The 51,776-nt window shown below is 31.8% G+C and overlaps 2 protein-coding genes across 3 annotated transcripts; both read right to left on the reverse strand.

Moving 5' to 3' along the window:
• Positions 1-307: 307 nt before the first annotated feature.
• On the reverse strand, positions 308-16,794 carry LOC118194209 (BTB/POZ domain-containing protein 6-like). The gene is made up of 3 exons (XM_035365424.2): positions 16,641-16,794; positions 7,651-7,903; positions 308-1,500 (listed from the first exon to the last, which is right to left on the reverse strand). The coding sequence occupies exons 1-3, from the start codon at positions 16,645-16,647 to the stop codon at positions 405-407; spliced, it is 1,356 nt and encodes a 451-aa protein (XP_035221315.1). The 5' UTR covers positions 16,648-16,794; the 3' UTR covers positions 308-404.
• A 2,246-nt stretch (positions 16,795-19,040) lies between these two features.
• On the reverse strand, positions 19,041-34,347 carry LOC118194210 (BTB/POZ domain-containing protein 6-like). Of its 2 annotated transcripts, none has more exons than XM_035365425.2 (3): positions 34,227-34,347; positions 27,703-27,955; positions 19,041-20,191 (listed from the first exon to the last, which is right to left on the reverse strand). In XM_035365425.2, the coding sequence occupies exons 1-3, from the start codon at positions 34,231-34,233 to the stop codon at positions 19,327-19,329; spliced, it is 1,125 nt and encodes a 374-aa protein (XP_035221316.1). In that variant the 5' UTR covers positions 34,234-34,347; the 3' UTR covers positions 19,041-19,326. The 2 variants fall into 2 exon arrangements, with proteins under 2 accessions (XP_035221316.1, XP_085663980.1); XM_085807854.1 differs by lacking the exon at positions 34,227-34,347 and adding an exon at positions 28,538-28,753.
• Between the last annotated feature and the right edge of the window lie 17,429 nt (positions 34,348-51,776).

The raw sequence follows: 51,776 nt of genomic DNA on the forward strand, positions 1-51,776 counted from the left end.
CTAAGGTTTATATATATTTTAACTGTTATCATAAGTTTCATAAAATAAATGTTGTTATCTTTCTTATCAAATTTTTTAATCAATTATAATTATTTGCCCTTGATTTTTTATGTATGGCAATTTTTATAAATAACAACAACACTTTTATTTTTCATTACACTAATTTACTTCTCTTAATATTAACATTTATTTTCATGATAACAGTTAAATATAAATGTTATTATTAACCTCATCATTTAAATGTTGGTTTTATTCATTGGATAGATGCAAGTTATTTACCAATTTCATAATTTTAAAGGAAAATGCATTCATTGGCAACATTGTATTTCATATCTAGTTTTTGCAACAATAAAAGAAAATTCTGAACTTGGATTTGAAAACCAAATGTATGAGATAAACATAATCTATACAACTGGAGTTGTTGATTTGTATTGTATCCTTCGTATAAATGTCATGTTATTTACACATTGTCCTTTATTAAGTATAATTTTTTTATTTCCAGAAGTCATTGCTCGAGCTCTAAGAAATGCACATTCCATAGAACCTTGTTTTCCTTTGGAATCATGGAGAAAAAACACTCTAACTGGGTGTTTAAAATCGACTCGAATCATAAATTGGTGACGTGATGCTGAACCGAAAACTCTTTTATCGAAATTCAGAATAATTGCTTCCTTTTCGTCAATTTTTTTAACTGAACTTAATTCAAAAGACAGACCTTGGTACCACGTAATTTTGACATTACAAATCAAAGGCAGATCTTCAAGTTTATTGCCCCAGACCACAGTCATAGTCTGTATATCGTGGTACAATGTATTCTTAAGAGCTGCTCGTATTTCATATTCACACTCGAACCACTTCACGACGGACGTGTATGCAGGTCTTCGTGAAGAGGTATCAACAAGATTCACGGAAACTTCCTCTGTTAAGTTGCACCTGGGACTGCTCTTGCAACACCATTCTGGAAGGGCACGAGGATCTGTATTTTCTAAGCTGTGTATTATAGCGAGTCTGTCACTGACATTGAACACATTCTGCTTTTCACCAACAAATATGCGAAACTCTTCAAGACCGACTGACGGAAAATGAATCGAACACAGCAAAGGCCGTAATAGGTCTTTGAATGGAACCGATGTTTCTCTTTTTTGGTTCTCTGCCCATTTTACAACAAAATACAAAAGTTCGAATTCTGTTATCCTCAGAAGTGGTAGCTTTAGAACGAATTGAAGCACGCTCGCAGACGCTTTCAAGAAAATTTCACTGTTTAAGGCATCTTTTGCATTTTCAATAATGAATGATACACAGTGATCTTCTAGGGTCTCAAGTCTGAAATATTTACTTAAGGCTAAAGCAATCCAGATGTTGTCGGGTGAATGTTTCAGCTCAGACAATCGACGCAGACAGATTTGTTTTAATGGCTCTACATCGAATTCTTCTGCACATATCAATGTCAAAAAAACTTCAGAATCATTTTCGAAATATATCGTGTCTTCATACAGGTACCTTTAAAAAGAAATAACAGGTTTATTTCCTAGCTACTGTAATAAAATTAATGGTATGCAACCTCTATAAATATTTGCGTTTAAGATAAAAATTAATTTTAACTTTTCTACAGTATAAAATATGAGATATTCATTCAGAGTTATGTTTGTTTCAATAAAAGCAATTTCTTTTAAACCATTTTAATGTTATATTACCTAATATAAATGAACGGGAAAATGAATATCCAGAAAAATACTTAATCATTCTTTGATATCAGTTCAAGAATTTACATTCTTATATGCACTGTTCTATGCATCAGCGTTTTTATTGCACCATATTCTTTTAAATTGAAACGGTGTCTCTTTAAGGTGAACACATTTATTATGTTAATTACTTATTTACTCTGCCTTTAAGAAATAAAGCCTCGTTTTTGAAACCTTGCTTAAATAATAGTTAGAATTAAAAGACTGTTTCTTCTTTCTATTTAATTATTAATTCTATTTTGGATTTTAAATGTAATAGTAGAAATTTTCTGTCAAATATTTTCGAAAGGGAATGACTGAATTGCTGTCCTGATGCAAAGTTTTTGGTAAAATTATCCTTTTGTCGTTTTAAACTAAAGTAATCAGACATACTGGATTATGCGGGGTCATCGTGAGTTTCACTGCAATGTCTCGCTTCATATTTTAATCCAAAATAGTGTCTCAGATTCTTTAAATGTACTCGAATTTTGCAAATAATTTATATGAATTTTATTAATTTCATTTACTGCAGTTAAAGGAGATATTTTTACCTTATCAAAAATATTTTCGGTGGTCAAATACTCACAGCACATTTTAGTAAGGAGAATTAATCACAATACGTTAGTGAACATTTTACGTACTACTGTATGAAGATTGCATCGGAAATAAAATGTTACATTTATGTTTTTACGTTTCTAACGTCAGCTTGAGACTATTTTCAGAAACTTTATAACTAGAACTACATATCTAGGATTAGTAGTAAAGAAAAGTTTGTTTTGGCTTACGTGATTACGGCAAAGTATCGAGGGCATTTTGTCTAAGAAGAGGGATGCCTCCGTAGAAGACTGGCTCGTGTACACGTTACACATAGGGAAAATCACAAAAACGCCCATTCAGCCAGTCTGTTCGCGGGATTCGAGCCTGTGATCAAACTACCAGTGTTCAGCGACTTTATCGGTCGGGCGCTGGTGTGTCTCAGTAAAGGAAAGAAAAGGTTTTTAAGGTTTGAGAACGTTTGAAAAAGGTTTGAGAGCGAATATTAGAGTTCCTTTCAAATGGCCTATCATATTGGGAAAGATGGACAAAATGATTCAATCTTCGCAGTTTTAACTCGATCTCTTATGGGAAATACTGTAAAAGGATAAAATGTGGAAGGAAATTTAATTTTTTTAGCATGAAAGTATTTAGCAATAAACGTTATTAACTGATTACAAGTTATTACAATAAAATATTGTATTAAGAAAGATATGTATATAACAATTTTAAATTTCAAAATTATCCAGCCCACCAGCGGCCGAGCGGTAAAGTCGCTGAACACTGGTAGTTCAGTCCGAGGTTCGAGTCCCGCGAACGGGCTGGCTGCATGGGCGTTTTCGTGGTTTTCCCCATGTGTAACGTGTATACGAGCCAGTTTCCCTTAGGAAGTCCTCCACGAAGGCATCCCTCCTCTTAGGCAGATAGCCCTCGAGGCTTTGCCATAATCACACACACACACACACAAAATTATCCAAATGTCAAATTGAAATTAAGCGAAATAGACCGATATTTTTTCTAACTCGAAACTATCACTAACACAGCCTGCCACATTAATAACTGTGTTCGACTGTACTGGAAACAAATGCAATAGCAGAGAGTGCATTTCGATAGATGCATTTATTGACCTCTAAAAGTGATTAGCATTGCTGAGAATATAAGAATATATTTGTATTTACCATCACGGATAGTTACTGTTTTCAAAATGACCGTTTCTACGGAAGAACAACACTATTTGGAACCACCATGTCTCTTTGGAAAATTCATTTGATGTACGATGGCAGTTGAAAAAAATTATAACTAAAAGCATAGTACAACTCCAGTTATCCGAATCAATTGGGGCGGGACCCTATTCGGATAATCAAAAATTCGGATAATTGGATGTTTCCCGAATAAAGGGTCTACGAACACTTTAATTAATTACTGTATGTACTGTATGTTGAAAATGGGGGAAAATATTTCTAAAGAAAAAGATTTTAATTAATTAAAATGAAAAGGCAACATTTTTGCGTACATGATATATAGCGTACTGCACATTGCTGAACATCTCGGGCAAAATAAGCTTTAGACGGGCACTACGCTTGCACTTGAAATTTCTTAGCCAGACATTACTTACTTCAAGGGATGAACAAACAAGCTTCTGAGCTAAGATCTTAGCTTTTTCACAAAGAATCGGATTAGCATCCTAATGAATTCTAAATGCTGCTCGTAAAAAGAATATTGAAATTGAGGTATGTCAGAGTTACAACTGATTAACATGTAGACATAATAATACTTCTCTCAACCATACCGCAACTAAACAACAGATACTATGAAAAACAGTTATTTGCATTTACTCTATAACATGTAATACATGACATCTTGTCTTAATAGGGCAAACTAAGAATAATCTTGATATTAGAATTAACTACTTTTTTCAGACAGCAAAAACGGTAATAATTTCACTACCAAAGAACTAGAACATTTTAAAATTCACAACTTTAATAATATTACTATCAAAATTTTAGATATAGTACCTAATCTGAAGGGTGAAGTATTATAATTATAATTTAAATACATTGAAATGGTCCATCGGCTAATTTTGGATACTGAACAGCAAGGATTTTTGTAGAAGGGAGATTTCAATTAGTGTCAAAGTTCCTCCCCCCCCCGATGAAGTGACATTGAGATTGATTGAATTCCTCTTCTGTTTTCGATCGTTTTTCTTTAAATTTCATGATGTTTGAAGAAGGTTTTTAATTTGATTGAAATTTTTTGGTTTTAACATTTTTAAATTCATTGTTGCATTTATATGTTTATTTGAAATTTATTAATTATGACTTTCAATTTCTGGTTTTTGTGAAATGTTAGTTTTAAATTTCTTACTTTTTGTCTTTATATATATACAACGTATTGCAACAAATACAAGAAATAATATATATATATATATATATATATATATATAGATAGATAGATAGATACACGCATTATATCTTGTTTCTAATATAAAATGATGCAGTTTAATGATAAGCAGTTTAATGTTCATACGTAAACTTATAATGCACGTTTAAATTAGGTTATTTTAGTGTTATATATATTTTGAATGTGCATAAATCCATATGTATAAACTCAAGTGCATTATATGTACTTGTGTGGTTCGGCTATTCTTATGTGTAAACCCAAAAATATATCACAAGCATGGTAGTTCTGCCTAAAATTAAAGCCGGGGATGCAGATAACGAGAAAGTACCCATTTTTCCTTATAAATTCTATCTTATTTAAGTTCTTTACCGTCTTCTACATGAAATGTATTATCGTATCTTATCAGCTCGCATAATTCTCTCCCTTCCCCTAGCTTTTTTAGCATATGATTTAGAAACTTCTGATTTATAATAACAATGTAAAATGCATGCATAAATAGGAAATTATTTGGCGTAAGTAAAACAATAGTGTTAAAATTAGTGAGTCCTTTGAAATATACAGTGTAATAATATTAGTATGTATTTTTATTGTTCTATGTTTATGATTTAAATCATTTGTTTAGAAATAGCGCGTAATTTTCTCCGCCTTCTTTCCAAGCATTAAAATTAATAGGAAAAGGGGTGGATAAGGGAATAAATACGGTATATTCTTACTTTTCCTCCCCCCTCCCCCCACACACAACCCGGGATATGTTGCATTTAGCGGCACGCATTTACATCTTTGCCTCCGAGGGAAAATATTTTAGGCGCGGCTTTGCCCACAAACACAACTTTTACAACTCTGGGATGCAGTTCAAATGTCTTTCGTATGTTTGTTTAATTAAATATGCCAAGCGCAGAGTAGCTATTTGCCTGTAGACAAAGATGTGTTCATGGGGAATTTTGCACAGGAAACTGTCTTGTATGGCACTAAACGTTCGCTTTGGATTAGATAGGATTATTTGAGTACGACAAAGAACATAATGCCTATCAAAGAGGGTGACATTCATGTAGGTCTTTCTAAGCGTAAACGGCTCTTATAGTTACTACGTAAGAAAATCATGAAATCTTCCATGCAGCCAGCCTATTTGCCAGAATTTGAACCATAATTGAATTACCAGTATCCAGCGCTTTTAATAAGTCTGCCAATGAACGCCGAGTTTGTCGCTTTGATGTAAAATGCTGACTTATAAGAGTTTAACACATAGAATGTAAAATATTCATATAATAAATTTGTTTCATAAGATGTTTTTTATTTCTTATTGGTTTATATGGATTATGTATAGTTCTTTTATAGTTTCTTTTTATTGATATGCATATTCGTGTAGGGGAAGTTTCTGTAGACAAGGATTTCTAAAATACATTGGTATCTAGATTTTTTTTTGTTATTTTATAAAAAATTAATTTTTAAAAAATTTAATTTTTTAAGAAAAAGTTTAATTCTTGACTTTACTTGCTTGTTTCTCAAAAGACTTAATTAGTATTTTCCTTTTTGAATTTTAATTCTTAAATGTTAATACTTAAATGTTAATTTCTAAGGGTACCACTTTATTGTAATTACTTTTGGTTTTGACTTTTACCCTTGCCTGCATGAATGACAAAACACGAATTGAATGATTGGAGAGTTAGGTTTGGAGGTGTGTGTGTGATTATGGCAAAGCCTCGAGGGCTATCTGCCTAAGGGGAGGGATGCCTTCGTGGAGGACTTTCTAAGGGAAACTGGCTCGTATACACGTTACACGTGGGGAAAACCACGAAAACACCCATGCAGCCAGCCCGTTCGCGGGATTCGAACCTCGGACCGAACTACCAGTGTTCAGCGAGTTTACCGCTCGGCCGCTGGTGGGCTAGGTTTGGAGGCAACTTCCCCTTGATATGTCTGTCTCCTCCCTACTCTACGATCATTAACATATGCATTTTTAAAAAAAAATGTTTTATTTAATTTTAATTTATTAAATTAGTAGATTTAATTTCATGGATAGATTTTGCACTTGATTTGCTTATGCTTCTGAATTTAAATGATATTGTAGATTAGTTCGAGAATTAAATCTTTTACATGTTTGCATATTTTTAAATTATTTTAAATTATTTTGGCTTTTTTCCTTTTTTTAGAATTTAAATTTGCTTTTTTACTTTTTTACTTTTATACGTATTTGTTAAGAATTTAAATTTGTTTAAACATATAATAAATTTCATATTTTCCCTATCAAGTGCTGTACAGCTATGAAACTTTCCACAATACTTATGTACACTGTGATCTGTTTTTGCTTGAAAAAGAATAGCAGAGATTTGCACTGTTCCCTTTAGCCGTTTTGCGACAAAATCTTCTATTTCTGAAAACCTTTTACTGCTGTTTTTCTGTTGCTGGTAAATTCCACAAGTGATATTTTAAAATTGAGTATAAGGCAAAAAATAGCACGATTTATCTATGAAGACCGTTCTAACTTGGAACAGAACAAAAAGAATGGAAACGAAAATGGCGACGCTGCTTGATTGCAGGATTGTTATGAGCGGTTGCCTTAGGATTGGTTATACGAATGGTTGCCAGAATTTGGCACGTTCTGAAAATTAGACGATTTCTATTAAAATGGTTGGTGTATTGGTGGTGTATTGAGAATACGGCAAAGCACACTAGGGCTATCTGCCTAAGGGGAGGGATGCCTTCGTGGAGGACTTTCTAAGGGTAACTGGTTTGTATACACATTAAAATGGTTGTGATAATACGTAAGTACCAAATGTTTTGCTATTTAAAGTACGGAATTATATTTGTCTGCTTTACCATGGTAAATAATAATTTCAGCGAGTTGAAACTCCATCGTTAATTTTAAACAGAATTTATGCATTAATACCTGTTATTCAGTTTCACTAATTTCGATTCCTATTAGATATTGTTTTGTAAATGTGCAGAGAAACTGAGATATCTTATTTGTACTGTGTTCTTGTGCAGTTTTACTTACTTTAGCATCTTCTCGAAGCCCAGCGATTCTATTTCAGGAAACTGAATTATATCTGTCTTTTCAGAAGATTCCGTGTAAAACATTCGCTCGAATACCTGGCTACCAGAAGCAAGAATAAGCTTGTGTGCTTCGAAAGTTGTAGGATATGGGAAATCTACAAGGAATTTGACGTCAGTATGTAAGCCTTCTTTTAGCATGTGCCTTAAACGGGAAATAACGCAGATGTGTTCTTTTTGCCATGCGGTTTTAGAATCTGAAAAAGCAAAGGTATTCTATTAGTCAAATACTGGAAAAGAATAGGAACTTTAAATACATGTTACACTAGAGTTAATTAATTTTGTTTTATTTTCAGTTTCATAAAAAGCAGAGTAGAAGTTTTTGAATAATGTAAAATGTAAATTTTGTATAAATGTTTTGAAAAACCGTTTTAAATTATCGTAGAATAACCCTTTTTTCTAACGATTAAGGACACAGCTAATTCAAACAAAATATTTTTCTTTCGTGTTATTCATAGGAAATATTTTCGTATGCTATAGGTAGAAATGAATTTGTAGAACATTACTAATCAGGAACAGGCTCAAGCAAGACCGTCTATGCATTTCTATAGGTATATTAAATATCATAACTCCACCACAATTTTGAGGAACGACACTCCGAAAAACGGCCATAGTGTCACAGCCCTCTTCCCCTACCACTAGCCGTTCGAGAGGACTTTCGGCTCGCCGCAGAGACTACCCCCTTGCCGCAGAGACATTATACGCTTACAAACATCCATACCTTCTCTCGGATTCGAATCCGAACGCATCGGTACGTCAGTCAGCGTCACAAACCACTGTACCGTCTGGGTGGCCAACATTGCTAAGCAAGAATATGCATTGCAGAATGTATACAGAGTGTTCTAAAAAGGTAGCTACAGACACCGTTACTTTTACCTTACCAGCTCATCCGTGGCCGCATATATGAAGCTTCTCTAACACGGTGGTTTTAAAATCCTAAATGGTCTAAGCCAAGCTTGGTTACTACGTCAGAAAAACTGGATTTTGTCTAAATGTTCTCACTTATCAATTTTTCGCCACTTGATATAAGAGCTGCCAGTCACAGCGAAAAAAACATCGATCGACAATTTCGCTGAGTCAGCTACACATTTATGCAAGCGCAACTTTACCTTCCCTGATGGGGTATGACTTAAACCTTGCTAAACAGGTGTCAGTGGATTTAATGACTTTTATAGCTTAAACCGCAAAGCTTTATGGCGACAAAACTGTCGTCTGAGCAAAACTTAAGTCCCTTGAACACTGGTAATCCTATCTGGGTTCAAATTAGAGCGAACGGTCCGGCTGCACATGGTGGTTTACCCCATGTGTGACGTGACTAAGAGCCAGTTTTCCTCAGAATGTTCTCCAAGATCACATCCCTCTCCTTAGGCAGATAACCTTAGTGTATTCTTTGCCATAACCAATAGCCCATTCTAAATCCTCAGCAATATAGTACTGATCTCTCAGATCATTGCTCTTACATTTGTTAGTCTTCGAAAACAAATGAACTTATACATCTGACATTTCGTGCATATTTATTACAGTAAAAGCAGAAAGTAATCCTAACAACAATCACTTTCTAAAGTGGAAAAAGGAGGCCAAGCAGTTGCCGGAGTGCTTGGTTGGTTAGCTTTCGATTATCGCAGAGCCGACTATAATCTGCTACTTTATCGAGGTCTGGCACTTCAAGGTTTATAGCGACCCTTCCCTCGTTTGTTTTGTAACATGGACCTTATTAGAAATAGACTAACCCAAACGGGTTTTCTCCCTCGTCTGAGGCGTTGCCGGCTGTCACCTTGATCACATCCGGAGGAGTAGAGATGACTTGCAGAAATTTAACATTGGTTGCCCATTGCAGCGTGTATAATTGTCAAGAAAAAGCTGGTTGTAGTGCCTCATTTCACAAATTAGAATTTCTACATATTTTCATTTTTGAAACTGAGATTGATTTCTAAAAATTTAGCATATTTATTAAGCATAATTAACTTTCCAAATAATTATAAAGCTATTGCATGTTTTCAGGTCTGGATATTTTTCTAGCTTTTCCTATGCTGTAAGGAAATTTGTAACTACTTCTTTTAGAAAATAATATTTTAAATTTTAACTAATAGAAAATTTCAAACAAGAACTTTTCTCTTGCAATTTTTATGCTTTTTATTAGTGTAAATAAGTAAAAAATACTAAAATATTTAAAAACGAATTTTTGAAAGTTTTGTTTAAAATTCTAAATTGTGCTGCTTTTTTAAAATTATAGATGAGTATTATAGCACAATTTCTATAAAGGAATTTTATTTCAATTATATTTCATAATAAATCATAGTGATAAACACTTTTGACTCCTTAAAAATTTTTATACATTTAATTCTAATATTAAAATTGTATTTAACCGTAATAATTAATTTTGCTTGTATTTTATAGTGATTATTTTTTTAATTTATTTTTAGTTCTGCATAAGATTTTTTTATTTACTGTTAATTTAATTTATTAGCCCAAAGGGACGGTAACCTAGAAAGGCTGTTAGTTTCGAAGTGGCATTTTGCGCTCTTTTACTATAAATGTCCGTGTCTCCTTGCAAATTGTTGTTACCAAATATTATCGCCCGGTATTATATGTAAAGAAATTAAATGATGAAGAATCTGCATGAATACATGTATGTTCCTCGCCCTGTGACAAAAACGACAGTATCTAGAGCCATCAAATTTTGAATAATGTAATCCTCCACCCGAACATGGACATCTGGACGGTCAAAATTTCGAATTTGTTTTAATCTATTTCATATTTTGTAAAACTTTAACGAATTTTTGATTAACAAACTCAACGAGTTCAAAGTGAGCAATGGCGACACTGTACGGAAAATAACATTTTTATCTCCAGTGCGGAAATTCTAAAGATATGCTGTTTTCGAATGTATGTGGTTTACGGGCGAAGAACATGATATTCAATAAATATAAGTAACACACAAAACTTTAAAAAAATGTTCCTTTTGGGCGTAATATAAAATCTGAGTGCTTCTAGATTTTATTTTACCTTTTTTTTTTTTTTTTTTTTTTTTTCCCTTACGCTCAGAAAATTTTATGCCCCGAATTTTATGAATTATTAAAATAACTAAATCACTTTAATGTTAATAACTTAATGATCATAATCAAATAAATATGATCGTTTTGTAATGTTATTATAGTTTGGAAAATCCCTGCCTGAAAATGTTCATTACATTTTTAAAAAATATATCAGATTTTGTTTAATGTTACCTTATTTATTTCAAAGCATCGCGTACTATCAATCTTATTTAATTTTACTTTATTTTTAAGCAAAATTAAGTTCATAAATTTTGTGCTTAGAGTTTTTACCGTTTTACCAAAGTAAAGATGTTTGTACAAGAATTACGCGTGGAAAAAATGCGCGAAATACAGTAAAAAGTGCTTTAATGAGATGTATTAAATCCTATTTGGAAAAAACTGTGGCTTTCATAATCTCATCACTATATAACGTATCACATTTAATAATTAAAAAGAGTTATGTGATACAAACGCCATAGGTTTCAGTGTTAAAGTAAACCAGATCGTCCCTACTCTTTCTTGGCGACTTGTCGGTGACGCGCGCCCCGCCCACTGGGTTAGTCTATCTCTTATAAGATCCATGCTTTGTAACGTGTGTCGTCATCACTGCATTGAGGGAATTAAGGAATTTTAGCAAATTAAAAATCTGTTTAACCTTTTCCCACAGCAGTCGTTACGCAAAATGTTTATGAGGCTTGATTTGAGGAAAAATGGCCTTAAATGCGCATTCCAAACTAGCAAACTATAGTGCTATTAAATGCATAAATTTAGTTGCACAAAGGCGCTGCATGCGTCTGTTGGGGGACTTTCTAAAGGAAACGGGCACATATTCACATACTACAAGAGGAGATGCATGGCCATTTGCCGGATTAAACCCACTTGGAACCATCAGTGTCCAGGGGTCTTACTACTAAGCCATTGTTAGGCAATCCTTATCATGCATTTGATTTACAGTATTGTATGTATAATCAAACACAGCCATGACGAATTTTCAAGAAAAAACTTTTTTTTATTTGCTTTATTTGATTCGATAAGAAAAATCGATGATCTGGCAAAAAATCGTAAAATATGATTGACTGTTAAAAAGTGCAGCCTGAAAATTTTAGACTGCATTCTAAAGCCTCGAAGATAAATTAACTTTTTAAAAAATTTTTCAGTATGAAATGTATGAAAAACATAATATAAAAAATAAAAATAATAATAAAAAATAAAAAATATGAAAAAATTAAAATGAAATTAAATGAAAATGATATGAAAATTTGAAAATGAAATGAAAAAATATGAAGTAATGAAAATTGAAAAAAATATTTTAAAAACTAATAATATATAAATAGTAATATGTAATTTTTATAATATAATACAAAAAATAATAATAATCCAAAATAAATTTCAATCTAATCTTCTAATGAAGACTTTCGTTTAACATCTGAAACAGTTTTAAAATAAGTAGTTACTAAATAATTAGTTTTCTAGAAGTTAAGCATAAATTATCATATTTGTAACTGCTAAATCCTGTCCTCTGAGTAGACTTATTGCCTCGTCTTAGACCTCATAAAGCCTAATTGAGAAGAAGCTTGAAAATAAACCTTTTTTAACCAACCGTACATCAGGTGAGGAAAGTGATGCTTTCAATCCAAAAACTCGATAGTGAGTTTTCACTCAAAAAACACGAATTAGGGTCCTTATTTTACTACTTTTTTATTACTTATTTTTACTACTTTTACAATGATGTCTCTTTTTGTGTGCGATTATACGTGTGCGACGATTTTTTGTCCACGATAACTCTTGCTTAAAATTTACAAGAATTTCTGTATTCGTTATTTAAGCTTTCTACATTCATATAAAGAAATTGATTAGATTTGGGGTAAAACTGGATAACCGAAAGTAATACTTTACAGGAACCCCATAATGGTTTTTAATAAAAAATTATATTAAAATGTAATCCAAATCTTTCAATTTTATTAGTTAAGATTTTTATGTCAGTGAGAACAATTTTATTTTGGTTAAAATTGACAAATCGAAAGGGATACTTTACTTGAAGCTATCAACAAACTTTTGTTAAAAAATAAATTATGAGATTATCCAAAATTTCTCAAATGTGCTATTTAAAATAGGTATGTTACTGAGAACAACATATTACATTTATAATCATTTAATGCATTCTTTGAATTATGCTAAATGCAATAAGAACAAGCTCATTATGAAGCAATTAAATGTATCAGCGTCAATCCTCAATTTGGTGTTCGTTTCACTTTCATGTTGAATCATTTTTACTTCCTTGTACGAAGTAAAGGAAGAAATGTAATTGCGAAAATTTTCGGGTATCATATTTCAACGAAAATATCCATTTTCCCAGCATCGAATACAATTTAACGTATTTTTGCGTAACATAAAAAGACTCTTTTTCTCAAAACAGGTTACAAAAAGGATTTAAAATGGATTAAGAGAAGATTTCTTCATGACGTCTGTACGTACGTACCTACTTATGTAGGTATCTGTCATAACTCAAAAATGAGTAGCCTCAGAATCTTGAAATTTCGTATATAAGACTGTTACAACATGTAGTTGTGCATCTCCCTTTTTTGGTTGCAATCGACCATACCAAAAGTATATATATGTACGCAATATGTTACTCGGCTCCGTGAGTTCAGTTTTTTTTATTCTTATATGTTGGTAAATTCTGCAATTTTTGCTTTAGAAAGGATTGAATTATGTTGTTCTTTTCTTCCGGTTAAGGTTTTTATGTCTTTAGTTGATCTGCACATAATAGTTGTAGAATTATCAACAGTGTAAAATTCATTTAAGTGTGGCTTAATATTTTTACCATAGCAGCCATATTTTCTTGCATTTGAAATTTAGCAGAATAGTGAATTCAGTTTCTGCATCCTTCAGTATCTTTTTGCCGAGCGGGAAAAAAAGTAAACATTTAGTTTTGTGCACCAAGAAATCTGCCTCCATGCCGGCTGCCGAATTGCTTGTTTTTGCACAGAAACTCAAATTTTAATTGTAACATTTGTTTTTTAATTATTTTAACTGTTTTTTTTTTATTTCTGTATTTTTCCATTTTTTAATACGAGTAAAAGTATTTTGAGATTTTATGTATTTTGCCTTGTCGCGAAGGGAGAACTAAATTAATTAAATGAGAACTATATCTCTAATGAAATTAGAAGAAATAAGTTAAAATGAAATGCAGCAAAAAATGCCTATAATTTAATATTCCCTGCAAGGAAGTCATGTGGTGTACACGTCAGATTTATTCAAATAAGGATGCTGCCATCAAATGGTATCGCTACGTATTATTTTGAAAGATAATATAGCAGAAATAAACAATATAGCGAATATAAGAAAAATGTAAGCATCAATTAACACTCTACTGAGAATTCTAAAAACATGCTGCTTTTTAAGAGTTTGTGACTTAGTCGTTAAATTTTATGTTGCAAAGATGCAAAGAAAGTGATGTTCGATAAATAAAACATGGATGACAAATAAAAAAAGTTGGCCAACTTTTTGACCGGTCATTTTAATAAAATCATAGTCATGAATCATAGTCATTTTTAATAAAATGACCGGTCATTTTATTAAAAAACTGAACATTGATATTATAAACTGAGATACGGCCGAAGGTAATGACAGCACTTCTAAAGATATGCTGCTTTAAAACATTTTTTGATTGTTAAAATCATTGTTTGTGATTTTAACATACAGTACATGACCAGCGAATATACTACGATCGATGCGATATTTTCATATCAAAGCATGAGAACTGATGTGAACTGATGAGCACATACGGTTATCTGTGTCCGTTGTCTGAGAAAACAGAATAATAATAATAATACGAGTAATAATAAATAATAATAATAATACAAATAAAAAAAATTAAGGTTTTCAGATTTAAAATTACGTTTAAAGGGGCTTTTTTTTAAACATTTTGTGTGTTACATTTATTTATTGCATATCATGTTCTTCGCACTTAAACCATAAAATTCAGTTCAAGAGCAATATCGCAAAATAATTTTAAACTGAGCATGTCTTTAGAATTTCCGATACACAGTCTCACGAGCTGGAAATAAAAACGCTTTTTCTGGACAACGTTGCCAGTGCTTGCTTTGAAATCTTTGAGTTTGTTAATTAAAAATTCGTTAACGTTTTACAAAATATGAAATTAATAATGCAACAAATTCCAAATTTCAAATTTGGGCTTCCACATGCCCATATTCCCAGGAGAATTACGTTGTTCAAAATTAAATGGCTCTAGGTACCAATGTTTTAAAACAATGCGAGAAATTTACATACATTTATGCAGATTCTTCATTATCTAATTTCTTTAAATATAATACAGGGCGATAATATTTGGTGGCAACAATTTGAAAAGTGAAACAACACTTGTAGTGAATCGGCATGCCAAAACGAAATTAATAGTCCTTCTGGGTAAATTGCCCCTTTGGACTAAAAAATGAATAATGCTTGTAATTATATAATGTTTATAAACAAATTAGATCTTATTTATAAACGATCAACCGAAAGCGTATAAGGTGTTTCTTCCGCTTTCCTAGCGTGCCTTCGTGGTGTAGTGGTCAGCACACTGAGCCGGTATTTCAGAAGTCCGTGCTTCGATTCCCGGCGAAAGCGGGTGCATATTTTTATCTTTCCTGCTTCCAATTAACCTAATATCTCTACAGTGGCGCCCGAACTAAAATGGTGTTGGATGAGGTTACTCCACGCCCAGGATTTGGCGATTGTATCCCCTAAAAAACACCAGTTGCCCTTTAAAAAGGGGAGTATATAAGGTATTTCTCCCGCTTTCTTAGCGTGCCTTCGTGGTGAAGTGGCTCTGCACGCTGGGCCGGTATTCCAGAGGTCCGTGGTTCGATTCCTGGCGAAGGCTGTTGTTAATTTTTCATCTTGCCTGCTTCCAGTAAACCTAATGTGTCTACAAGCGATGCTTTTCTTAAAGCTCCATGACTGGCGGGAGGTCATGTACTGACTCTATTTGACAAACCTACACAGCATGTTTAGAAACCGTAAAAGCCGCACCTTGCATCTTTTGCGCGATTAACAATACAAAAAGAGTTAAGGTAAACTGAAATAATTTATGCATAAATTCACAATACATGTTATCCTATTAATGTTGGCTGAGGTCCTTAAATCACGCAAGCACCATGGCTTAGCAAATGCTAAAGCCAATTCAAGTCAATCTAGAAACTACATGGAAAAAGTTAGCGGTCGTTGCCGAAATGTCTCTCATAACATCAAGAACTGTGTTCATGTATTTAATAGCTGCATTACATCCTAGCGAGAGCTGACGAAAGTAGAAATGAGAGTAAAGATAACAAATAATATGATGAGTTACTAACATACAACCCTACATATTTAAAATTACTTCCTCAAAATGGCAAACCCAAATGGTAGAAAAACAAAATTGTTATCTTATTTCATCATAAAGTAACATCACACTTATTTAATGAGGAAAAAATTAGTTATGCAAGACGTAGCTGTACACTTATTCGTATTTTCAGGTATTTATAATCTTAAGCATAGTAATTTATCGTAAGTTCCGTATAATTACGAAAATGTTTTTAAGAAAGATTCTCTGAATAGTTAGATATTCATTTTCATGGTCTTTCTCTTGTTAAGGTTCTTGGAAAATAAAAAATTTGCTTAAATAAAAAATAAAAATAGCTATAGTTTGTTAAAATTTCGCTGGTAATGAAAAAAACGCAATTTCTATAATACATTATAATTTAAATTCTATCTGTAAGACTGTTCGAGAATTCTAAAGATAGCGATTCATTATATTAAATATCTGGTATATATTTTCGTTTCAAAATATTAAAATGAATTCAAGATGAATGAATTCGTTCTGAATCAATAAAAAATGGATTTTTACAATAATTCTTACCTTCCATGTTTGAAATTTTGCTGAACTGACAAATGTAATATCATTTGATAAGTCTTTTCGAAAGAAGAAATATAATATACTTTATCGGGTTCACCAAGTATTTTATCACCATTTCGTAGAACAAATGTGAGATAGTACCTCAGACATAATTATCCAAAATTGATAAATGTGGATATCAACGAAACCTGTAGATATTAAAGGTAGTATAAAGAATAGATTACGAAGGTCGTTATTGGAAATAATTTCATCTAAAAAACTGCGTAAAAAGAACACTGACATTCAGAGTATATTCTTTTTTTCATGATATTTCTTCAGCCTTTGCGTCCTGGAAATTCGACAAAAATTTTAGTTACTAGACCATTCAAGATTTATGACTCTCAAAATTCCTCTGCAGAATTTTTAGAGGTTGTTAAACTATGTTCTGAAGATAGCTCCTCCCTGCAAAAACTTCATTATTCACTAGATCTAGCGAAAATCTTAGAAAATGAAAAGTAATTTACTGAGTTTCTGCTTTCGGTTTAACGAATTTCATCTATATAGAACGTTATAAATTGTTCATTGATCAAATAGCTTCACTGCAAAAAGTATTTCAAGAAAACAAATCATGCCATTGCATTTATTGTATGAAATTATTTCCAGTGCGCATTATCTCCTTTTCAGCATGGATATTTAGGATTGGCTCTAACAATGTTAAGTCACAGCGGAGATGATTCACTACACTGTAACTAAAGTTACAGCTCACCTGAACATGCACTTCAATACAACCAAATCTGTGACTTCCTTCCTCTGCTACAGTAATCCTCCAGTGCGATAGTGCTCTCGCCAATGGGAAATCATATTTAGATGTATTGACTTTAATCAAACATGTCGAAATAACTGTTTCATGAAATCATTTTCCTGTTAAAGAATAATATGCGGTTGCGAGTAATATGGCTGCAAGCAATTTATGTTTGAGGTGCTAATGGTAACTACCAGCCGCTAGCAACTCCTGCTTTAATACTCTTCTAATTAGGAAAGGCGTTGGCGCTATGCCGAAGTGGAAGTTTATGTTTTGGACAATGAAAATTGTGTCAGTGAAGGCGCTGGCATGCCCCCCCCCCCTGTCCTTTGAAAAACTTTTTTTTTTTTTTTTTTTTTTTTGTGATTATATATTAATCTCTATCTGGTGGATAATTTATCTCTATACCCCGTTGTAATAGTTTTAATATACTGCATATCACTGAATAGGTTTAATTTATGCAAAAGCGAAAGGTCTCTGGATGTCCTTTTTTGTGATGATATTTAATATTATGTGATTCATGTGAAAATATTCATGATTTTAATTAAAAAATATGAAATTTGATTAGTTTCTAAACTACCCATTTATCTATCTCAGAAATTATAATTCGTACTGTATTGAAACACATGACATGGAACTGCATCGGTTGTAGCTGTTAGAAGAATGCATACACTTGTCTTGCAATTTTTTAGCGAAAACGTTTATTTAACTAAGTTCTAACTGAATTAAATTTTCACTAAGAAAGTATGATGTAAATGTAAGAAATACACATTAATTTAACACCTTTCATACTGTATTGACATACCAACAAGTTATCAAATTTAGAATAGTGAATTGCTTATACATATCGAAGTTTTCCAAAATGGGCCACTACGTAAATGTTGACTACAAATTATTTATTACAAAACTCGAATTGTTTCCAAAAATTGTTTATAATAACTTTGATCATTATTATATTTTTTACTGTAATCTCTTGAAAAAGAATTTTTAAGAAAAGTTATAATAGAAAAGTTATAATAATAATAATAACTTTCTTGCAAGTGAGTGAGTGAGTGCACCGCTATGATGGCTTCCGACCACGGACATGAACCAAACGGAATTATGTACCATCACGGCGGGGAAGACTCCAAAGTAACAAGGTTGAATATTACATACTAATAACAGTTTTTACATATTGATAACTGCAGGCACTAAGCGTTATTCTGGTTATCTGCTTTAAGTTCTGAACATTTGAAACATAATATTATTCACCGTTGTTTCTGCTTAGGCAATAGGATAAATGATTCTTTTTAATATTGTAGAGACGTTAGGTAATTTGGAACAGGCAAGATGAAAACTGAGCAACGCCTTCGTAGGGGATCAAACCGCGGACGTCTGGAATATGCGCCCAACGTGCAGACCACCACACCACGAAGTCATGTTAGGAAGGCGAAGAAATACCTTATAATATATTGCCAGCCTATGATACAGACTAGAAAATTTAAGATCTGTGAGACATCTAAATTGTCTTTAAACAAATAGCGAGATTTTGCAAAATTTTGTTAGCGTAAAATACATTACTAATCTGCTAATGATAAATTTTTATAAGTAAAAAATTTACAAATAAGAAGTAACAACAAAAATAATGTAATAAAATTTTAATTTTCAGCTACGATGTTTAATTAAAAAAGCTGCAATCAAATTCTAATCTCTAACTGGTTTATTTTGTATCCTTCGTGTGAATGTTATATTATTCACGCAGTCACCTTTATTAAACATTATTCTTTTATTTGCTGAAGTCATCGCTTGAGCACTGAGAAATACGCATTTCACAGAATTAGTTCTTTGTGGAGAAGCACGAAGAAAAAATATTGTTACCGGTTTTTTGAAATGCACATGAATTGTGAATGGATGATACGAAGATGGCCGTTAAATCTTTTTATCAAAATTAAAAACAATTTCTTGCATTTCATGAGACTTTTTAACTGAATTTAATTTGAAAGACAGGTTTTGGTTCCATGTAATTTTGATATCGCAGTCTAAAGGCAGATCTTCAGGTTTGTTGCCCCAGGCAATAGTCATTGTTTGTACATCGCTATGCAGCACTTCCTTAGAAGTAACTCGTATTTCATATTTGCATTCAAACCACTTCACTATCGATGTGTATGCCCGCTTCCGTGAGGAGGTATCAACCAAATTGAACAAAATGTTTTCTGTTAAGTCACATCTTGGACTGTTCTTGCAACACCACACAGGAAGCGGGTAAGTATCTGAATTTATTAAGTGGTGTATTATACAGAGTCGATCTTTGGTATCAAAAACATCTTGATTTTCGACGGAAAATTTCCAGAACTCTCCCGGTCCTATTGACGGAAAATGAATTAAGCGCAACAGAGGTTGTAACAGATATTTCAAGGAAACCGTTTCCTCTTTTTTGCGATTTTTTGCCCATTTTACAATAAACTTTAAAAGTTCGAACTCTGTTACTCTCAAAAGTGGTAGAGATAGAACGTAATAAAGCACTTGCATGTTTGCACTGAGAAAATGTTCACTTTGAAAGGCATCCCTTGCATTTTCAATAATGAAAGATGTACAGTGATCTTCCAGGGCTGCAAGTTTGTAATATTTACTGAAGGCCAAAGAAATCCAGACGTTCTCTGAGGACGGTTGTAATTCAGACAGTCGTTGTAGACAGATCTCTTTTAAAGATTCTACAGCGAATGCATCTGCACATAGCAATGTCATAAAAACTTCAGCGTCATTTTCGAAATCTGTGCTATCGTCATACAAGTACCTGTAAAAGAAAGTATACTATTTATTCACCTGTAAAGCTAATACAGTCAGATTCTAATTAACAGGGGTAACAAAGTCCACACTGTAAACAAAGTCCACACTTAATTTAAAATTACTATTTAGATCAAAATCAGCGTCACAAAAATCACACTCCATCGGCAGTTAAGAAAAAGGGGAAGATGAATAACCCATACTGTAATTAACAGAAAAGTACTATGAACAATTTAGCTGAGTTTTCAAGCAATTTAATCTCTAATCAGTATTCAAGCTATTTTTTCTCTCTTTCGAGCACTTGTGCACTTCTCTTTCTGTTTCTGTTTATATTGTCCCTGTGAATATTTCTTTCCTCTTAACGTGGTGCACATATTGTTTGTTTCTGTTTACATTACTGAATAGTTTCGATATGAGTTCAAGTGAATGAGACAAATTAATGGAACAAATGAAACAAATTAATGGCTGTGCGCTTGATTTAAAAAATGAGCCACCGCTGCCGTTACCCTACCCATTTTCTTTTTCTTTTTTTCGAAAGATAGTTTTGTTTTACGCTGATAATTTTTTATGGTGATTTCTCTAGCGCTCTGTAATACACAAACTTAACTTTTTACAGACAAGACCTAGTTAATCTGCAGCCCAATTAATTCGCCTGTTGAGGTGCCAATTATTCAGATATTAAATTCCAATTATTTATAACTGGTGTAAAATCCTCATTTTTGAATTTTGCATCCATTTTATGCTCATAAGAGGGGAATGGTAATGGCTGCTCCCTTTTCCAAGCTTTCCTCTTTCTAATCTTTTACTCTGTGCTGAAAATTGACATTTTTAAAAACATTTTAACATAATTATTAATGAGCATTTTCCTAGCAATATATGATATTTTATAATTAGCAGTAAATAAAAAATGCTTCAAAGAACAGTAAATTTCATTTTTTAGGGCATCATACATCACCTTGTCTAAAAATGTTTGATCCATTCACTGGGAATACTTCATTCCAGTCAGAAAAATTTAGATATTAAATATTTATATTACATATTATCATAATTTATAAATAATATTTAAATAATTTAATACTTTCAATTATTCAGCATTTTAACTTTTCGTTTTATAGTTATGAAGAAATGAGCTTGCAAGCAACATTTAAAAAAAAAATTTAATCTTTTAGTCCACATAAAATTACGAATACAAATAAATAGTAAAACTAAAATTATAAGAAGACAAAATATTTTATTGTAATAAAATCCATCTTTTCTTAAATCATGCAAAGCCTAAGCATTATTATCGTCAGCTGATGAACTTCTCGTATACATGCCAAACATTTTCGAACCTTGTACACATTGATTAGTTTGAGTAATTTTAATTTTAGGCATTCTTGGAAAAAGTGTTATAAATAATATCCATCTTTTATGCCAAGATTATGTAAAAACATAATAGCATTTTTAAGAGCATAAAATTTAAAACATCAAATAAAAAACGTTATGTTTTATGTCCATTAAATGAGATTGGAATAATGTTAATATTTCATTACGGTTTTCTCTTACGTGGAATTTGCTTGTAGGAATACTAGATCGCTAGGATTGTTAAAGGAATAAATATCTCCCAGTGCGTGTTTTAAGTAAAAGTTTCATTATGTATGATCCATAAACAAAACTAATTTATTATAGAAGTTATATCACAGATCCAAAATCTATATGTAAAAATAATACTGTAAGGTTTATCCTAAGTTTTTAACAGTTAATTTTTAGTTAAAGCCAGTTTCTTAACACTTCTAATTTCAGCTTACAAATTTCCTGTCAGAATGTGTTTTCAGAATCGTGTATAAATGCAAATGAAGGAAGAGCAGTATTTAAAGTCGAAGTTCCACTGACTTCGTTAGAGGGCCAGAGATTCTGAACAGCGCGCGTTCGCCTTTTGGCTACACTCTCTCTAAAGATATTACTACGCTCGGCCGTGTTTCAGGCTCTTGATAACTTCGCAGTTTAGTTAGGGCGTTAAGTTAGCCTTACTTAGTACTCTTGTAGAATTTTGATAGCTTCGGCTATATCTTTTTAGCTAAGCAGTAGTTAAGTTTCATTCCTTATATATTTCTGTATCATTTCTTAGTATTCTTGAGTTCGAGCCCAAGTACAGGCTTTTCTGTACGTCCTGAGAGAGCACCGACTGTAAAACTTTATTTTGAGCAATAAAGGGTAATCAGCCCTTCTTGAATTTCTGTCTCCTGAACCAAAGCGATTATTTGCTCACCAGTTCTCAAGACTGTAGACATTTAGCAGTAAATTCGAGGTTGGAACATTACAATACAAAATTAAATTTATAAAGAACAAGTAGCAGAAAATTGTATCTTCAGTTTATTTACTTTTAAGAAAATTGGGTGCTACTTTGGTAGTCGGTTGCACGGATTTTTGGCGATTTACGTTGGCGCGGTTTTTACAGTCGTCAGCCATCTTGAAAAATGCTGTTTTTACGTATTTCACGCATAGTAAAGTATTCGAAACTTTAAAAAAAAAAAAAAAAAAAAAAAAAAAAAAAAAAAATCGTTAAAAATAATGGATTCTTTTTTTGTTGAAAACGTTGTTTCTTAAGATGGCTGGCAAATGTAAATAAATACATTTACTAAGAGTATAAAATGCTAAAGTAAGGTTAAATTATTACTTTCATATAATAGAATAAAAATACCTCTATAAAAGCATTGCGCCAACATTTAATTGGAATAAAATATTATTTAAATTGAATTAAAAACATCCTACCAACGTTTAAAAGAATTAAAAATTTTTAATTACTTAAATTCAAATCCTTTAAAATAAGTTTTATAGGATATAATTATTTAACATTAAAACATATGTGGCAATAAATATATTTGAATTTTCAGGAATTTTTGAAAACAGTGTATTAATTTTTTAATAAAAATTGAAGTATACAATTATAAAGTAAAAGAAAAATATGCACTTACATTTTTTTAAAGTATTTTACCTGTCTTATATTGATAAGTACCAGGAAAAAAAAAAAAAGAAAAAAGTTCTTCATGTGTGATCCACATCTCTCGCACTTTATTGAAGAAGCAATTAGCGAGGTTTCCTCCAAAAATTTAAATAAATTTCCTCTGACCCTTGTAACAATAAATAAATCTTTGATTAGGAAAGCCAGGTTGGCCAAAATAAGGTCTCGCTTTGAAATCTGAGGAATTCGAAGAGATGAATAATAAAATTTTAAAATGGCGCGGTAATGCACAAATATTCAGTAACCAATAAGGGAGCTAATTACATCACGCATAGAATTAAAATTATTTAAATAATCATTCATAATAAAATCATATTTAAAAAATGCAAAATTAAATTGTATTATAATATTTAACAGCCATAAATAATGTTCAAAACATTAATTTAATTTATAGATATTAAAACTAATTAATTTTAAAATAATGTGACGTCATTCATTTCATCATTCACAGCATAAAATTCCATAAAATATCATAAACAATAAAATTTTTATTTCAAATAAAAATGCAAAATTAAATTCATTTTTTTTATTTAGAAGTCATAAATAATATTTAAAACACGGAATTTATGCATAATAAAAGGCATTATTTTTTAAATAAAATGAAAACAATATATCGGTTACCATAAATAACTTGTCCAGCAATGGGTTTACCATAAGTCGTATCGCTCGCCAAAAAAAATCGCCAAAAATTCGCCAAAATCCGTGCAATCGTCTACCAAAGTAGCACCAAAAATTTAACTTACCGGATTTAAAAAAATCTCATTTCTTGTGCTAAAATAAAATTAAAAAATAGCTATATGCTTTCGGTCTGCGAAAAGATACACAATTTTGGCATCCCTTTTGTTTAAGGGTTAAATATACCAAATCTTCTCTATTGCAGAAAATAGTAGAAATTATCAAACAATCATTGATATATTATTATAAACATATTATTGACATATTATTACAAAACAATTAACATATTATTATAAAACAATTAACATATTATTTCCACTTGAACTTGTGATTATATTTTCAGGAATATTAATATATTGCAGTCTTATTCTTATACAGTTGAAGAATTTGTTTTTCTCTGGCTATTGTCAGGTAATGTAAAATTATCGTTTCATTCCTTATATATTTCTGTCTCAGTTCTTCGATTAATTGAACTTTTGTTTTTTCATTCGAATCTAGATAATTATTTACTGCATTGCCATACGTACTGTAAAGTTGTCAGCTTCCGAGTTGGAAAAATCCAGACTGCGTTTTTAAATTTTATTTAAAAACTTAACCTAAGCTTTCTTGGTTCATTAAAAGTAAAATTCCAGTATTATAACAGAACGGAAAGAAACAACAAATTTCACGACACATACTATGTGTTACTCCTTATTTACTTAAATCCGAAATTTTAGTTTAATTATTTGAGCAGAGCATAGTAATCAAACTTATTTAGTAAACAAAATCCAAATCTATAAAATTTTATCACCTTATATGTTACCACAATCTCAGAAACAATTATCTTCATCTTAATGTTTTTTTTTACTGTGGAACTGGATTTTTGATTTTCACAAATGCTCGCAAATTAAGCAGAACATCCTATAAATAGAAAATCTAAACTTCAAAATACGTTAAAGCTGTACATTAAATTCTAATTTTACAAGTAGTTATACGCTTTCTAAATGAAACAAAAAATTATACTATATGCGTTACAATTAGAAAAACTTAAATTCGTAATTTACTAATTATTACATACATTTAACATTTATTTTTCGATTGCAGATGATTATAATTGTTAAAACACAATTAATATTAAATTTTCTGTCTCATCAGTAGTATAGGGTACACTTGAGAGCAAAGGCTCTTATTCCTGATCCTGGTCCCCACTGAAAATTATTTACCTTTATAAGGAAGCTTATATATTCGTAACTATATGTATATATAACTATATTATTAGGCAATACAGAGAAGATGAACACATTAATTATAATATTGTACCAGTGGGTAATAGCACAATGGGTAGGAACACATAATGTAAATGATACAATGCGTAACAAGTATCGTAGTGTAACACTGAGTATACACAGAATCTTCGCACATTCTCAACAAAATAACAGCTGTACATTATTTGATGCTGTGTAAGCGTAATTCGAAAGTTGTAGAAAGAAAGTAATAAAGAAATCGTCATTGAATATTTGAATATAGAATGCTCTATTTGGATCTTCTTATTTTATACGATTTAAAAGTGATTTTGTAAGAGGTGTATGTTTTTTTAATCCGTAGGTATTATCAACTCTAATCCAATTCAGTAATACAGATAAATCCTATTTCAGAAACATAACCCCAAGACAGCAAGTTAGCTCTAGAGTATTCCAAAAAGAAGTGGTCTTGAAATTCTTCGGGAGCTTGACCAATAAAACTTCTGAAAATTGTAGACACGCTTTGAAATATTATTCACGCATTTGATATTAATCGCCTACGATATTATTCTACATTTGCCCACAGGTAATATTGAAATGCAATGAATCGTCTGTAAAAGCGCAATCTATGATTCCAAATACTAAATTTGGTCTTTTGTAGAGATGGTCATCATGGAAATGCAATGTTCAATACCGATATCTATTTACTATGTTCTCAGGCATCTAAGGGAATTACTCGCCGCCGATAGAATTCAGTGTAGTTCTTGTTGATACTATCCATCATCATAGTCAAACATGTAAATCTATTCTGTTAGCCTAAATCTACTTAGAAATTCGATTTATACTGCCATCACATCTTCATATCTATGGTCCACCGTAATCTTTACTGAGATGAGTACTATATTTTATTTTGACCGTTCCCATCTATATATGTCCTGTGAGCTTGGGATTTGCATTATTTCTTGCTTTAAGGAATAGTGACTTTCATTTAAATTTCAGGGTATGCAAAACCAATAGAGTACAACATATGCATGACAAATGTCATTTTACCTTCCTTATGTTCCTTATATGCATAGTGGTACCTTACGTCAACTGACGTAGCTGTTATATGTAAAAAATATTTTAATATAAATATCTAGTTTCTTAGTATTCCTATGTTTACGTATCCCAATATACAACTCAGAGTCACTTAAAACTCGTTGCTGTCAAATATAAGGTAGGCAATACCGATCCTAGAACGCCGGCCGCCCACGTGCAATATAAAACTGCCCCCCCCCTTTATTACAGAAATATAATATGTTTGATAATCATTTCACTTCTCTTAAATTTCGCCGCCCACACGCCGTGCACCATCTTGACTCCCTCTAGGATCGGCCATGTACACTGCGAGGGAAAAAAAGGGACAGTTCGATATCTCCCGTTCTACTGGGCCGATTGACGAAATTCAAATTGCGTTTTTCATGACTCGAAAGCGCGACTTAGGCTATATATTAGATTTATATATAGTATTGTTCTAACTTAGGTACTTTGACACAATATAAGACTTTATGTGAAATAACTTACCAATTTTTTTTCCATATTTCGATTCTAAGACTCAAATTATGCCTAAATATTAAATTTTGTAAAATTTAGTGCGAAATTTAAGCCAAAATTTAAAAAGTTAACTTGGCGCATTTTTTTCAGTTTGCGCCAAGAATAATTCATTTGGCAAGCTTCTTAATATATGGCAACCTATTTTCCTTTCCCTTCCATTGTGCAAGAGCCGAAAAAAGGCACAGAGTTCCTAGCTTTTTACATTGTGCATAAGAGGGAAAAAAGTCACTTCGTTTTTAATTTCAAACAATTATAACAAAGTGCCTAAACCACATTTGATGTTATTATCGTTTTCAAAAAATATTCCAAATTTCAAAACGCGTCAATATATAAATTCACGTATATCTTCGGAAATTTTGAATAAAAAACAGTACAAAAAATAATTTTTTGTAGGTATGCTTAGAAATACATCTACTTTAAAATATGGTAAAAATTTTATAGATTTTAATTCAAAATTGTTTCCGAAAAATTTATAAAAATTATTTAAAAATACAAATTTTAAAAATAAATCATAAAAAATAGGCCAGTTTTATTTGAAATGAACCTAATTTTTTAAATATCAAAGGATAAATCAATTAAGTTTAATAAAAAAAGATATATTAATAACTATATATCAGATTTAATTAACACTGAGGAGCTAAAATTTTGAGAGCAAATTTTTTAAAAACTACTCGTGCGATTTTTACAAAACTTGGTAGTTTGACGCAATTTGACTCCTAGAATCGAAATACGGAAAACAATTGGCCTGTCATTTCAGAAAAAAGTTCGATTTTGTGTCAAAATACCTACATTAGAACAATGCTATATATAAATCTAATACGTATCCTCAATTGCGCTTTCGAGACATGAAAACCGCGAGTTGAAGTTCTTCAATCGGCCCTGTAGAACGGGAGATAAAGAACTGTTTCTTTTTTAGATATTTTCTTTTTTTTTTCCTTTCTCCTCCCCTCCCCCCGCAGTGTACGTAGGTAAAGCTGAAAGAAATCAATAAACGTTCATTTTACGTCATTTCAATAAGAATTCATTACTTACCTCAACATTATCTCAAAACCCAAGGGTTCAACATTAGGAATTTTAATTGGGTCTGTTATTTCAGAGGACTGGTTGTAGAACATACTCTCGAACACATAACTACCAGAAGCAAGAATAAGCTTATGTGCTTCGAAAATGGCAGGATGATTGGAACCTACAAGGAATCTGACATCAGTGTGCAAGCTTTTATCCAACATGTGACTCAACCGGGAAATAACAGATTTGTGCTGTTTTTGCCATGCAGTATCGGAATCTGCAAGAGAAAGGTATTTTGCTATTCATATTTAACATTATTAGAATTTCAGCTAAAAATTTATGTTGCGGCATCATTAAATTTTATGCTAAAACTAATCCTATTAGCATAAAATTTAAAGCACCATGCTAAGCCTTTGAAATATAACCAGATTTATGCACAAATTTCGAATAATTTGAATTATGAAATTGAAGTTATTGGCTTAAAATTCTAAAATGGTTTTGTCAAAATTATTTCTCAGAAATAGTACCTTTACTCCCATAAATACCTTTAATAATTCTTTAGCAATCTATTAAAGACATTTTAAAAATCACCACTCGTAAATCCTTATCTTCTTCTCTGGCAGTTCTGTAGAATCTTCGGAATATTTATTACAGCATTATCATATGGATTATAATTTAGTAAAATGTTGCCAATTTATTTTAATTAGTGGGTTTTTTTTTTTTTTTTTTTTTTTTTTTGAAGCAGAAGACATGAAAAATGAGCAATGCCTTCTCCGAGACTCCAACCCGAACTTCGCGGATGCACACCGAGTGTGCTACCGTTAAACCACCAAGCATGCTGAAAAGAGGGATAAAATACCTTATATACTCCCCCTTTTAAAGGTTGACTAGGGATTAGGGACCCAATCACCAAATCCTGATGGTGATGAAATACTGTCCGCCACCTTTTAGTTCGAGAAAAAATGAACAGTGCCCTCGCCGGGACTTGAACCTGGACTTCTCGAATACGCATCGAGTGTGCTACCGTTACACCACGAAGGCATGCTGAAAGAAAATAGAAAGTTTATAAGTAATTCAGGCATTTGGAACAACAACAATTTATTTGAGTAACAGCCTAAAGCGCCCAAAAGTGTTTTTTCATTTTGGACATTTCAAACAGTATAATCACTTTGGACATTTCAAATAGTACAGTCTCGAACAATACTCAGAACTTTTCTTTCACAAAATAAATAACAATGAAATGTATACGTATTTATATTTATAAATCTTCCAATTATTTAACATAATTTCCCTAACTTTTACTTATGGCTGAGACGAAGGCTTCTGTTAATAGCATGTTCCATTTAATCATTGTTTGACTGATTTTAGTTCAAAATGCAATCTTTAATTTTAATGTAACAGTTTGCGAAGGTTTCTTGATATATTTCGATAAGGCGTGATTCGTTAAGACGACTCACATCTGCATCTGGCAGCTTAGTCGTGAAGGGAAGTAGACCTCATATACAGTCCATGCCAGAGAAAAGGTGACAACTTTACATGTCGTGTATGGGAAATTAGAAGAATCAACATTTCTTCATTTTAAAGATATGCAACTTCAAAATCTCCCAATATCATTTCCATAAAGGCGAGTGAAGGAACACCCGTGATATTGTTTGCGGGAGAAACATAGATCTATATCGAACACCGGATGTGAGCGGGAAGCGCTTGGAAATACGATGAAAAGAAGCAAATGGACAGTAAAGCGTGGTGATGGAAAGAAAAGATCCTTGTATTTGTCAGTAACTATGACTTAAATGCACATTCATAACCAGCCGGTAAGCGAGCAAAGAAATTCTGTGAGTATAAGATTAATGAAATATGCTGGCGTATCAAATAGCAAAGTATGATACATTCCTTGCTATACACGATGAAAGAAACATAATGCCTATTATGCTATCGTCTGCTGCTTGACAGTTTTGTTTTCATGTAAATTGTCATTTTTAAAGAAGCAATGGATATCAAGGCTATGTTTGTGTTCTTTCCGAAGAACATTATTCACATCTAGTTATTAGAAAACGCTATAAAAGCCATGGGCTTTCGATATCTAAGGCCACGATAGATAATGTTGTCGACAACAAAGGGGAAAAAACGTCAAAATTTAGCTTCAAGTGCAAAAAAAATGTTTCAAATACTACCCAAGGAAAAAACGGAATTTTTTTAATGTTGCAAAAGTAAGATCTTTAATGCAAAAAAGAAAATCCGTCAAGTCAAAGGACAGTTGCAAAATCATTAAACTGCTCGGTGTCAACTGTACACAAAGCGATTAATGATGACTTGAATCTTAAATATGTCAAAAAAACATATTGTGCACCATCTTTCTCCACGACATATACCTGAACGCAGAACGTGCTGCAGAATTCTTTACGAGAAATATTTATCCGGACAAAATGGAAAAATGCTGTCACAGTAGACGAATTTAGGATGTACTTAAATCACTGCAATGAAAAGAGATCCATTTATTATCATTAAAGAGGAGGGGAAAAAATCTTAAAACATGGTTCAAGGGATCTAAAGAAAGCTTTTCTAAGGGATTTATGATTGTTGCCGGTTTTTCATATAGAGGAAAATTGAAAAGAAAGAGAGTCAAGAAAAATGTTAAGATCAACTCCACATTATTATCAAAAACATATTTTATACATAATTTTAAAATAGGAAATACATTCTCTTTGCACATAGTGTGATAAATCAGTAGAACTGCATCAAGACAAAGGAAACAGCGACACTTCAAAATCTACTGGTAATTTCCTGAAACAAATGGAACAAGAATCTGGTATCCAAGGCCATATCTTTTACTCATATCTCTACTAAATCTCCTGATCTATCTCCAATGTATTTTTGCGCTTTTGGACTTTTTAAAATCGGGTTGTGCGGTCGACCAACAACCTCCTTAGACATTCGAAAGCTGTTCGAGAGCAATAGGATAAAATACTTCTTCCGTTACTATAAAAAGATTTATTGTCTTGGAAATTCATGTATAAAGATAGTGAAGAGCAAAGGTTATCAAATACAACATTTAAAACATAAAAATTTAGGTAAAATATTTCTGTAATTACAATGAAAATTGTCTAAGAAATGTGCGAACAGCCTGTGTATAACTAGAATATCTTTGAAATAATATTTCTTAAACGTACTTTAGGTCTTTTAATTTTTGTTCTCTAATTTTCTAATTCAATTACTCTTTCGAAGTAGAGAAGTGATGTTCACACCGATATTTATGTTCAAAGCATTGCTAGTGACTTTCAGATTTACTTTAGAGAAGTGGTCTCTAAGAGAGGATTCACAGTGTTTTTATTTTGACAGAAGTAAACAGTGCAATCTACTTAAATACGTAGTAACTATTAAAAATGATCAGATAGCAAGTTACTTATCACGCGTTGTTATGTGTTTCAGTTCCCCATGTATCGAGCAGGAAATAAAGTAAAACTTCCTTCCCCGAAATTCGAAATTAAATGGATAATTCTCTTTTCCCTAAATAATGTAAAATTAAATTTTTTATTAATTAATTTACTTCTTTTTATTATGCGTTTTTATTTATGCGTTTCATTAAAATAATCAATTATTACTAATTATAAATGTTAAAAGTTATTAATAATAATTAAATTGCTAACTTAATTGTTTTCCTTTTATGCATATGTAAAAAAAGGCTCAGTTTGATTTTAAATGAATATAATTAAATTATACGTTGTGACTCATGCTAATCAAAATAATTCTTATGTTTAGTTTTAATGCAATAAAAATAAAAACAAGGTCATTTGTTTAGATCTATGTAACCCATGTAAAAATGGATTGCGTGAAAAGGCAAGTAAAAAATTATATCATCGTTTAATTTTTACAGAAAGGAAATGCCTTTCAGTTTTGAGAAAATTAAAAAATTTTATTTACTATAAACCTATTTTATTCCGGGGTTCTCAACCGAGTAGAGGGGAATTTCAAAGTTCCGGTGGAAGTAGAATGGGGTCAATCGCCTTTTTAGTGTTTAGTTTTAGTACACGAATATGAAAAAAAAAATTTACTTTTATTCAAGTTTTTATGTTTATCAGTGTTTTCTATAGTTTTTGTTGTTTAATTAATAAAACTGTAGAGACATTAGGAAATTTTTGAAAGCAGGAGAGATGAAAAAGGAGCAATTCCCTCACCGGGACTCGAAACACGAACCTCTCGAATACGTCCCGAATGCGCTGATCAGTACACCACAAAGGCATGTTAAGAAGGTGAGAAGCGAACAACTTTGACAAGTCTGCTACAAAATTGCAAAGTAGATGGACAGAGGTAGAGGTACGACAAAGAACATTTCGCTTACTGCCAAAAGTTAACATGGAAACAAACACCACTGTGCTAGCCTAATACAGTTCTTGACAGGTCATGGACCATTCCCAGTATACCTGAACAGATTCAGACTTAGGGATATTCCTTTCTGCGAAAGCGGAGAGGAAGGCGACACGGACCATTATTACTTCCATTGTGAACATACAAGAACCTGGCACTTAAAGAAACCAGTGGACTGTGCCTGGGCAACGTGGATGTCTAACACACTCAAAAACAGAGTAGCCCTTGATCTTGAATATAGAAAATCTCAAGAAACTGCCTAAGCAAAAACAACAGTGAATAATATTATGTTTCAAATGTTCAGAACTTAAAGCAGATAGCTAGAATAACGCTTAGAGCCTGCGTTATCAAACTGTAAAAACTGTTATTAATATGTAACATTCAACCTTGTTACTTTGGAGACTTCCCCGCCTTGATGGTATATAACTCCGTTTGGTTCATGTCCGTGGTCGGAAGCCATCATAGCGGTGCACTCACTCACTCACCTTATATACATCTGCTTTTAAAGGGCGACTGGGGATTAGGGGACCCAGTCGCCAAATCATGCTGCTGTAGAATCATCATCCGCCATCATTTTTAGTTCGGGCGCCACTGTAGAGAAATTAGGAATTTTTTAAAAGCAGGATAAATGAAAAATGTGCAATGCCCTTGCCGGGACTCCATGCAAGAACCTCTCGAATACGCGCCAAGTGTGCTGACCACTACACGATGAAGGCATGCTAAGAAGGCGAGAGAAATACCTAATAAAACACATTAAAAAATAACCTAAATAAATGTATATGTATTTTTTTTAACTTTACGAAACAGAGAAGGGGATGAATTCCTAGCAGTGTGAAAGGGGTGCATGGGCCAAAAAAGGTTGAGATGCCGGTGGTATTACCTTTGTTGAATGAAAGTGAGATGAATAGAAAAAAAAATAAATCCGCTATCTTACATACTGTGGACTGCGATCCTAGCTAATCCGAATACATGCAGTTCTGCTGTTCGTTGGATTAATATTCGTGCAGGATCAGAATTAGGAGAAGAATGCATCTACAGTGAGTTCATGTTATATGAAAACATGAGTCTGTAATTTTGCACTTTTAATACTTTCTCGGAGAATAAGCGAGAAGAGAATTAAAATTGTGTCAAAAATATGCATTACTTTGCATTTGGGCTGAAAATATTCAACGCAACTCTTCTGCTGCGTTTAAAATAACTTTTGTTTTAAGCTTTTGTTTTGATTTAACGCCTGAATCTTCGAAGGCCTATGCAGCTCAAAATTTATGAATTTGCATTGTGTTAGCGTCTTATCAAGTTGATTTACATTCTTGTTTGAGTATATTTATAGCAATAGCTTTGAGTATAATTAAACCATTTTCAATTTTCTTCTGCATTCTTCTTTGATGATTTTCTACTAGTTACTTAAATGACAATAAAAACTAAAAAAGAAATACACCTTTTTGCTGACTGGAGCATCATTCCGAAAATATTTAATAATAATAATAATTTACAATCTTACTCTTGAAATTTAAGTTTAACATCTGAAAGCTGACACAAAGCTGAACAACAGATTTTCTTTTAAATGCTAGACGTATTATTAATAAAATTATTTAGATAAAAAAAAAATCTGAAAGCTTTCGGATTTTATACTACGCCCCAAGATGCGTTTTTTAACGTTTTGTGCGTTACCTTTATTTATTAAATATCATGTTCTTCACACTTTAACCATTAATTTCAGTTCAGTAGCAACGTCGCAAAATAATTTTAAAATGAGCCTATCCGATACACAGTTCCGCGCACTGAAGATAATTCCTCCCCCCCTCCGCCATAGATTGTTGCATTTGCTCGCTTGTTCCTTAAAGTTTTACGAAATATGAAATCGATAATAAAACAAATTCCAAATACTTGGCTTCCAGATGTCCATATTCGGGGGGAGGCGTACATTATTCAAAATTGGATGGCTCTAGGTACCGTTATTTTATTGCAATGCAAGAAACATACATACATTTATGCAGATTCTTCATTATTTAATTTCGTTAAATATAATGCAGGGCTCTAATATTTGGTGGAAACAATTTCAAAAGGGATTCGCAGTTTATAGTGAACCTGCGCAAAATGCCAAAACGAAATTAATAGTCCTTCTGAGCTAACGTTCTTTTGGGAGTTTGGGGAAACGCATTTATAATTTAAAACGCACTTACCTTCCATTTTTCCGAAATTTTCTTTTCAAATGCGCGTGTTGTATCACTTTACAGCCGATCGCTTAAAATAAAATTTGTATTTCGTTTTATCAGAGTAATGAAGTGCTTTATCTCAGTTTCGTGCAATCAGTTGGAAGATGCAATCAATGTTTATGATTCAAATAGTTAGCCGTAAATCGATAAAAATTAAAATTCAGGGAAAACCCACATATAGGCATTAAAAGATGAATAATGATAATGAAACAAACCATTGCAACATTGGAAATTAATTTAGATATGATTTAACAGAGCAGTGTAGCTCTAGAATGAAAATTTCTTCAAAACAATGAATCAGAAATGCACTTTGGAACTGACTGGTACTCAGGTTAGCTTCCTGTTATTATGGGGTAGTAGGACCGACTGCCATAATCATGGGATCATGGTTTGAATTCCAGAAAAGTATGGATGTATGGAGTCGGAAGAATGTGATGATTGATTTATTACTGCAGGTAATTGCTTAACAAGATATTGTTGTACGGACAGTGTCCTAGTATTATCGTCCATGTTTTCCTAGTATTATCGCGTAAAAGCATGGGACCAAGCATTAGCGTGTAAAAGAAACCATTGCCCAGCATCAGAAGGTTCTTTCCTAACTTGCCTTATCCTGTTTCTTAATCGAAAAGCAAAGCACCTCCTTGTAAAAATACTAATTAATTGATTGAATTTCAGGAATAAATTCACGGTGAATAATTCTTCGTAATGAAAAAATGCAGTTAGCATTTCCTTAGTGTTTGATTTCGATAGCTGTGCTTTTTCTTTTCTTTCTTTAAACCTTTTTTTTTTTCTTTTGTCAAAATTTGAGGTACAAATCGAGCACAAACTTTTCTCATTTTCAGGTTTTCAATTAAAATTAACCTATTGCTTTCTTTATCTATCCCAGGCATGTCTGAAAGTTACTTAGTTGTTACACATTTATCAACTTTTACCAAAGAACCAACTTTCTCCATATTTTCAGCATTCTTTAAAACTGAAAGGAACCTTTATTCATATTCAAAGCTTTTGCTCTTGAGATTAATGAAATGAAATGAATTGTAAACGCAAAAATATATATAAAAAAATCTGATGTGCATACGACATAACTTCCTTGTACGGAATATTAAATTATACGCATTTTTTATTGCATTTCGTTTAAACTTATTGGACTGAATTAAATCTACTTCGCCGACAGCGCATAAACCAAAATAGAGTAAATGAATTCTTTAAAATTCCCTCTATTTCTTTACCATAGCGACACTCTAGCTCTAGGTTCACTTAACAGTATTATATTTCATTCATATTATAACTATGTCTATGTCTATGTCTATGTCATAACACAATTAAGAGGCAATCGGCCTAGTGCGGCCTTTACCAATATATTATAAGTAGGGTGTCTTTAATGATGAGTTGAATCCAGTAAGATGGAACGTACTTTTTGCACCTAGTGCAGAGGCTCTAGAAGAGAAGTAAACGTGGCCCCACGATGTGAGGATCTGCAACTTGTGAATTTCTGCCGCTCGGCTATGCTTGTCTTGAGAGAAGCTGCGAATTAATCTTTATCTGCAAAGTTCAGAATCATCTCGATGGCTTGAAAAGCTAGGCAAAGTTTCTGCATATTTGATTTAGCTGATTTAATTCTCTGAACTATTGTGGTTATTGATTTCATGAGAAAAAGGGTTTTCTGATCTTTGAAAATGTTAATGATTTCTGCTAAATTTTCCTGCGGGTTTTTCTGCTTAACTTTGTCACTGTAAAGGTTTTTAGGCATTTCTTGATTAGTTTGGCCTGAAGCTTGAATAAATTCGGGGAAGACATCTTTAGTGGGAATTTTTTGTGGTTTTTCTATCTTCTCTAAATGATTGAATCTTTTTCTGTATACCTTACAACCACCATAAGAAGAAACGTGATTTCCGTGACAATAAATGCAAGTTGGTTTTTCATCTGGTTTTAATTTACAGGTATTGGATCTGTGATTTTGTCCGCACTTACAGTCCTGACCTTTTTAAAGCAGTTATTTTGGGAGTGCCCGAACTCCTGGCAATTGAAACATCGAACTGGGCGTTTTCTGGGCTGATATTTTTCTATTGTGATATTGAATCCGAACGTATTGTTTAATTGATGAATTTTCTCTCCTGCAGAATTTCTTTTTAGTTCAAGGAAAAATATAGGTAAATGGATAATTTGGTCTTCTGCTTTCTTCGTGAATTGCTTTACTTTAATTATAGGGAAGTTTCTGCGTTCTAAGTCTGCGTGAATTGCTTGCTCTGTGTAGGATCTTGGGATATTCTTAAGTATAACTTTAATTGAAGAGGCTGAGGAAATTTGGTACGTATGAAAACTAATCTGTGCTTTCTTGAATTTATCAACTGTAGCTTTATAATCGGCTTCGGTGGTAGTGTAAAGAAAAATCTGTCTGGCTTTGATTGTAACTTCAAATTCGTTTTTACAAATCTCTCTGAGCATTTTGTCAATTTCGGGCCAATCAACATCGTTTTCTGGAATGACTAATGGAGAAATTTTCGTTTTATTTTCTGCTTTATTCTGTGTTGTAGTCATCTGCGTTTCATCTGTAACTTCCATATCTTCGTTATTTTCGTTAAGAGTTTCAAATCTGTTATTTTGAGGAATAGCTGCTGGTGGGATAGACTCTGAATTTTTCGCGGTTTTCTTTGGAGTTTGCCAATCCTTCTGATTTATTGTTTTATCATCTGTTTTAGAATTTGCGAGCTTCGGGGTGTTCTGAATGCTTGCTAAAATGAACTGATTTTGTTGAATTTCTTCTTGTAACTTTGAACGCATTTCTATCGCTGGTGGGGAAGTTAATGTCTTCATAGACTCAATACAGTTTAATTTATCGGCGATTTCGTTTTCTAATTTGAATGAGAGATCTTTTGGATTAATCGGAAGCTGAGTATTAAAATATTCTTGCGAGATAGCTTCTGTTAAATTAGGAAAAACTTTTCTGTGTTTGTTAACTACTGCTTCAAAATTTGAAGGGGAGGGTTTGAATTTCTTAGTATTATCGGCTATTTTCTTAGGAGTTCCTGCGGTTTTCTTTTCTTTTCTCTGGCATTTACTTTTCTTAGTAGAAATTAGTATACTTTGAAGCGCCGGGTCATCTGAAGCAATTACAGGCATCTCTTTGGATGTAGACAATTTTCTTGAATAATTCGAATAAGTAGAATCATTATCGCTATCATAATCGCTGAAAGTAGCATGCGAAGGAATTTTGCCTCTATTTGGTGGTTCGCTATTACTGGCCATATCGAGGAGAACAAGCAAAAATAATATTTACCAAAAAATCAAGAACAGACGTCGTCGCAAGAGAGAAACTCACATCTCATCCTTCATATTATAAATCAGAATGCACAAAAAGTCATATTATAACTCAGAATCTCATATTATAACTGTTAGAACAGACACATCTTTATTACCATTTTTAAACTCGACTATAACCAAGCCTCGTATTATAACTCATAATGCACAAAATTTATATCATTTAAACAATTTCATATTATAACTCAGAATGCACGAAATTTATATCATTTAAAGAATTATCTAATCGTTGCCACATGTTCTATTCAAATACTATAATAAAACTAGAACGATGTATAAAAGAAATTAAGCAAACAAAACAAAAAAGAAACAGTTTTTCACAGACGATTGAGTATTTTTCATTCAATTAATTCAGTTCTCACTTCGCGACAAGGCAAAGATACATAAAAACTCAAAATATCTATATTAAAAATTACGAAGTAAATCTTAAACACTTATTTCCTCAAAAAAATTCCAGAAAGGATTAAGCATGATTTAATTGGCAATAATAAATGAAGGCGTTATCATTGTTGTTGCGAAGCAAAGTTGCTCTAGATTGGCAACAAATCCACTAGTCTGCTGTTTCAAATGTAAACAATCAACGGCCGCCATTAAAAAAAGGCTTAGCGGCACTTAAACAACTTTAAAATTGTTGATAATTCTAAAAATATTGCATACAAATTTACTAAAAGCATAAAAACCTTAATCGGAAGATTAAAACAACATAATTCAATCATTTTTAAAGCAAAAAATGTACAATTTACAAACACATAAGAGTAAAGAAACTGAGATCACTGAGCCGGGTAACAGAGTGGATATATATATAAATATATTTATATACGTTTGGTGCGGCCGATTGCAACCAAAATACGAGGTGCACATCTACATGTTATAGCAGTCCTTTAAACAAAATTTCAACGTTCTGAGGCTACTCGTTTTTGAGTTATGCGAGATACGTACTTACATACGTTCGTACAGACACCACGAAAAATTCTCTTCAGAATTAATTTTAAAGCAGTTTTCTAATTTTTTTGGAGGAAAAGAGTCTTTTATTCTGTCCTTACGTACAGATATCACGCAAAAACATCGTTAAAATTGCATTCCAAAGCGGTCAAAATGGATATTTTCCTTGAAATATGCTGCCTGAAACTTTTCGCGATTACAATACAATACTTCCTTTTTATTCGAACAAGGAAGTAAAAAGGGGGGAAGTATCATTTAAAAACTGGCACAAACTTCGACAATAAGTGTCATTTCTTTACAACGGGGGAGGGGAGAAGTGTGCTGAGAACAAAGAATTTAATTCTTTGGCTGAGAACATGGAGGTAGGAAGTAAGAAGGTGGTGTGGTGTATTTAATTACGGCAAAGCACACTAGGGCTATCTGCCAAAGGGGAGGGATGCCTTTCGTGGAGGACTTTCTAAGGGAAACTGGCTCGTATACACGTTACACATGGGGAAAACCACGAAAACACCCATGCAGCCAGCCCGTTCGCGGGATTCGAACCTCGGACCGACCTACCAGTGTTCAGCGACGTTACCGCTCGGCCGCTGGTGGGCGGAAGTAAGAAGGAGTCGCCCTAAACAAGTTTCTCCGTACCCTGCTCTGAAGCACTGGCGATCCCTACGTGGTGACCAAAACATTGGGTCATTTACCATTGAGTTCTATGGGATTTGACGCTTTCGGGTGTAAATATTTTGTAATTACGTCGCAAATATACATATAAATGTATATATTTTCTTTTTCTACAACACTTCAGAGTCCTAAGTATGTGAAAACAACATATTTTTAAACAACATTTCATTCTGAACGGAATTAAATGCTATACTTTTCACAGGACAGTTTTCTCAGAATGGTTTAATTTCAATGAAATATTTTCATAAGTTTTCGTTAATTACATTAGAAAAAAAAATTAAGGTAATTCGATTTTATTCGGTTAAGGTACAAAAATTAAGATCAAAGTTTATTGCATTATTAATATTAAAATTATGCATTATTTCTTTTCTATTTATAGAGCTTCTTCCTAAAATACTTTCTTAAATATGACATGATTTTTTGGCTTCTGAGGCATCTTTTAAATCGAAAAATGTAAGTCAATTTATAATAATTGCTCTATTCGGTTCATTTTAAATTAGAGAATTATTAGGAATTAGCGAAATACTTTAAATAAGTATTTCGCTAATTCCTAATAATTAAATAGGTATTAAATAGTATTTGACTTTCTCTGAACATTTCTGAAAGGGAATAAAATATTTTTTTTTTTTAAGTATTATTTAAAACTTGTAACTGAGTTATTATAAAATGTAAGGGGAATAATTCTTTTAATTATACTTATCAGATTTTTTTTTACCCTTCATTTCAACAATACATATTCCAAAACTCTTTATTACGTTCTTAAGTGCGCATCTCATAGCATTTGCTTTACAATACCTTTTAACAGATTGCTTTCTAATACGAACAATTCTTGCTTAAATAGTTTTATAACGTATTTGTCAACAGGATTTCAATTTATGTTTACAACTCAATATTAAGGTTATTATATATTTAGATAACATTTATAATCATTATAAATTAGATACATTTAATCATTAGATTTCTTCACAGTACTTTCATAGTTGTTTATAAGTGAATAAATTCTTCATTTCAAATACATTTATAAATAATTTAATGAATATTTAAAAGATACATGCTTTTTGTCAAAGGCAGATACATGCTTTTTGCAAGCACATGCATAAATACCCATACATATAATTTTGACGAGGATTGCAGCATTTGATGGTAATTTTATTTTTAATTAACCCAAATAAGTAAAACGTTTAAGCCCAAAGTGATTATTTTTCAGATATATAAAATTAAAACGATGGGTTTAAAATGAGCAGCAGTAAAGCCTCTTCTCTAAAAAAATTTTAAAAGGTAAATGTTACAATAATATATGGATGTGAAAAAAAATTTGTTTTATTTAAAACATTTTGACGTTTGGAAAATAAAATAAAAGTAGCGAATACTCTATCAAGGGTATCGAAAGACGTATACAATTTTAAATGTACGTAAGGTATTTTTCATTCTTTAAGCATAACATTTTTCTTAAAATCTATATTTTTGTAGTGCAACAGCTTATAATTTTATAAAACAAATTCATAATCAAAATCGCTGTTGTTAGTTATCGAAAAATGACCAAGATGTAATTTTTGCGTAAATGTCAGTAAACTATACAAATTGCTATTATCCATCACACTATGAATGTTTCTTTCATGCGAGAGTGTCCCTTTTTCGATTTCTGTGGAACTGTCGTGTGTCGAAATACTATCAGAATCTTATCAAGCGAGCTTCTGAATGTAAACAAAGAAACACCCCGTCTGGTGACCCAAGCTTCAAAGCAGTGCTTCACTTCTAGCGCGGAATGGCCCCTCCTCCCTTTCCTACCTCCATGGCTGAGAAGCAGGGGAGTTCCTAGCGGGGGTGCAGGGAGTAAAATTACGCAGTCGGCGAAAATTAGGAGCGGTCGAAATCTCGCTATACCATGACTAAAGATGTTAAATTCATTATAAGTACTTAATGAATATGAAATAAAAATTTTATTAATTATTGAACATTTTTTTTTTTTTTTTTAATTTTGAGGGCGGCTAGGAAAGCACGCGGACTGAGAAGCAAAAAAAAAAAAAAAAAAAAAAAAAAAAAGAGTGACGTAATGACATTGTAACCTTGAAACTAAATTTCTGAGCGATGGCTAAAAAACGATTACTTCTTATAACATAGTGTACTTTAAAAAAAAACTGAAAGTTTTCAGATTTTACATTACGCCCAAAGGGGAGTTTTTTTTTAAGTTTTGTTTGTTACTTTTATTTATTAAATATCATGTTATTCGCCCTTACCATAAAATTCAGTTCAACAGCAATATCGTAAAATGAGCATATCGTTATAATTTCCGATACACAGTCTCGCACGCTAGAGATAGAAATTTTTTTTCCGCCGCCCCCGTACAGAGTTGTCATTCCTCGCTTTGAAATCGTTGAATTTGCTAATCGAAAATTCGGTAAAGTGTTACAAGATATGAAATCGATAATAAAACAAATTCCAAATGAGGGCTTTCAGATATCCATATTCTTTGGAGGATTACGTTATTCAAACTTTGATGGGTCTACTAGGTACCGTTGTTTGATCACAATGCTAGAAACATACATAAATTTATGCAGATTCTTCATTATTTAATTTCTTTAAATATAACACAGGGCGATAATATTGGGCGGCAACGGACATTTAAGTTTTCAACGCAAAATGCCAAAACGAAGTTAATAGCCCTTATGAGCTTCCCCTTTTGAGCTAGAAAGAAAGAAAAAAAGAGTATTTTTCACAATACGACTAAATTCGGAAGCAAATATAAAATAATAAAAATAAAAAATATAAATCTGAAAGCTTTTAGATTTTACATTACGGGTGGGTTTTTTTCCCCCCCGTTTGGTGTGTTAAAATTTATTTATTAAATAACATGTTCTTCGCACTTAAAACAGATAAAATTTAATTCAATAGCAATATCACAAGATATTTAAAAATAACAAAACAGCAGACATTTAGAATTTCATTTAGAATTTCCGATGCACAGTCTCCAGCACTGGAGATAAAAATGTTTTTTTTCCCTTACAGTGTTGCCATTGAAATCGTTGAGTTTGATAATCAAAAATCCTTAAAGTTTTGTAAAATTTGAAATAAATAATAAAACAAATTTGAAATTCAAAATTCGGGATTCCAAGTGGCCTTGTTTGGTTGGAAGACTAAGTTATTCAAAATTTGATGGCTCTAGGTACCACTGCTTTTTCACAGGGCGAGAACTATACATGCATTCATGCAGACTCTGCATTATTTAGTTTCGTTAAATATAATATATGGCAATAATATTTGGTGGCAACGGTTTGAAAATTAAATAGACGCAAAATGCCGTTTTGAAATTAATAGCCCTTCTAGGAACCTATTAGCTATTTGAATTAAATATACATACATAACAATAATAAATTAAAAACTGGTTACCATTTTAATTATCAAAATTTAAGTTGTAATAATTTAATTCTAAAATTTAGGGCTAAATTTCGACCTGTTCAAGAGAAATCAATTCTTTTATGTCTGGTCTTAATTTCACTTAGTTTTAAGCGTAAATTAGAATCCAGGTTTAATTTTGTTCTGTATTTATTTTTTAAATATAACATGGAAGAAAATGCTTGTTACATATATAGGTTGTGCAAAAAGGCAATAAAAGTTCAATAGCTTTATTTAAAATGCGTCTAAACTCTTTTTTTTTCGGTTAAACCAAAAGTTCACAAATGTGTTATTTTTAAAATCTTCAATTAGAGTTCGATCGCCGAAAATTTCTATCAATTGTTCTTTTTATTTGCGAGATAAAATTTCAGGTATGTTTGAACAAAATGGACTTCTAATCCAATTTTCGTTTTCATAATCCTCGAGAAAATACATGTTTAAATTATTTATCAATGAAAAACAATGATTTTTAATGTCGAATGCTAATTCTTCTTCTATTTTTAATTATTTTCGGTTAGAAAACTTTCTAAAAGTGGCAAAAAGCTTAAAATATTATTATTCAATTCTTTTACTATTAGCTCGAGTGTTTTTTTTTTTTTTTTTTTTTTTTTTTTATCACTGCCTTTATTTTATCTCTAACGTTAAACGAATTAACATTTTGTCCTTGTAATCATAAATTTAATTTGTTTAACTTTTCCAAAAGTATCAGCTAAATAGGCTAAACGCTCCAACCATAATTCACTAAATAAACATTTTTGCAATTCAAATTTTGAATGACAGAGTAAAATTTGAATTTCTGATGGATTTTTCAAAAAGACGATTTAAAACTTTGCCTCTGGATAACCACCTTACTTTGGAATATAACAAAAGCATTTCAAGTTCATTGCCCATCTCTTGGCATAAAATCGCAAATATTCTTGAATTTAAAGCTCGGCTTTTAATAAAGTTAACAATTTCCCCAGCTTAATTTAAAACGATTTTCAGGCTTTCAGGGATTATTTTGGCTACTAAAACTTCAAGAGCGTATGGAACAATGAGAAAATTTAGTTTCAGATGTGTCTTTCTTTATTTGAGAAATCTCTCCGGAATGTTTTCCTGTTAAAGTTCGAGCTCCGTTACTACATATGGCAGTGCACTTATTCCAAGGAATATCATTCTCAGACATAAAATTGCCAATTGCTTTGAAAATTTTACTTGCATTTGCTCTATCATGAAGAAATCCACAAAATAAATGCTCTTCGACATTTATTTTATCTTCGTCGAAGCGTATGTAAACTAATAATTGAACAAAGTTTGTTATACCAGTATTTAAATCCAATTGCAATGCGGAATACTTACCGTGTTTTATTTTTTGAATAAATGTCTTTTTTATGGAATCTGCCATTTCACGAATTCGTCGACTTACTGTATTATTTGATAACGGAGTATTATTGAATTCATTCGCCGCTTTTTCGTTGAACACTGTTAAAAGGATATCTTTAGTTGCTGGTAATATTACGTTTTCTCCAGTAGTGTGACCCTGTTTAGTCTTGGCAATTCTTAAGCTTACCAGGTAACTAGCTTCCAAAGCTTTTCCACTTGATCCCTTTCTATTACTCCTTTAAAAACATCATTTATGGCAAATTTTGTTATGTCTACGGTTAAGAGAATATTGGTGAAACGTCTATCATGGAAGAACCACGAAAATTGCCTTATAGACAGATCGTTCGCATCTTGCTAAAGTCTATAAAAGTGGTTCTCAACCGGTTGTACGCTTACCACTGGTGGTACGCAAGAGAAAAATAGGTGGTACGCAAAGAAGCAAAGTATTTTTAACTATCAAATTCAAAAATTAAAACCCCAACATCCTGATAGAGTTTTTTTCTAACATGCGTAAATTTACGCGATCAGAGTTTTGTTCAAAGTCAATAGCCACCTACAGACTTAGCAAGAGGCGAACGAGCTTTCTGCAGCATTGTACTCATTTCCTTTAGGGCATTTTACAATATTAATATCTTCAGAGCCCGATTTAAATATTTTCAGGTTTTTAAGTATAGCATTTTTTTGGAGGGGGGGATTCTCAGTGTTCACTTCCCTTGCTTTATCCAAGTATCCAAATCATCTTCTGACGATGATTTTGGGCAGCAAGTAGGCTTTGATGATATTATGTCATAGATTAAACTGCTAACTTATCGTATTTTGACTAATATAAACGAAAAAATTCAAAATTGATTTCATTTTATTTATTTATAAGCTCACAGTTTTAGTTATTTAATTTTTCTATTTACATACAGATATTTCTTTTATGCAACATACTAATTTCATATATTCTTAGAAGAAAACCACTGGCTCATTTACTAATTATTTGTAGCAAATTTTGCTAAGTATTAAAAATAAAATTTCTGTCGCTGCAGAATATTTTAATTTTTCCTTTGTCAAAAGGAGCCATTCTTATGTGAATTTACAATTAATTTCTTACATTATTCTTATCCATTATGACTGTGAATTGCTGTTGACAAGTGAAAGAGGCACAATGCTGCATTACTAATATTTCTAAATTATTTATTTTCTATAGAATAGGTTCAATGTTTTTAATTTCAAAATGTTTCTCTCTCTCCCCCGGAAAAAATCAATACGAATTCTTAAACTTTTTTCCTTATTACCAAAATCTTCATAAGTGTTATTCACTACGATTTGGAAAACTGAAAACGACTAGCACTAATGCAAAAACAGACTCATTTTGCACATTTGAAGATTTAATACTGCTAAACTTTTTAACACACAGTTTTTGAATGCATAGTTAAGAATTCAACACAGTTTGTTAAGTTTATGTCAGGTTTCACCTTTAAGCATTTTAATCTCTTTTTCTGAACTTCACTCAGTTCAGATTTCATTTACGACAAAGCTTCCACTCTTAACTCTAAATTTATGGTAATATGGTTTCCCTACATAGATATGTTCTGTGTTGAGTTATATAATCTAGGTACTCTGTACAGTTTTTCTATACTATATTTTAGGAAAGTTAACACATGACACTTCATGAAAAAGTTATTTCAAAGTATTTTTCTCAAAGTCTTAATGCAACAAATGAAAAGCTGACATGTAGAAATAAAAGTAAACGGAAAAGCAAAGACCTCTAGTCAAGAAAAATACAGCAATCTCTTCCCGAACGCAATTTCGCATATAGGCGTCATCTTAATTGTTTCCATTTAATTTGCCCAACTCTAAAATTTCATTCATACCCAGTTCAACATTCACTGAATGCTGACTGGCAATAGCTCTAGCCAGAAGTTTTCAACAATTTTACAAGATTTCCACGATTAAAACGAAGCCAAAGAAATCAAATAAATTTCAAATTCTTAATCTGAATTCTGCTTTACACAGTTTTCTATACAAAAGTAACTTCGCGGAACGCGATTTGCGATATTAAATGGTATAGCGTCCGCGAACGGCAAGAGTTTACTGCACTAGAAATATTGGAAAGTAGACCGTATCCTTCAGGATATCTGTTGTGAAGATGCAGGTGATACTAAATTGCATTAGCGAAAATAGTCACCAAGATCTCAAAAAATAACCCCATTTTACCATAAAATGGGAAACTTTTTTTTTTTTTTTTTTTTTTCACTTTTTTACACTTACATCCCAGTAAAAACACGAATGAAGTTTCATGCTCAGTTTTTCCTACTTCAACTTTTATGGTTACACCTTTAGAAATCTGAGATCTTTTTCCTAGTTAAGTTTAAGTCCTCGACATAATTTAGAACATTACAGGCCAATTCTGGACGTCTGATAACCCTCTTTAGATGTCTAAAAACTGAATATTACTGAATGGATTTATATTTTTAGATCGTGTTATAATACATTAAGACTGCACGTTCTTTAGTCCAAAGGGGCTTTGTCCCTGAGGGAATATTGTTTTTATTTTGTGATTTTGTGTCTCATCACTCTGAATGCCCGTTCCACTTTTAAAACTGTTGCGAAAAAATATTATTGCCCTGTATTACATTTGAAGAGATTAAATAATGAAGAATCTGCATAAATGTATGTATGTTTCTCGCATTGTGATAAAACAACGGTATCTAGAGCCATCCAATTTTGAGTGACGTAATCCTACTGTGAATATGTGGAAGCACAAATTTAAAATTTGTTTTATGATCGATTCCATATTTTGTAAAACTTTAACGAATTTTTGATTAACAAACTCAAGGATTTCAAAGCAAGCAATGGCAACACTCTACAGGGGGGGAATATACTGGCATACAATTAATATGAATTTTACCCAGATAGTTCAATTTTATGCCCTAAGGACATTCGCTATAATTAAGTCAATTAGGATGCAATCACACCGCTCACCCGAAGGCGGAAATATAGGAAAGGCAATGTCAAAGGTTAAATTCATAAATTCCAATGAGAATCCGCTAGCAAAGTAAAGCACTGCGGTTTTCCATAATTTCTGAGTAAGCTATTCGTACGAATTGAAATAATTCTTGCATTTAAACTTGTATTCCATATTAAGATTTAACTTGAAATTAATGTAGATAATTACTGAGAGAATTAGATTTTTGTAGCGTAGTTTACGTGAGATGAGATCACTTGGGGTCACGTGATATAAACTGGTGAATCAGGATGTTGTACCATGAAAGCATAGCAAATTCTTAAATTAATGTCTTGTTACAAATTTGTCTTTTTACAAAATTTTAAACTATATTAAAATGTTTATGCCTTCAAAATAAAAATTTCTGAGAATAAACATTTGCTATGTGTATAAAGTGTGTTGTGGCCAATAAGTCTGCTTAGTAAGATTTGTGTTGGGGAAACGGAAAAGTACCCAAAATTCTTAATAGTATGTTCTGGTCGGTTGTTCACAGTGATTATGAATCTTACTATTACACATCCAAGGGCAAAAAATGAATTTCTGCCTGCAGCTATGAAAAACTATATTTAATCAAGAAAGTGTGGTCTGCTCTAAAGCATGGCCCAGTTTCATACTGCTGCATGGCACTAGGCAACTAGGCCAACACCGCCTCAAAGAATAAGGCCTGAGCACAAGCGGCTGACTGGTCAGTGACATCGATTAGAAGACTGACGCAAAGCAGTAAGAAGCGTCTCCCACAAGCACAAACCAATTCTCCACCAATGATTCTATAATCTGCGCTTTTACTGCACTCTCGATTTCTAGATTCAAATTCTGACTTGTATTTGGAGCCTAATTTTATATTAAAATTTCTCATACCTTGTGGAAAGTTGATCAAAAATTACTAATAACTAAAAATATGAATATTGTGTGCAAATTTTGTTTCCCCAAATTCTTGGACATTGGCTTCTGAAACAGTAATTTTAATACAATATAAAAATAAATACTTAATAATGAAAAATTAATTTTAGTCAGTGATAAGTATGTGTAATAATAATAATTGATAGATATGTCACAAAAATTAATGAAACAAATAAAGAGCGAGACAATTACTGATATTAAAGCATGATATTACAAGAAACTAGAATAATTAACAACATTCCTTTATGCTCTATATTTTTCATTCACATATTTTGGAGAAAAGAGATTAAAGAATTTTATTGCGAAGATATAAAATCAAACATTTAAATTTTTTAAATAAAAAAATGCAAAAAGCCTTAAACAGTAAATAGGTTAAATGTTTATTCTAAATCTCGATTTTTAAATTGAAGATATTCTAAGGAATTCTTCTAGGATGAAATTAAACTGTCATTTCAACTACAAAACAAACTGAAAATTGCACTGGAAAGGATTTGTACAAGCACAATAAAAAAAAATTAAATTTTATGCTGAAAGTAAGCCCAAGACATAAAACATATTTTAAACTGCATAAAGATTTTATTTTTATTGTCCCATTTTTGCAAATAAATCTTTCCTTCTATGTAGATTAAGTTCAGAATTTCAATGAATTTCCACAACTATTTAACATGAAATTAACGATATACGTCTCTCAACATATTTTTCATTCAGTGAAATTTGGGGCAAAAATTTGCATTAAGATCATGCATTATTTTTATATATTCATTCAAGTGTTTGTGTCTGTATATTACTTAAAATTCACAGTTTTACTTCTCTAAGCTCGTTAATCCCTCTTTTTAATTTAGATGCTTTTTGATTAAATTGGTATTCGTTTCATTTAGGAGTACTCTATACACTTGCTAATGACTTTACACAGAAACTGTTACTGGATCTCGTAGATGTCAGTTGCAGTTAAAATCTAGTTAAATTACTTTCGTCCGAATATAAACCATTCTTTTTAAAAGCACAAAATCACAGATTGTTCAACAAAACTATTAATCTTAACTTCTTCAGAATTATTTGATCATTTAGACAAATGTTCACTTGGTGTTATGCTGAAGACATTATTAAAAAGATTGTTTGTTCAAATAGTTTACTAAAAAATTATTTCTGTAAAAGAAATTATGTAATTAAAAAGAACCCTAAAAATTGAAAAGTTCAAAATTCTTTAAATTATCAGCATATTGCACAACTTATCATAATGAGCTTATCCTAACGAACTTATCACTATCTTTGGTGACCTGGTTTAAATTGATTTAAATACATTCATAACAGATAAAAATTTAATGCTTTATTGTATTTTACGTTTCTTTTTCTCTATTATAGTTTTATTTTTATGTAATTTTTAAAAATTTTAATTTTGTTAATCTTTTTGCACAGTTTTTTTTTATTCCTTGTGTCATTATATTCTTTTTATTTCTTCCCCCTTTTTACTTCCTTGTACGAAGTAAAAAGGAAATATTGTAATCACGAACAGTTTCAGGCAGCATATTTCAACGAAAATATCCATTTTGACCACTATCGAATGCAATTTAATGATGTTTTTGCATGATATCTGTATGTAAGGACAGAATAAAAGACTCGATTCCTCCAAAAAAATTATAAAACTGCTTTAAAATTAATTCTGAAGAGAATTTTTTGTGGCATCTGTACGAACATATGTACGTATCTCGCATAACTCAAAATTGAGTAGCCTCAGAACGTTTAAATTTTGTATATAGGACTGCTATAACATGTAGATGTGCACCTCATATTTTGGTTGCAATCGGCCGCACCAAACGTATATAAATATACTTATATATATATCCACTTTGTTACCCGGCTCAGTGATCTCAGTTTTTTTACTCTTATAGGTTTGTAAATTTTTTGCTTTAAAAATGATTGAATTATGTTGTTTTTATCTTCCGGTTAAGGTTTTTATGCCTTTAGTAAATCTGTATGCAATATTTTTAGAATTATCAACAATTTCAAAGTTGTTTAAGTGCCGCTAAGCCTTTTTTTTTTTATAGCAGCCATTGATTGTTTACATTTGAAACAGCAGACTAGTGGATTTTTTGCCAATCTAGAGAAACTTAGCTTCCCAACAACAAAGATAACACCTTCGTTTATTATTGCCAATTAAATCATGCTTAATCCTTTCTGGAATTTTTTCGAGTAAATAAGTGTTTAAGATTTACTTTGTAATTTTTAATATAGATATTTTGAGTTTTTATGTATTTTTGCTTCTCGCGAAGTGGGAACTGAATTAATTGAATGAGAAATACTCAATAATTAGTGAAAAACTGTTTCTTTTTTGTTTTGTTTGCTTAATTTCTTTTATACATCGTTCTAGCTTTATTATAGTATTTGAATAGAACATGTGGCAACGATTAGATAATTCTATTCTTTAAATGATATAAATTTTGTGCATTATGAGTTATAACATGAACAAAATATAATACTGTTAAGTGAATCTAGTGCCAGAGTGTCACTATGGTAAACAAATACTAGAATGAATATTAAAGAATGCTTTATTCTATTGTGGTTTATGCGCTGTCGGCGAAGTAGATTTAATTCAATCCAATAAGTTTAAATGAAATGCAAGAAAAAATGCGTATAATTTAATATTCCGTACAAGAAAGTCATGTGGTATACACATCAGATTTTTTACTTATAGTAACTGTATTGCATAGATTTTCCATCTTGTAGAGATTATCATTAATATATTTACATTTATAATATCTTTAATCTGCATTATAAATGCATAAAATGCTGCAAATATTTTGACAGTATTTACTATAATCAGCATAACTGCAGATAATAAATGCCACAAAGAACATTATTCAATAATATAAGCCTTTTGAAGAATTGATTAAATTGGGTATGGAAATGAATGAAAAAGTGCCAGGAAGTACTGGATTCGACTTGAGTCATTAATAAAACAAAATAAATCTTTGTGAATGTGAAAAGCTTCAAGAAAATCCAATTCACTAATTGCAGAAGCTCTTCAAATAATTTTTGAAGACCCAAAATCAAAATTATGATTAAATTTCCAACTATGATTAGCTATCGAAGACTTGTTAAATTTCGCCTTTTTGGACATAAGCTTCATGTTCTATGATACAAGTTTGTTTCTCAGAACCTTTGCTTTCTAATGATCTCAATTATTTAAGATCAGTTGGCATTGACTAAGATTTTCTCCCATGGGACATTGATAAAGCCTTCAAAAAATTGTCATCTTATCAATCAAAGAAGGCATTCTGCTATTAAAAATAACATTAATAACCTTTAATTCAAAAGTCAAACAACAACCTTGTTGTACTTCCATTTCATCCTTCTGTTAGTTGTAAAATTTTCACAGATTCGAGTCATTTTCTCACCTATCACTAAAATCCATGACTCGATTTCTAAAGGTTCAGTTTCTGACTTTAATTCTTGGGGAATTTACAGCATAGCATGTCAGTGTGGTCTGAGATATATACAAGCCAAACTAAAAGTTACGTATCAAGGAACATGAATCTTATGTCTGGAAAGGAGAAATTAAAAGGTCTTTGATAGCTAATCATAGTTGGAAATTTAATTATAATTTTAACTTTGGATCAGCAAAAATTATTCAAAAATCTTCTGCAAATGGTAAGTTATATTTTCTTGAAGTTTTACACATTCACAAAGATTTTTCTTCTTTAGTTAATGACTAAGTCTAATCCAGTCCTCCCTAATGCTTTTAAAATTCTATTTTTTTTTCAATTTTCCTACTATTTTTGACAACAGATGGTGCTGTTTTCTTGTATACTTTACTGCTGTAGGGTATAAATACAAATGTTGCTTTCCAGTCTTGCAGGTTTCTTTGCTTCTGATGAAGAGGGACCTTTACCTGTTTGCCCTAGAAATCGATTGATTTCTTGGCTAATCTATGCCAAACA

This window comes from Stegodyphus dumicola, chromosome 1 (assembly GCF_044657685.1).
Source record: "Stegodyphus dumicola isolate Sdum_Otavi_A_Nest chromosome 1, ASM4465768v1".
Taxonomy (NCBI): Eukaryota; Metazoa; Arthropoda; class Arachnida; order Araneae; family Eresidae; genus Stegodyphus; species Stegodyphus dumicola.

Bases quoted from the DNA above. Each gene is read 5' to 3' on its own strand.
- LOC118194209 (XM_035365424.2), bottom strand. The intron at 1,501-7,650 runs GTAAGTAAAACT...TTCTTTTTAAAG, and splicing joins GGCTTCGAGAAGATGCTAAA to GTACCTGTATGAAGACACGA.
- LOC118194210 (XM_035365425.2), bottom strand. The intron at 20,192-27,702 runs GTAAGTAATGAA...TTTCTTTTACAG, and splicing joins GGTTTTGAGATAATGTTGAG to GTACTTGTATGACGATAGCA.